This window comes from Oreochromis niloticus, linkage group LG14, assembly GCF_001858045.2.
Source record: "Oreochromis niloticus isolate F11D_XX linkage group LG14, O_niloticus_UMD_NMBU, whole genome shotgun sequence".
In the NCBI taxonomy this organism is placed as follows: Eukaryota; Metazoa; Chordata; class Actinopteri; order Cichliformes; family Cichlidae; genus Oreochromis; species Oreochromis niloticus.
In genome coordinates, this window is record NC_031979.2 from 29,837,953 (window position 1) to 29,910,041 (window position 72,089).

A 72,089-nucleotide genomic window follows, 5' to 3' on the forward strand; every position below is an offset into this window, starting at 1 on the left:
GGCGGCCTACCTCGAACCCCTTGGAAACAACGCCCCGGCCCTCCAGCGGCCTGCCCCGGGTCCAGTGACGGCGGCGGCGCTGCTGCTCCTCCGGCGGCTTGCCCCGGGTCCAGTGACGGCGGCGGCGCTGCTCCGGTGAGCAACAGCGAGGTGAGGCGCCTGATCTACAATGTGCCGTGCGGGTCGCGGACGCGCTGGCCGTGAATGGCGTGGAGGGCGCGCCGGACGCGGGCGGCGTGGAGGGCGCGCCGGACGTGGAGGTCCCTCCGGCACACTGACCTCCAGTTCCGGCTGAGCGGGCCCCTCCGGACCTCCGAGCCCCCCTGGTGGCAGCGCGGGCTCCACAGGCCCGCCGAGCTCCTCCCGCTCCCGATCTCCTCTGCTGGCAACACCGGTCCCTCCGGCTTGTTGAGGTCCTCCAGCAGCGGTGCGGGCTCCTCAGCTGGTGGCGCGAGTTCCTGCTCCTGCTCGCTGAGCTCCAGCTCCTGCTCACTGAGCTCCAGCTCCTGCTCCTGCTCGCTGAGCTCCAGCTCCTGCTCCTGCTCGCTGAGCTCCAGCTCGCTGAGCTCCAGCTCCTGCTCCTGCTCGCTGAGCTCCAGCTCCTGCTCCTGCTCGCTGAGCTCCTCCAGCAGCGGCGCGGGCTCCTCCCGTTCGCCGGGCTCCTCCCGTTCGCTGGGCTCCTCCCGTTCGCTGAGCTCCTCTGCTGGCGACGCGAGCCCCTCCGGCTCGCCGAGCTCCTCTGCTGGCGACGCGAGCTCCTCCGGCTCGCCGAGCTGCTCCTCCGGCTGCGGTGTGGCTACAGATGGTTGATCCGGAGGCGAAGATGGTGATGCGGTAGCTGCAGGTGGAATATAAGGTGGCTCGCAGAGCTCCTGCTCGGGCAGCGCGAGCTCCTCCGGCTCGCTGAGCTCCTGCTCGGGCAGCGGCTCCGTCTCCACCGGCTCGCTGAGCTCCGCAGCAGGCGGTGCGGGCTCCTCCCGCTCTCCGAGCTCCTGCTCGCCGAGCTCCGCAGCTGGCGGTGCGGGCTCCTCCCGCTCTCCGAGCTCCTGCTCGCTGAGCTCCGCAGCTGGCGGCTCCGGCTCCTCCTGTCCGCTCAGCTCCAGCTCCGGCTCGGTCTGAGCAGGTCCAGGTGGCGTTGTAGCTGGTGGCATTGCTACAGATGGTGAAGAGGTGAGCGGTGAGGAGATCGCTGAATGAGGTGATGCTAGCTGTACTGTTGGCTGGCTTACAGCAGCGTCAGCGGTGTCTCCGTCCACTGTAAACAAAGAAGCAGATGGGGTGAGAAATGGAAAAGTGTCCTTATTACTCACCACAGCCGGCTCTTGAGATGTCCGGGAAGTCGGCTGCGGTGAGGAACGCCGGCGGCGCGAACGTCGTTTCTGGGTAGACGTCGGGGCCGGCGTGTCAGGCTGTGCATCCACCAGCTGACCGGGCTGGTGAGCTGCCTGAGTAGGAGAGTGGAGGTGGAGGGTAGAAAGCAGGAAGTCCAGGACTACTGAATTAAGGGAGTCCACCAGCCAGGGGAATTTAACAAGCGTCTCCTGCAGCCGCTTCTCCACGGCGCGACGCAACCCCTCCTTCTCCCACCATAACTCACAGAGTCTATAAACCTTGTCCATAACCTCCCTCCTGAGCCTCTCCTCAGAGACCGCTGGGTCCATCTCTGGCTGGATCATTCTGTCACGGTTTGACATGGCAGACCGTGGGGATATGGGGAATGGAGGACCCAGGCGCGGTGCTCTTAGTACAAGCAGTGCGTTTATTTACAGTGATGGAAAAACATGACAATAAATCCCGTGCTCCCCCGACTCCCGTGACGTGTCCTCTTCCCAGTGTTAGTGCTCCTGTCTCCGCTTCTCCGTGATGAGCACCCCGTGCTCACTGCCCTCTCGTCTCTCGCTACTCCTGGGGACATAAGAGAGAGGCAGCTGTCAGACACACAATAATGCAGGAGACTCAAACTAAGGACTGGTCGAGAGACTAACGTGAAGCCACGCAATGATCCAGCGTCGGAGAGAGCTCCACCACACTCTCAAATAGCTCCTCCGACGAGGCCTGATCAGCTGCAGGTGTGACATGGTCTTCAGGTGTGGCCAATCACCTGCCAGGGCCACACCCACACACACATATGCAGGGAGAACGAGGGACAGCAATACAAAATACATATATTATAATATTAGTCCAAAACTGCTCAGGCCAGGACCCTGACACGAGCATTTGATGTGTGATTGTGTCATAAAGATGCTTGCGTATCCAATTGTATGCAACTTCATGAAGAAATCATTAGATTGCACAATTTGTTAAAAGAGCAGCTACCTAAAACTGCAAAGAAGTCAATGTTCTCTTTAATAGTGTTACATCTTCTATTTGTATGGCTCTGGATACTCTGAAAAACAAAGTCTAAAACCATAAGTACTTGACTGACTCATATAACTCTGAAATGCATACGAAATGTCATCTCAGTACTTAAGAACATTATTTAGCAAAAGAGTTTGTTGCTCTATAACAAAACTCTCTATAAAGATATAAGATATATTTTTATTCATCATATTAAAGAAAATAAGAACTACCCTAGTGTCAAAAGATTTTATTATATTTTATTATTTTATTAAGTACATTTCATTCAGATTTTATTATGTTTAGGCTTAAAAGTACATTTCATTGTCTAGATGTGTTTGCTCTTTTAGTATCCAGCTTAAATAGGGAAGTTACGCTCTGTGCAGGCTTAACAGGAAGTCTGCACGCAGCACAGTTCTATTTTATCTCTTCCTGTACGTCTCTGAGAAGGACATGCTACACGAATATGCTTGAAGTATAAATAAAAGCTGACAATTATTGCAGGGTGTGAGTCTCCGTTGAGCTCTCACCCGTGTGCACGTTAACTTGCAAACCTGTCTGAGTGTCATTTATTCCGACCTGAGTTGCACTACAGGAAAACTCCTGACATTTCTTGGTCCTTCGAGCCAGATGGGACATAACACTTTTGTGTGACCCCATAGGAAATCCTCATCGAGTCCTGACGTCATGAGAAGCCCGTGCTGATGTCTGTTGACAGCTCCTGTCCAGGTACAGGATAAAGACCAGAAGCGTAAATTCGGGTTCTGGCCAGCGTTCTGGCCACTTAAAAGTGGTCCACGACGGTGGGGGTCGATGAGGGGGACCTGACAACCCGGCAATTAATCAGCAAACAGGTGAATATTGACACTCTGAAACACGTTGCGAAAAATCGTAGTAGGCTCGCCCGAGAGGGGCTGGTAGCATTTTAAAATAAAATAGAGCTCATCTGGGACTGGTAGCTCCCCTGTAGTGGGTAAAGTTGGCTCGCCCGAGAGGGGCTGGTAGCATCTTAAAATAAAATAGAGCTCGTCTGGGACTGGTAGCTCCCCCGTAGTGGGTAAAGGTAGCGCGCGTATAAAGGTATTTATTGTTTTATTTTTGTTGGTGGAATAAGTTGATTTTACAGCACAATAAGGAGGCTGAACTATTCCACTAATTTGTTTACTATAGGCCACCCAAGTACTGGTGAAAAGAGAAAAAGGTCGTGTTTCATCACGTAAAGCTGACACCGCTTTCAAGAATAGCTTGAAAGTAGAAGGCCGTGTCAACTACCTCTCTCGATTCTCGTGCCAGAGAAGGTGCTGCAGTTGTGTAGTTGTCAAGGATTAAAATGGGTAACGAAGCTTCAAAGCTCACTGCTGACGAGCAGTGGTTAGAGAAAAATGTCCAGGCACCGGACAAATTAGTGCATGTAGATGGAGAAATCCTAAGAAAACAAAATGTCCCACGTGGGAGGGAAAATGTAGCCCCTCCGCATTGACTAAATTAAAAGAAACCCTCCAAGCAGAAATAAATACTGGAAAGGATGCTAAAAAGAAAACAAAGCGTACACAAGAGTTGTAATATTTTAAAGCATGGAAAGAGGAATGAAGTGGAATAAACAAAAGGTTAAATTAAATTAGAGCTTATCTAATGTATTCAAACTGATAATAGGAAGGATAACAACCTGTAAATTGGTTCTAACAAATGAAACAAAATTGGGAAGACAACCAAGCTGAACGAATAGAATAAATGAAACCAGATAATTCACACGAAAATATATCAAATAAAAAAGAGAGATGCATAAGGTATATTAAGACTGTGTCATTGTTCAGCCAAGAAAAGCAAATGTCTCCAGCTTGGGAAGGTGTGAAGCTGCAGATTCACACAGACCCGTGATGGATACATAATAAAATATAAAATAATAAACTGTTGAATATTAGTAGTAAAGTAGTGTATTGTAATATATTATTGCTGTTATAAAAAAGGAAAAACAATACAATGATAACATTAATAATGACATACTATTAATAAGAAGAGGCACCTCAGTCAGTTATGATGTGAGGTGCATGATTGTTAAAAGTAGTCTAAATCAAGCTTAAGGTTTGCTCAAACTCAGTACAATGATATATGAGATGAAGAAAATAAGGAAAATACCAAATCTAATCAAGTGCATAGAGACACTTGACCTGCTTGTAAACCTGTCATCTTAGATGAGATTTTGTTAAGATGAAGAGCAAACCTATACTAACAACTAATGAGCCAAACCCTGTATACAACAGATAAAGCCACAAGATTGAGAAGCTGAATTAAATATGTGGACACTACCAAGCTAATGAGGAGCGGTGACGTGCATGGAGATTGTTGCTTTCGGTTTAGAGTGTTATTGAGCTTCATAACTATTGTTTGCAAATGTTGCTAAATGCCTGTGACTGAGATGCTGGTTTTGCTCACTACAATTGTATAAATAGAGTTTGAATTCATTACTGTGGATGTATAGTAAGTGACCACTATATATCTTTCAGTAGTAACCTCCAATAAATGCCGGTGTGTTTTAGTTTTTTCTCCAGTTTATGTGTGTGCTGTGAGAATGATTAGGTTCATAGTAGAGTGAGTGAACAAGTGGAAGTTTGAAAGAAAAGGCAGTGTGTGTGATGATTCCTGATGTCTGAAAGGGCTCTATTTAGAAGTGTGAGCGTGACATAAAGGTGTATTGGTTTTAGATCAAGATTTAGTAGAGTTAAAGAGGGTTTATAGACTATGAATACAAAGAAAAGCAAAAGAGTTCGATTAGTCTGCAGAAACAGGAAATATGTGTGTCTGTGGTGTGTCAAGACAGCTCACAGAGAAGAGACAAACTGTGTTTGTTGGAGCTTTGAAGGCCACACAAGGACACTGTGAAAAGAGGGACGAGGACTGATGGGAGGTGAAGCAGGACAAGTTTGAGTGCGGGAATACAGGGTATAATTGGGTTGAAGTTGAAGGCTGAACCCATGATTATTTAGAGATGTCCGCCATGTCATAAACAAAAGAAGGTAAAAATAATGACAGAAATGATTGACAACTATATTAATGAATAGACAACACATACACAAATTGTTATATGTGAAGTTATTTTTGGAAAGAGTCAGAAGTGAGATAGTTTGAATTTAGAACTCAGTGATAAGATGCATGAATTAAACCTTATTGTAACAAACACTTGCAATGAAGAAAGCAGCTTACACTCAATTAATATGAACGCAAAGGCTTGATGCCATAGGCAATTTGTTTTGTTTTTGTTTGTTTGTTTTGTAAGTTTGAAAAACAAATTTGTGATCATACTTGTGGATCACAGTGACACATAATGATTAGGCATATGATTTGTTGATGCCTAGTTTTAGAGCTGTGAGCTATGAACTGTAAGCAATGCAAAGTTTTTCCCAACTTAGAAGTTTGACACATGCAAGACAACTTTCCTATGTAGGCATTTTGCTTTCACAGTCACACATCAGAATTGAGAAGTGTGGACAGTTAAACCCAAGCACACTTCTCCCTACTTCACAAGATGGTGACGCGCACTGCTGTATAAAGAAGCTAGATGAGGAAACAAAACCACGCGCTGACCTTTACAGCACCCCACAGGCCGGTTTCGTTAACATCTTTGTAGACGGTTCAGCGTCCAAAAATAGCCTTGGGCGGAACTGTGTAGGTTATGCGGTAACCACAGTAGACACCATTTTAGAAGCAAAAGCACTAACTTCCTCACACTCTGCACAGAGCGCAGAACTTACAGCTGTTATACGTGCATGTCAACTGCATGAAGGACAAGACATAAACATACACACTGACAGCCAGTATGTTTTTGCAGCAGTACTGTCATGATCCTGGGTCCTTTTGACCCAGCGTTTTGTGTTTTCTATTATGGTACTATGGTTTCTGTTCCTCCTCGGTTTGTGTTCATGCTTTTCTGCCGTGCATTCCTGTGGTTAGTCCGTGTCTTTACATGTATGTGTTCCTGTTTTATTTTGAAGGTCTTTGTCTTATGTCAGAGTGTCCTGTTTACGTTCCCCCACCTCGTCAGCTGTTATGTCTCCCAGGTGTGTTCCCTCCTGTTTCCCATCCCCCTGATTACTGGTGTGTATTTATTGTGTGTGTTCACTCGTCCTCGTTGCTGGTTTGTCTGTGTTGTTTCCCCTCAGTCTCCCTGCGTCTCTCCGTTTGTATTTCCCTGGACCTTCCTGCACCTTCGTTTCTGGTTTGTTTTGTTAGTTTTACCCAGTTTAGGTTTTCCGGTTTCATGTTCACCCGCCATTGCTGTTTGTACCCACTCCTGTAAATAAATACTCACCTGCACCAGAGCTGCCGCCTTTTGGGTCCTCTCTACAAACTCCACACGCCTGCCACACCGGGCGTGACAGTACGAACCAGCCACCATGGACCCTGCGGCATTCAATCCGTCCGAGGAGCTCCAAGGTGACATCACCTATAATGTGGAGATCCTCCTCGGGATATGGCTGGAGAACCCTCCATACGAGCTTCGCCGCGCTGTTGAAAGCCGGCTACAACGGCTCTTTTCTGGCCTGCCATGGCTTTTGGAATCTCTTCCTCCGACCATGCAGGCTTTTCTCCGGCACACACCTCACCTTCTCTCAGCCACTCCTGCCTCGCTGCCCGACTCGCCGGATGTGATCTTGCCCGGCCCGTCGGAGCCATCTGCGGGGAGGAAACGCCGATTGCGCCGCCGGCGCGCCACCCCACAGCCGGACGTTCGGACATCTAATTCGCCGGCTGTGGTGAGTGAGGACTCTTTTCCGTTTTCGGACTGTTTGACTGTTCATTCAGGGGCTGTGTTCTGTGCGGCAGATAATGATGGGAACAGCTCGTCGCCTGCTCTGCAGCTCTCTGCTCAGTTAGCTGCCCCGCAGCCACTCGCAGCTCAGTTAGCTGCCCCGCAGCCACTCGCAGCTCAGTTTCCAGAGCCTCCAGTGTTACCTGTAGTTCAGTCTCCAGTGCTTCCAGTGCCACCTGTAGTTCAGTCTCCAGTGCTTCCAGTGCCACCTGTAGTTCAGTCTCCAGTGCTTCCAGTGCCACCTGTAGTGCAGTCTCCAGTGCTTCCAGTGCCACCTGTAGTGCAGTCTCCAGTGCTTCCAGTGCCACCTGTAGTGCAGTCTCCAGTGCTCCCAGTGCCACCTGTAGTGCAGTCTCCAGTGCTCCCAGTGCCACCTGTAGTGCAGTCTCCAGTGCTCTCAGTGCCACCTGTAGTGCAGTCTCCAGTGCTTCCAGTGCCACCTGTAGTGCAGTCTCCAGTGCTTCCAGTGCCGCCTGTAGTGCAGTCTCCAGGGCCGCCTGTAGTGCAGTCTCCTGTGTCACCCTCAGTGCAGTCTCCTGTGCTTCCCGTATTACCAGGATCACTCATTCACTCCATGCAGGGAGAAAGTCTTATATCTACTCAGGGTGCGTTTCACGGTTTAACCGCCATTGGCACAGTTTGCCACTCCAGGGCTTCCCCAGAGGCTAGGTCTCAGTCCCCAGCTGATTCTGGACCCCTGAAGTTTAAGCAGCCCCCTGAGAACCACACCATGTCAGCGTTGCCTGGGCAGAGCCAGTGCTCAGTGCATTGCCAGTCGCCTTTGTGTCAGCTAGTAGCCTCCATGACTGCTGGCTTAGTTATGGCTTCTGCTGGAGGGTCCGTGGGACCACTCCGGCCTTCGTCTCGTGTCTCCACTGGAGGGTCCGAGGGACCGCTCCGGCCTTCGTCTCCTGTCTCCGCTGGAGGGTCCGAGGGACCGCTCCGGCCTTCGTCTCCTGTCTCCGCTGGAGGGTCCAAGGGATCCGTCCAGCCTGTTGCAGCGCCTCCGTCTCCGGCTTCCACGCCGCCGCCTGCTGCAGCGCCTCCGTCTCCGGCTCCCACGCCGCCGCCTGCTGCAGCGCCTCCGTCTCCGGCTCCCACGCCGCTGCCAGCTGCAGCGCCTCCGTCTCCGGCTTCCACGCCGCCGCCAGCTGCAGCGCCGCCGCCTGCAGCGCCTCCGTCTCCGGCTCCCACGCCGCCGCTAGCTGCAGCGCCTCCGTCTCCGGCTCCCACGCCGCCGCTAGCTGCAGCGCCTCCGTCTCTGGCTTCCACGCCGCCGCCTGCAGCGCTTCCGTCTCCGGCTTCCACGCCGCTGCCAGCTGCAGCCTCACCGTCCACGCCGCCGCCTGCAGCGCTTCCGTCTCTGGCTTCCACGCCGCCGCCTGCAGCGCCTCCGTCTCCAGCTTCCACGCCAGCTGCAGCCTCTTCATTCTCGCCAGCTGCAGCGCCTCCGTCTCCGGCTTCCACGCCGTCGCCTGCAGCCTCTTGGTCCACGCCAGCTGCAGCCTCATCAGCTACGCCAGCTGCAGCCTCCGGGTCTTCACCCTCACCTGCAGCAGCCTCCGTGCCTTCAGCCTCGTCTGGCCCAGCCTCCGTGCCTCCAGCCTCGTCTGGCCCAGCCTCCGTGCCTTCGCCTTCGGCGTCACTTGGCCCAGCCTCGTCTGGCGCCACAGCTAACCGGCCACTTTCCAGGCCACTGGCCAGGCGGCGCCGTCGTGGGTGTCCCCGGACCACCTTCGCCTGAGTCGCCGCCGTTGCCTTCCGCACGGCCGGCCCCGGACCACTTTCGCCTGAGTCGCCGCCGTTGCCGTCTTCACGGCCGGCCCCCTGACCTGTTTCCACGTCGCCGCCGTTGCCGTCCTCACGGCCGGTCCCCTGAACTGTTTGGGCCCCGGTGCTGTCGGCCCCCTGGCTGGCCCCCTGAACTGCTTCCACGTGGCCGCCGCTGCCTTCCGCACGGCCGGCCCCCTGAACTGTCTGGGCTCCGGTGCTGTCGGCCCCCTGGCCGGCCCCCTGAACTGTGTCACGTTGCCGTCCTCACGGCCGGCCCCCTGAGGTGTTCTGTTTTCCTGTGCTCTGGTGTGTTTCTTTTCTTTTGGTTTTGGACTTGTGTTTTGTTTTTGGTTTTTTTTTACTTTCCAGTGCTTCTGTTTTTTTGTTTTTGTTTGCTTCGAGCCCTCCTTCCTGGGCCCCGCCGCCCGCCCTGGTCGGGTTGGTTTTCTGTTTTTTCTGGCTGTTTTGTTTTCTTGTGTTGGGCTGTCTGGGGCCAGCCCTTGCCGGGGGGGTACTGTCATGATCCTGGGTCCTTTTGACCCAGCGTTTTGTGTTTTCTATTATGGTACTATGGTTTCTGTTCCTCCTCGGTTTGTGTTCATGCTTTTCTGCCGTGCATTCCTGTGGTTAGTCCGTGTCTTTACATGTATGTGTTCCTGTTTTATTTTGAAGGTCTTTGTCTTATGTCAGAGTGTCCTGTTTACGTTCCCCCACCTCGTCAGCTGTTATGTCTCCCAGGTGTGTTCCCTCCTGTTTCCCATCCCCCTGATTACTGGTGTGTATTTATTGTGTGTGTTCACTCGTCCTCGTTGCTGGTTCGTCTGTGTTGTTTCCCCTCAGTCTCCCTGCGTCTCTCCGTTTGTATTTCCCCGGACCTTCCTGCACCTTCGTTTCTGGTTTGTTTTGTTAGTTAGTTGTTAGTTTCCATTCTCAAAATGGCCAGAAATCTATCCAGTAAAAAAAGCAGACGCCATCTCAGTAGCAAAATGTTTTGCAACCATTTCATTCAACATATGGCATCCCCACTCTGATAAGATCAGACAATGGGACACATTTTGTTAATGAAGTAATCAGTAAGGTCTCTGAAGCACTAGGATTTAGCATCAAACACCACTGTGCTTACCACCCACAAAGTGCCGGACTAGTGGAAAGAACTAACGGCACAATAAAACAGAGACTGAGAAAATGCATGGAAGAAACAGGGAGAACATGGCCTGAGTGTATAGGCCTGGTAAAAATGTGGATGAGACTGACACAAAGTTCTCAGAAACTCACACCTTTTGAAATCATTCACGGTAGACCATTTCCACTACCAATCACGAGTGAGCCCATAGATAAGTCAATAACAGAAACTACACTAGCCGAATGGATGACTAAATTACTTGAAAATAAAGAGATTGTTCTAAACAACCAACTGCCGAGTGATATCTCTCCAGTGTCTTGCAGGTTGAAACCAGGTGATTTGTTTCCAAAAAAAAAATACTCAATACTCACCACACCAACTGCCTGCAAAATAGCAGAAAGACCGTCTTGGATTCATCGAAGCCACTGCAAAAAAGTGAGCGACAACCTAGACCATGGGTCGGCAACCTGCGGCATGCGGCTCTTTAGTCCTTATACTGCGGCTCCGCGTGGTTTGGGAAAATAAATTAGAAGTATTTAGCTGAAGTGTATTTTATTTATGTTAGTTCTTTTTAACTCGTAGTTCTAAATTGGAAGATTATTGTGATACTGAAATATAAAAATAAAATTATATTCTATTATTTTTTTCATCGCTCAAAATAAGCGTCACACTCGCGGAAGCCGGTGTACCCGCCGAAACGCCGTGCATTTATCGAGACTTTCAACCCCAGGTAGGCCAATTATGGATCTTCGGATCCACATTATGTCAGCAGCTGTTCTCCACCGTGAACTATGTTAAAAGACAAACACCGTTCACGCCTGACAGATGACAGCTTACAGTCCTGCATAAACTGACTTCGTATAGCCCCGATTTGCGGACTCTGTGCGCAGAGGTTCAGGAGCAGAAGTCCCATTGTAAACATATCACGGCAGACCCGACGATGTTTCCATGAGCATGCTTTTGAGCATCTCTTTATTGAGCACTTTTCACACACGGTTGCTGTACGCATACAGCCGGCTGTAGCTTTTCAGCTCACAGCCCGACATACACCACCAACAACACAACAGCACAGATAGCGCAGACGTAAAGGCAGCGAGGCGTGATTGCGGGTGCCGCTCAGGTGCGTCCGCCTCCCCTGCAGCAGCACTGCAAACCACGCCCCGCCGCACGCATTAACCAGGTAAAATACATATTTAGGCAGAATTATATCTATTTTTCATTTTTCAGCAGCATAGTGCTTTTTTCCAATTATTTTTTAAGAGTCAGGTCAAGGCTCCAACAGCCCAAAGGCGATAAAAGGGTGGCGGCTGACAACAGTTTTTGTTTGCTACATGGATCATTTTAGTTCAGCTGGGTGTCTTTCCTTTTGTTATATTTCTTTAAGAGTTCAAAATGTGTTGATTACATAAATATAATTTAATTTTCTCTGTAGCACTTCATGGATTTCATAAGCAGCACACCTTAGTTGTTCACACAAAACATAAAGATAAAAAAACAATATATACAGTGTTATCTTCATTTTAGATGTCAAAAAGTATTTGCGGCTCCCAGTGTTTTCTTTTGCGTGGAAACCGGGTCCAAATGGCTCTTTGGGTGTAAAAGGTTGCAGACCCCTGACCTAGACGTTTAGACGCCGACACCCCTAACTCCTGGTGATCTATTGGTGAAGGGAGGGCTGATCGGGTACACCCCGCCCTCTACTTCTTGCCGGTAGTCTACTCATCAGAGGTCACAGGTGTGTCTGGTCATCATGAAGACGCTCGTCCTCCTAGTGGCTAATGTTGCACTCCTGGTGAGTTTATTAACACTCACCCGAAAGAAAGAAGATGAACAACACCACCTGCAGACAAGATGGACACATGACAACTCACATCTTCATGACATGACACAAGACCACATTCACCCATGGATGAACAACGCATGGTATCGATATATACATGACAGCACACCCAGGAAAGACTGCTATGTTTGCTCCTATATGCCCCCAACGACACAATACGCCACCTAGTACGCGAAGGCAATGGACATAATTCAGGCAAAGTGTGCCGCAAGTTACGCCAGCCTTGGGTATCAATTCCAGGGAATTGTGATCAACCATGAGGAACCTCTCCAGATAGGACTACGAAATGGCACATGTGACGAATGGTTCTGGGTTGACCTGAAAGTGAAGCACAGGAGTAAGGCTAGATCATTCCCAGTCTTTCTCGAAAACAATGGGAATTTGAGCCACAGCCTATGCTACCGCCAGGAGAACGGATCCACGCCAATGGGAAACACCACCAACTGCAAAGCAGTACAGACACACGCTCCTGGAGGACCAGTGAAGAGCAGCAACATCTCGAATGGCACCTATTGGGTGCAAGGAATGGCCTGGCTCTGTGGCCAACGAGCCTATTTTATCCTTCCTAGGAATTGGACAGGTCAGTGCGCTCCCATTTTCATATCTGACCACACTTTCAAGATAACCATGGACGCCACGTCAACGTCAACGTCAACAACAAGGAAAAGACGAAGCACCCCAGACCTCAAGCAGCATGATTCCGTGTGGGGTTCCGATGTCCCAGAGGAATTTAAACTTTGGACTGAAAGACAAAAGGTTGCTCACGCACTCTTCCCATGGGTGGGGGTAGGAAAACACGCTTTAAGAATAGAGACTCTGAACTACCGTTTTGGACTTTTCCTGAATGCTTCATGTAAAATCAACGACGAACAGAATCAAGAAATTGACGCTCTGCGCATTGCAGTAATGCAACACAGGGTAGCATTGGACATGATTCTCGCCAAGAAAGGAGGACTATGTGTCCTCTTTAACAACACATGCTGCACATACATTCCAGATAATGTGCACTCATCCAACATGACTGATGCTCTGAAAACACTCAGACAACTTCGGGATGCACAACAACAAGACTATGCCACAAACACAGAAGACTGGCTTACGTGACTTTTAAGCGGCTCTTGGAAGTCCCTGCTGATTAAAGGACTTGTTTTTGTTGGTGTTCTACTACTGTTATTGTGTCTTTTCACTTCATGTGTCATACCTTGTTTGAAGAACATGGTATCAAAAATGGTAACTGCTTCAATTCATGCTTACATCACCCTATCACAAAATGAAGAAGATCATAATGAGATAGACACTTGGATATAACATACTCACAAAACCCACTATTTTATGATGTCTTGGCTAAAATGTTTACAAGTGGCCATAGAACTGATACAATGTTAGGGAGTTGCTATGTACATATATGGAAGAAAAGATCAAACATCAGGAGAGAATGTCAAAAGATTTTATTATATTTTATTATTTTATTAAGTACATTTCATTCATTATGTTTAGGCTTAAAAGTACATTTCATTGTCTAGATGTGTTTGCTCTTTTAGTATTCAGCTTAAATAGGGAAGTTACGCTCTGTGCAGGCTCAACAGGAAGTCTGCACGCAGCACAGTTCTATTTTATCTCTTCCTGTACGTCTCTGAGAAGGACATGCTACACGAATATGCTTGAAGTATAAATAAAAGCTGACAATTATTGCAGGGTGTGAGTCTCCGTTGAGCTCTCACCCGTGTGCACGTTAACTTGCAAACCTGTCTGAGTGTCATTTATTCCGACCTGAGTTGCACTACAGGAAAACTCCTGACACCTAGTGTCACAGCTGACAGAATGGACTCACGTGCAAACTTGGAAATCAAGCAAACAGTCTTTACAATCACCAAGTGAACTATATTCAAAGGGGGGGAAAGGTCAGGGGCTCCAGGGATCCACGGCAGGTGGGGGGAAATGCACACTCCTCATTCTTTCCACTATCCTCGCTCCTCACACTCCACTCCTTTGTACACTTGCTCCGCTCTTGTACTCCGACACACTCCGCACAAACACACTACACTGCTCAGTCCAACACTTATGCTCAGGCATCCAGGAAAGGACTGGAGAGCACAGATTTGCAGTTTTTCATGATTGCTAAGACACATTCCTGGAAAGCTGCTCTCCTTTTCCCCAAACTGTGAACACAAAACCCAGTTTTCAAGCTACATTCACAAAACCTCTGACTCAAAAAAACCAAAACCAAACTTTCACCCCAAAACAGTTAATCTGTGCTCAGAACTGAACTATGCCGTCAAATCATACCTCAAGTAAATCTAAATTATATACTCTACTGAATAGTCACTAAACACTACATAGAAAAAAGGAAAACACAATGCTCAGAACATAAAGCGGTAGAAATAAATGTTTATTTAGGCTAAATGCATGTTGCAAAACAAAATACCTGGGCATTTCTAACACTTGTACATAGAAAAGAGAATTTGCCAAAAAAACAGAAATCCTGTGCATTTACATGTAGCACTTGTACGTAGAAATAAGGCACACAAATATAAAAATGAAGTACAAAGGAAAGAAGTGCATTACTCCGCCAACCCATCAGTACTGGGTCAGGCCACAGGACTTCATCTACATCACAGGCCACACTTTCTCTGGCCAGGCAATGGGGGAAAAAAACCCTGGCATACCGTGTCCAGGCTTGACATGCCTCCACACCCATGTCACCACAGGCCAGTTCCATGGCTTGCAGGAGATTTAAACCAAGCTTCATCCATGTAGATGTATTCATGGAGTTTTTCCATTGCGTCCAGTTCAAAAACTCTCTGTAGAATTATATATATATATATACATATATATATATATATACATATATATATGTATACATTTTTGTAAGTGATGTAGGCCAACTATAGTAAATCACTACTTACAGTAACCAACATTTATGTGTCTGGATATATTCCAACCTGTACATACTGGAATCTTTGCTCTTTGACTCTATCAGAGTTGCGTTCAAAGGGCACTCTTTACAGCTGTTTCATGCGCAGTCTGTTCCGCTTGAGGACACGGTCAACAGTAGAGAGGCTGACACTGTCGATACCCTCAAAATGCACATGGTCCTTAATGATCCTCAGCTGAATTTCACGCAGTTTAATGGTGTTGTTCTCACAGACCATGTCGACAATTAGGGTCTCTTGGTGTGGGGAGAACATAGATGTCCTACCACCCCCGTGTGGCAGTCTTTCAATTCTACAAAAAGAGAACATACACTTACAAAGATACATACATGGAATAGGCCTACAAACAGTCAGACTAACCCTCCATTACAATACTACAGTACACTGGCACAGTGATGTACTAAAACATGTTTATACGTAAGTCATTGTACATACATAATTGTTGTCAACATTTACATACTATGATGTCAAAAAAGGTAACTGCAGGTTCTCTTCTCTAAATCTTCGGATACTGATCTATCTACTGATGTTTTGGTTGTACCCTTTGTCCGGCCTTCTTCATTGTCATACCATGGACAAGAACATGGTCAATCACAGTAGCTCTGATTTCATCTGATATTACTGATCTTTGTCCTCGGTGACCACCTCAGGCACCTTGACCTGCTCAACCTCCTCTCACACGAACTCCGCTTCTTGGATTTCTATCCATTGTAGTGCCTCACAAACCAGTGCTCTGGCTTATATGTACCCTCACATCATTAGCCACAAGTGTGATACATTTTGAGTTGTTGTGTTCAACTGATGACACCTGAGCTTTAATTGTGTTTGACTTTTGCCACCTGTGCTCACCATTATGCAACACAGGTGCATCACAATGACAATGTGTTGACAAGATGTATCTACACAGGTGAAAGGTGCTTATGGTTTTGACAAATGAGTGACTTATTCAATAAGTGGGATCAGGCAACTGAAAACTTTGGTTCACACGGAGTTCGCATGGAGGCGTTCCTTTATCTGGATTGGTGGCCCTCCAATCCAAGCGGCACCTGCGCAAATGATGTTGGACTGATGGAACTAAATGCTCACCTTCAGTTTCGGGAAATATAGGAGGCTGAAACCCCAGAGACGCTTCAAAGGGTGAGATTCCGGTGGCCGAAGAGGTAAGGCAGTTGTAGGCGTATTCAATCCATGGTAGTGTTTCGCTCCAAATAGCCTGGTTGGTGGAGACTGCACACCGGAAGGTGGCCTCCAGCTCCTGGTTAGTTCACTCAGCTTGCCCATTAGTCTGTCGGTTGAAATCAGAGGAGAGACTAACCTTTGCCCCCAGGGTGGAGCAGAATTTCTTCCATACACAGGAAGTAAACTGAGGTCCATGATAAGACACGATGTCCTCGGGGATGCCATGAAGCCAGAACACGTGTGGTAAGTAATTGTGCAGTTTCTAGGGCTGTTGGGAGCTCTGGGAGAGCGATGAAATGAGCAGCTTTGGAAAACTGGTGAACTGTTGTCAATATTGTGGTGTTACCTGCTAGGGGTGGCAATCCAGTGATGAAATCGAGTGAAATGTGTGACCAGGGCCTGCCAGGCATAGGAAGCGGTTGAAGCAAGGAAGTGGTTGGTTGGAGAGCTTGTTCTGGGCACATGTGGAGCAGGTGGTAACATTTTCCTGAGTGTCCTTGGCCAGCGTGAGCCACCAGAAGTAATGCTGGAGGAACCGTGTAGTGCAATGGATTCCAAAAATCAAAACAATTTCATAATTTCCCCAATTAAGAAAACAAATAGATAAAATCATACATTTTCAAAAGCCTGTTATGTGTATAACAGAGGCTGTGTATAAGGCTTCAAAAATCTGTCATAAAGGTGTCTTTGTGTCTGACCTTATTGCATATCTATGAGTAGAAGTTTCCTTTTCAGGGGTGCAAAACTATGGGAAGAGACTATATAGAAAAATGAATTACTGTCTGTTGCAGGCAATTTACTGCATATTGGGCTGAATTTATGAACAGAAATGTGTCTTATTTTGCACATGTAGCTGTAAGAGTTGCTGCTAGCAGTGCTCAGTTATTTGGAATGAGAGGAGGATGTTACCAATACAAAAAATCATCTTATTTTACTGGGAGCCAAGTTACTTGTGTCATTTCTTCCAGGTGTGCCCACACAGAGCAACTTTTTTTGTTCGTTTGTTTTATGTCTTTGTGATATAGGATCATTTAACAAACCAAACTGAAATGTCTGTCAAAATACAGCTGTCCACTAGCTTAGCTATCTAAACTATGTTAGGCTGGTGTTGGAGCCTAACATAGTTCATTCATTTTTATCATTTTTTACATGTAATAAAAACTGATTGTTGCTTTCAGGTATTAAATACTATCCTTAGGTTCCAAAACACATGATCAGATATAACTGAAGGTCTGGAAACAAGCAAAAGAATTACTGAGGGAGTTCAAATAAATGATTACTAAAGTTGATTAGTTTTTGTTGATTAAAATATGATTATTTACAGCATAGCAGGAAAAAACATACTGTTGCTCACAGACACAAAAACAGTTTCACTAAATTAAAAACAAAATCAAAAACGTTTGTTCCAAATTTTGCATGAAGCGAATTGAATAGTTAAGGTAAGGCAAATATCTTGTGTAAAACCCACAAGTAGAATAATTCTCACTTCTGTGCCAGAATCAAAGTGAATGGTTGGTTTTTCAAACATTTTGCGAAATAATGTTCAGTAAATTTACACCAACATCAGTTAGGGGTATTTCTGTGTTTATCTAAAAAAAAAAAAAAAAGCACACTCAGTTCACAAGATTTTAGTCAGATGTGTTAAACTTTTTGAAAATCTTAAAGAGCTTTTGTTTAATTTCTTTTGTTCTAAGACAGTACACAAAAGGATTTACAAGACATGGACCGAGGACTGCACCAATTACTAAACCTTGGCGTTCCTCAAGAGTTAATACTACGCCAAACCTGGTGAAGATAATGCGAACAAACGCAGGGCAGTAATGAACAATTACACAAATTAAGTGACTCACAAGAGTGCTCCCCATTTTCTTTTTTTCATTATTTGAAGATAATTTTACAAAAATTAAGATTCCACAATATGAAAGACAAATGAAAACAAAAGTGAAAAATAAAATAAAAAATGCTGCAATGGCAACTTCATTGAAATATTTCTCTGGGTTAACACAGGTTGTTCTTATTATAGCAGCAAAGTCACAGAAGCTGTATTTCAGCCTTGAACTGCAGTGTGGGAGGGGGACAACTGTTGCAGGCATATAAAACACAAAACACCAGGCAACGAACCACATGATAAGTGTAAGAACAAGAACACGTGTGTTTGTTAAATATGTGTGATACTGGAAAGGATAAATTATTGCAATTAATCTATCTAATGCCATAACTGCTAAAACAAATGACTCCATCGCTGTTCCCAAATTGAAAACACACATTTGAATTAAACACTCCACATAGGATATAGTATTAACACCTGCAAGTAGAACCCCAATCATTGTTGGACTGGAACTGGAGGTGTACACTATATCAACAATAGCAAGGTTGCAAATCAGAAGATACATTGGTTTATGTAATCTCTTGTCAGAAATAATAAACATGATATTTGCCATATTGGCAAGAACAGCAAGAAGATAGGTTATTAGTATAGCCACACCAACAGCAATAGGTCTACTGAGTGTGTCAAAACCACCTATAATAAAGTGTGTTACATTGATTGAAGCATTCTGTAAAGACATATTCCGTTTGGAAGTTGAAGAAGAAGAAGAAGAAGGAAAAAAAGCAAAGCAAATATGGATGAACTACGTGGTAAATCTTTATCAGATTTCACACCTCTGAGCTCAGTCAAACTCCTTTGCTTTTACTGGGTAGTATTTAAACTTTTAAGCTTGGAAGAACAGTAAGTTTTGATTGGACACCTCCCTCTTCCAATCAAATTAGACATAAGAATGTGAAATGTCTATCAGATATTGCATAAAGATGATGTCATCCCCTAAATGACAGAATAAAAGTTGAAAAGTTAAACCTCACATGATTACAATAACCCAGTGGTTCCCAAAATTTTTTTGCTAGCCCCCCCTTTGTTTTTAAAGACCCCCCCTCCCACCCCCTGCACAAACACATACTCCAACCACACACACCCATATTTTGTTTTCAAACTCCACTGCAATTTATTTCACATCTCAAACCTTTTGTAAACGATGAAACAAAGTAAAGATAAATTATATGTTGCAATAAAACAAACTACTACCTCTTTTAAATAACAGAAAAAAACCATCTTTATGGTGTAATTATTCTTTTTAGGTGTAGTTGGGTTTTTTTGTTTGTTTGTTTGTTTTTTTTACTGTGTATGAATATTTAACATTGCTATCAATACATTTTTCAAAAAATGCCTCTCTGTGCAAAATGGGTTTAAAACATAAACAACTGTGGGATACTGTTTATCTGTGATTTCGACAGGGGGAACAAATTGCTTGATCAGCCTGATATTATTTGCATTCCACTGTAACTTTACGGTGGAAAGAGCTAAAATTTCAAGAGTAGTTCGTGTAATGGAGGATGTCACTTTAAGAGGGACGGACTGGACCTCCTGACTATGAATGATGAAGATGATAAGGTGCTGACTCTATGAATCCACAATCTCAACAGGGTTGTCCGATAAGAACGGATGGCTTATCCACAAAATCCACTGCCACTCAGGTATCTGTCGTTCACTCATTTATTTAACAAAAATCCGAGGTACACATCCATAATGTGAGTGAGGGGATTTAATGGGCTGTAAAATGCTATATGCCGTGTGGTGAAGTGATGGTGTGGTTTCTGTTGGAAAGAACATAAAAGTCTTACATAATTACGTGAACAGAGTGAATTAAATGTGTAATACAACAATACAAACAATACTGGGTAGTGGACCATTGAACCAAAATAAGGGAGTATCAACAGATGCTAATTTTACTATTCACAGAGCTACCACCTTTGAAGTTGGTACCTTGATCCGACAGTAGTTCTTAAGGCTTCCCACTTCTCGCGATGAAACGACGCAGTGCCATCAGGAATGAGCCAGTGACCATGCTGGCGAGCAGATCAAGGTAGACTGCGTGGGTTGTTAGGCATTTGAAGATGATCCCCCACCGTTTCTCTGTACGCCGCCCCATCTTGACAAAGTATGGACCAAAGCAGTCCACCCCAGTTGAATGGAAGGCTGGGCAATGAAGTCGAAGTCTTAAACTGGATGATGGAAGGTCAGCCATCTTGGGAATGACCGGCTGGCTGCGCCACCTCCTGCATTCAGGACAGTTATACTGGTGTTTCCGGACGGCCTCTCGTCCTCGAAGTATCCAGAATCTGCGCCGGAGCTCAGCAAAGACCCTCTTGGAGCCCGGGTGAGCAAGCTGGCGATCACAATCCTGGATGATGAGCTTTGTGATAGGATGCTGAGGGTCAAGAACGACAGGATGCAAGATGTCTTGACTGAGGATTTCAAATCTACGAAGCCGCCCCCCTACACGGATCAGTTGAGCCTCTGGCTCATACTCAGGAGTAGGGCTGCTCGATTATGGTAAAAATGATAATCACGATTATTTTCACTGAAATTGAGATCTCGATTATTTGACAATATTTATTTAACAATAACAATGTATTGAATAATGGCTTTAAAGATTGTCAAAAAATAATATAAAATAGTGTGCAAATACTGATTACAGTGCAAATGTTTGCAATATAAAAAATAAATGAAAAATGTAAACATCTATGTTTAGTGAACTTCAAAATACTGCACAATATTTGATCCACGTCTGACTCCGCGAACCCATAATGTTTCCACCAATGTTCCCTCAAATATTTCATGTGTCTGAGCGAACACACAAACTCCCTGAGCGATCCCTTGGACCACTGTGAGCGACATCAGACGTGTGCACTGTGGTCACGCCAGCATCTAATCCATCCAAGTTACATGGTTTATTAAAATAATCAAATTAAAGCATTTACATTCATGTTAGACTACTTTTAATTAACTGCTTTAGCCCACTTACAATGAAAATTTAAAAAATCCTGTTCATGACCTGTGTAATATGTTAACACTATTGGAAGTAAAAATAACTTGAACTCCAATTTTGAAAACACAACTTTCTTTCTTTTCTTTTTTTTCATAAAGCTCTGACTTGTATTATGACTCTGAGTCTGTGGTCTGGGAGAGTCCTATAACTCTCTGTCTGCAAAATACAGTATATAATGATCAATGTTGGGCAATTAATTATATAGTTACTACTTCAAAAAAGTAACTCAGTTTGGCAAACAACAAAGTTTTTTGCAGCTATTTATTTTTTTTAATGCAGCAAAGGCGTTTTTTTAAATAAACATTTCAAACTATTTACAGAACAATCAGCTGTTCTGCATCAAATCTGATGCCACACAAATTATTTGTGCCACTCCAAAAAATAATTTCTGTCCACTATGAGATAAATGAGAACAACAGCCTAATACCTGCAGGCCTGACAACAGGAGATGTATCATTCCTGTAACACCTGTAACATTCAGCAGCCGCCTCATTGTTCTGACACACACAACAAAACTATTGACTACACTACACACTAACTACACACTAACTACACAAGATTTGTGCTAAACGTCTCAAATCTCTCACATCTCAGAACACCGCCGTCACTCCTAAAACTTCCCCCCATTTCTTAACAACTAGATGCCACGTTGTCATATCATTTTTTGACTGGTCGACACGGTACTTTTTTCGACCAATAGGAAAGGGTGGGGGGTTTTTTGGTTTTGTTTTTGCTCACAGGCGGAGAGCGCTTTCGAGCGTTTTCCTTATAAAACGCCGTTTTTACCGTTTCTTCCCTCAGTAAATATAAACAACGGTAGTATTCAGGAAGAAAACCAAACACTGCAGATATTTTTATCATAACTCTGGTTTTACGTGGCCTATCAACACAATTTAAAAACTGGTATAAAGTCCACACTTTTTTCGTCAATTGTTCCGTCTGTCCTGCTCACATCTCCAATGGTTGTACACGTTGTCATTAATGTGGCTTCACTGCACATCAGCCACGCCGCTTTGCTAGCTAAAACTCCGGTGTCGGCACATAAGGACGCTGTCATAGCCTGTCAACAACGTTGATTGGCTGCGTATATACGAATGTGAATCGCATTATTGGCTGGACTATAGGATAAGGTGGCATCGTTCTAATCCCATACAGGAGCAGCCAGTCACTTACTGACTAACACTGCAAAACAGAATTGTTAAAGTTTTAATTTTAATTTCAATTCAGGTTAGATTTTTTTTGTGCGCAACGCAGATTGTCTGTGCGCAGAGACCGTGCCAGCAGTGCGCAATTGCGCACGTGTGCAGCTTAGAGGGAACATTGGTTTCCACACCACTGAAGTCGTTTTACCTCTCTTTTCAACCAACGGCATTCTTTCTTCAGCAGCCATTATCCTCTCCTCTCCAAATAACTTCTGCTTAGCTTTCCGAGCTTTCCGCGCTTCCCTCGGGTCCTCTTAATTGTTGTGACGCGTGTTCGAAATGCAGAGAGGTGCGCTCGATTTGCCACACGGAGCAGCGCGAGAGTAAAGCACGAGGGAGGTGCTAATAATCGGCTCAGTCATTTTTAATGATCGTTGAAAACCCAGATCGTAATCGAGATTAAAATTCGATTAATTGAGCAGCCCTACTCAGGAGCTAAGGCAAGTAGGTGACTCCAGTTTGTGAGTTTGTGAGATGACAGCCGAACAAAATCTTCAGCGAAACTGTCTTCTTCTAGCTAGCTAGAGTGCTAGCTCTAATTGCCTGTAATCCTCTGCTGTGGGTGTCGAGTCAGCAGCTGTCCCATGGACGGCTCGAACATAAGCTTCCAGCAAGTCCTGGAAGCCACCGAAAGAAACAACATCAGGTAGATGTGGATCAGATATTCTGATGTGATGTTTCCACAGAAGCTCTCCTTCCGCAGCTCTGATGAATCATTAAGGGAAACGTGGTTCGGAAGCTCTGAGCAGTATGATGCAGTCTGCCAGAGAAAAGGTGGGCCCTGACGCCACCGATGATGAGTGGTGAGCTGCAAAAGCATTAATCCCCGAGTGATGTTCTCGGCAGGATTGTCGCCTGATCTGACATATCTCCACAGGCCCCCTTCAGTTAACTCTTGAATGTCTGCGACTCTAGAGCCCACAAAGAGTCAGTCCAATAGATAATGCTGGAGATATGAAGGGTGAGTTCCCTCTTAAGAACGGCAGCAAGCTGGGCTCCCACATGAGCAGCACAGAGCTCCAACCTCGGAATGGACTGTTGACGGACGGTGTTACGCCCCAGTCTAGGGGTACAGGAACGCAACATAAGTTTGAAAAGATGGCCCCGCCCTGGTCCCCAAAACCATACACAGAGAAAACCAATTTCTTAATGAATGGTGGTTTATTTTTGCTACACTGGAATAAAGAAGCTCAGGGGTGAACAAAGGCCAAAATAACAAACAAAACAAGCTAAGTCAAGAGGAGGTGCTGTCTAAACCCTATGTGAAACCAAAAACCAAACAAAAGACAAGCGCTACACCTTACTCCCTGACCGTGATAAACAGGAGAAAACAGTGCAAGGAAAAACAATAGGCAGCTCACCCCTTCTGTTCCAGTGCTATTTACAAAGTGCTATTTACAATGAAAACTAATGTACACACTATATACAAAACTGAGAAAACCGCAAAAAGTCACAGGCACAACTGTCATGGGTTTTGGAGGCCAGGGTCAGGTCTGCTGCTGCTGTCAGTGGCTGCCCCGGGACAACTGCTGGTGATGGATTTTGAATGCGGCCACATGATCCGCGGACCAATCAGGAGCCGTCAGCTCATCCAGTCAGGGCCTGCCAAGATTTAAAGACACAGACAAAGAAAACACAGCCACCAAAACAGATTATGGCCAGGGCCATAACAGATGGGAGCAACTCGAGATCGGGCGGCTAGGAAGGCTACCTGGATTCCCCCCATATGATCTTCTGTCTGAAGGTAGGCTACAGCTCTGTATGCCTTCTTAGATGCATCGGAGAAGATGTGGATGCTTTGCTTGGAAAGGGATAGGTCTGTCTCTGGCTGCACGTAACAACGTGGCAGGGAGACATCAGGGAGCTGAATCAATTCACTTTCCCATGCATTCCACAGCTGCAGCAGGTCGATTGGCAGATTTGGAACATCCCAGTCTCTCCTTTTCCTCCAGAGATGCTGCACCAGGATTTTGGCCCGAGTGGTGTAAGGAATGAGGAGGCCAAGCGGATCATACTGCTTGGCCAGAACCCAATAGATGTTGCGCAGTGTGGGCTCCACCAACTGCTCAGTGTGCCGAATCTGATATCTGAGCTCGTCAGACTGACAGTGCCATTGCAGGCCCATAGTCCGCTCTGGTACATCAGTCCCATCGGGGGAGAACCACAGTTCACTGCTCTGTGAGATTGATCCAGGTGGCATATGACTGACAAGTTCTGGGCAGTTGGAAGCCCACTGTCGTAATTCAAAGGGGCTGCTGTGATCCAGAACGCGCCGCTGTAGAGCATAGGTGGCACAGCAGGGACTGCATGTCGTCCTGAAGGGCAACACCTGCCATTCGTAGACATCTGGTTGCTTCGTGCGATCAATATCTCTCCAGAGGAACCGGAGGAAAGGCTTGTCCTGAGTCAAGAGGTGGACCTGATGAAACTTCCCCTTGATGTCACTGCTCAGTAACACACCCAGTAACACACCCAGGAGTGTCGAGCCCAGGGTAGGACCAGCTAGGAGATGCTGATTCAGGCTGGTACCATTGTGCACAAAGGAACAGTTGAAGACAATGCGATCCTTGCCATTATGATGAACCATGTGGTGTGGTATGTACCAGGTGCTGCCATCTATCTCCATGTCTGCTATGGTCAGTTTACTCACATAGCCTGCATCCACCAGCTTCTGAATTTCCTGATTATAGGTGGCTGCTCGTACAGGCTCCTTCAGGAGGCCCTTCTCCGTGACTCGCAGGTGACCCAGGACGGAGTCCTTAGTGGAATGAAGCGGGATTGGTTCCTCTTTTCACAGCAAAGGGATGGCGTATCAGTTGATAACATCCACTTCCACTCTGATGGTCTTCTCCTCTAGCATCTTGACAGCCATGGTATCCTGTTTTGAATGTGTGGCCACCTTCTCATTCTGGTATGGGAGAACATCCATCTGCCAGAGCTTGGCCACATTACTGAGAAGTTCAGCACAGGGAGTCAGGGTGCTTGTGAGTGGAGGCTTGATGTAGGAGAACCTTGGCTGGACCCTGCAGAGTCCAACCCAGCCGGGTCTTGAGTGCAGCTGGTCCTCCCCGTGAACCCAGATGTACAGGCTCTATTGGAGTCAGGAGATGTGGGTAGTCAGAGCCAATCAGCAATAATGGTTGAGCTTGGTGAAACGAATGAAGTGGAAGACTTCGCAGGTGGCTGTATGACCTTTGCAGTGTGTCAACTGGATGTGAGTGTTTGGCAAGCCCAAGCTCAGTGGCAGTGAATGCTCTTTGGATCCGGAACCGTTTCCGAGGGTCAGTGGCGGAGGCTATAGAGAAGGAAACGGAATGCCCTTCCACCGTTCTAATGTCCTGTTGGATGGTTCGAAGAGCCAACTCCTCCCTCGTTCCCTGAAGGCCCAGCTCTTGGGCAACACTGTGAAGAAGGATCGTGCGCTCTGACCCATCGTCTAGGATGGCATATGTCTCTAGCTTCCTTTTGCCGTTATAGAGGCACACCCTGACCATTTTCAGTAGCACGCAACTGGTCCCCCAGATTGGATCAACGTAGTAAGTGACGGGTTGGACAGCTTCCTCCGCCGGTCTGTAAGAGCTAGTGGATCACAATGCATTACCCTCATGGAGTGTCTCCAAATGCACCTGACTGCATTGCTGGCATCTAGCTTTCAGGTAGCATTGCGCCTCTGGATGGTCCCTTCCGCATCTCCAGCACCGCTTGCCTGTCTGAATCCAAGACAACTTCTGCTCTGTATTGAGCTTCTTGAAATCTGTGCACTGATTGAAATTGTGCTGAAGATTATTACAGAAGGGGCAGAATTTCTTCTGCTTCCCCAGTTTGGAAACTGGACGTGATGCCTGTTTCGAAGGCTCTGATCCTTTAGCAGGAGGGTCGTAGCCCAATAAGACGGTCGTGGTCACTGTTGCTGATCTCTGCTTGGGTCTGGCACCCTTCCCACGATCCACACGTGGCTCTCGAGGTTGCTGAGGAGGATGGAAATACACATCATCATCTTGGATTCGGACTTCGTATTCAGGCCACTCTGCCAAATCTGCTAAGGTCGGGATGGGTGTCTGAAGAGGATTGATGAACTGCTTAAACTGCGCTCGACGATTGTGTGGTAGTTTGGACAGCAGTCTGGTGACGTGTGACCCACACTCTAGTTCTGCTCTCCCCTCTTTCCCAAGCTGTTCCAACATTCCCACGAGAGCCCTCACTTTAAGGGCGAAAAGACGGAATGCTCAGCTGTCACCACTCCGTACCAAAGACTCCGACAACACGTCAGTGATCCGCTGCAGGGCAAGTTTGTGAGGTTGACCATACAGCTCTATTAGAGATGACATGGTCTGACTGTATGGGTAGCGGCTATTGCTGTAGGAATCTGCAATCAGGAGGACGTCTTCCAACTTGAGGTGACTGACTAGGATCTGGTACTTGAAATGTTCAGTTGCATCATGAGGCAGGATATTGTCAAGTGCCATTCGAAAACGAGTGAACTGTCTTGGGTCATCAGACGTGACGTATGGAATGTGTGGTGTTTGTCCCCGGTACACGGTCTCTGTACTCGGTAGAGGTTCGTGCTGACCATATTTCCTCCAGTCTTTTGAATCAGTTGGCGGCCAGCAAGGCAGGTCCTCAGTCATCTCCCGGAAGCTTTCTGGTTGTTGGTTGTTGAAAGGTGTATGGCTCTGCATATTCAGGGGTGACCTGCCTCTTCACACATGCTCCAGGGCCATATTCGTCCTTCATGTTAATTTTCCTGACCGGTTCAGTCACACGAAGTTGACTGTACTGATAAGGTGACGTACATCTGAAAGGAGCTAAGGATGCTGCACTAGCAGGAATTTCTGACACTGGAGGTGGCGGAGGAGGGAATGGCTCAGCACTCTGAGGATCAAGTGGAAGTTATGCCTCTGGCCAAGGTAAATCCTGTATGTCATCCTCTGGTATGTGAAAGGAATGTACAGTGTGTGGGTAATGCCTGGAGGCATGGTCAGGATGAGGAGACTGAGGCATGGAATTAGTCCACAAGGACTGCCTCTGGTCCTGGGTACTGGAGCCTAATGCAGAAGGTTGGGGAGCTGGCGACGACTAGAGGGCTGAGGGCTGGAGAGAGAGAGCACCAAGCAGAGTTTGAACCTCTCGTCTGAGCTGATTATTATCTTCCTGCATTTCTCTCAGTGTGCTGATAATACCACGTCCGAGGTGCCATGCTAAGAAGCCCGGTCAGCTGGAGTGGCTGAGGTGTTGGGATGTGCCCCATGGTCATCAGGGGAGTGGTTGTGCGACGCATTCACCTGTGGTAGTGATCTCCTCGGCAACTGAACCAAGAAGTCATCGAGGTAAAGAGGCCGACGACCATCGCGACGAGGACGAGGAGTGGATGAGAAAGCCATCTTGCCTGTGAAACTGTAGATCCGGCTCAAAGGACCACGTAATGGAGGATGTCACTTTAAGAGGGACGGACTTGACCTCCTGACTATGAATGATGAAGATGATAAGGTGCTGACTCTATGAATCCACAATCTCAACAGGGTTGTCCGATAAGAACGGATGGCTTATCCACAAAATCCACTGCCACTCAGGTATCTGTCGTTCACTCATTTATTTAACAAAAATCCGAGGTACACATCCATAATGTGAGTGAGGGGATTTAATGGGCTGTAAAATGCTATATGCCGTGTGGTGAAGTGATGGTGTGGTTTCTGTTGGAAAGAACATAAAAGTCTTACATAATTACGTGAACAGAGTGAATTAAATGTGTAATACAACAATACAAACAATACTGGGTAGTGGACCATTGAACCAAAATAAGGGAGTATCAACAGATGCTAATTTTACTATTTACATAAATCCTAACTAGGCACTTTACACAAGAGCCAATATTGGAAATTAGTGACGGTCCCTTAATGACTGCATGGCAGAGGCTGCTTTGCAGTAAACGGCAGCAACATTCGGTAAACAAAGTGTGCGCCAAGGATTTAAACAAGGGAGAATAATGGCCGCAGCAAAGAACAAACAGGATAAAAAACAGAAACTTACAGTCTCATGGACGCACACCGCTAACAGCATAAGAAGGAACGAAAATCCACACGGTGAGTAAACTAAACCTCTGCAGACTCTCCCCAACTGCAGCTACTACCGAACTCTCTGCGTCGAAGCGTGTGCGTAATGATGAGGTAGAATTGTGTCTTCTGATTGGTGAGGAGGATGGTTTGCCTCACCACTGATTGGCTAATCGGCAGCTGTATGCTGATACATTTACTCAGCAGATGTGGCTCTGTTCGTGAGTTCTGTCGACTGGCTGGCCTTTTGTACAGTTCGTCATTATAAGAAGTGTGTGTGAACTAAAAATCAAGAATGTGGGATACTGTTTGTCCGTGATTTGGACAGCCCAGTGCGTGCTCCTGACACAGGGGGAACAAATTCTGTTGGGGATACCTACCTTGGCACTAGGGCTGGTTATCATCACTGATCTCTACAATCAGTTGGATTCGATTAGATTCAATTTTGACTCAGACAGTCAGAAATATTATAATTCTGATCATTTATCAGTATTGACACTTATCATTTTAAAAAAAAAAAGAAGAAAAAAAACAGCGACTCACAGCACTGTAGACACAGTAGACTCATGCGTAATAAGCAAGTAGATGCAAAAAACAGAGATTTTTAGATGGGGAAACTGTTCATGAAGTACACTGAGAAAGAGAGAGAGAGAGAGAGAGCGCTGTGCAGGAAGTGTGATTTTATCGTGGTGGAAGCAAAACAGCCAAAGTAAGAAGGAATTAATGACGATGTTTATCAAATGTGAAGCGTAGTTTTGATCTTCTTTTGCTGCTGGTTCAGTGAATTTGGTCGCAGAGTGACAAAACCGGCAGCATCAGAAGCTATGAGATGTCTGCTTTTAGTACCGACGGCGTGTCTGTGTATGTGCCGTCGAGTGAGAAAGCCGACATCTCACAGATGCGTCTGATGCGTCGGGTCCACACTTTGTGTTTACGTCTTTATGTGAAATCCGTTTACCTGCTCTCATTTGCTGTTTTAGCTGGTTGGTGGTTGATGAAATAGTTTTGTGAGCTTTAACTTGAGAACCTCGCGTTTCTGGCTAAATACATTTATATTTAAAAATCGATTCAGGATTGAATAAATCGATCGGAAAAATCGGTTATTGAAACCCTCCCCTACTTGGCACCACCGTTGTGCAGGTGATGCCAAAGGAAAGATCATGCTTTTTATTTGTTTTTGTTTTTAATGTCTCTGTAAAGCACTTTGAATCACCTTGTTGTTGAATTGTGCTATATAAATAAACTTGCCTTGCCTTTATCATATTTTCTAGTCTTTGGCTTGGAAGGAAGTTGGTTTGGAAGCATATTTGGTGATGCTTCATTTCTGCTTTGCGTTTGTGTGGGAGCCCTGTTAAAAACCCCGCTATGCTAGCAGTCTTTTGAATCTTAATACATTATTGCATTATGTTTTGAGAAAGGGGTTCTTGATCTATCTTTCGATTTCAGTTCAATTCCATTCAATTCCATTTTATTTATATAGCGCCAAATCACAACAACAGTTGCCTCAAGGCCCTTTATATTGTACAGTAGATGCTATAATAATACATACAGAGAAAAACTGAACAATCATATGACCCCCTATGAGCAAGCACTTTGACGACAGTGAGAAGGAAAAACTCCCTTTCAACAGGAAGAAACCTCCGGGAGAACCAGGCTCAGGGAGGGGCGGCCATCTGCTGCGACCGGTTGGGGTGAGGAAGGAAAACAGGATAAAGACATGCTGTGGAAGAGAGACAGAAATTAATAACAGATATGATTTGATGCAGAGAGGTCTATTAACACATAGTGAGTGGCTGGAAAGGAAAAACTCAATGCATCATGGGAATCCCCGGCAGCCTACGTCTATTGCAGCATAACTAAGGGAGGATTCAGGGTCACCTGGTCCAGCCCTAACTATATGCTTTAGCAAAAAGGAAAGTTTTAAGCCTAATCTTGAAAGTAGAGATAGTGTCTGTCTCCCGAATCCAAACTGGAAGCTGGTTCCACAGAAGAGGGGCCTGAAAACTGAAGGCTCTCCCTCCCATTCTACTTTTAAATACTCTAGGAACAACAAGTAGGCCTGCAGAGCGAGAGCGAAGTGCTCTAATAGGGTGATATGGTACCACAAGGTCATTAAGATAAGATGGGGCCTGATTATTTAAGACCTTGTATGTGAGGAGCAGGATTTTGAATTCAATTCTGGATTTAACAGGAAGCCAATGAAGGGAAGCCAAAACAGGAGCTCACTCTGCAGGTGGGGGAGAGATATTGGAAAGGTGGAGAATGACTCAACCTGGGTGTCTATTGTCTTGTGAAGTCTGGGAGAAGATTGGATGATGGGGTGGGTGCAGTTTTCTCTGCAGTGGGGTCGAGTGGGCTGCCCCAGACTCTGCGGGGCGGGGTGGTGCTGCTGCTGAGGGCCCCGGTCCAGATGGGCCTGGGCCCCCTTGCCCTGGTGGGTTCCAGAGTGTGGGGGTGCCTACTGGGGTCAGCGGCGAGCTGGCCCAGGGAGGGGCCGCTTGCCCCTCCCTTTCTTCCCTCCCCATCCTCAGCTGCCTCCCTCTTCCCGCTCCACCACACCCACACACACGCAGGGCTTGGGGTGCAGGTGTGTCACCAGGGTGCAGGGGAGGCACTTCCCCCTGCTGCGTCCCCTTCTGGCCGCCTGTGCCTCAATTTTATTCCGCAACCTAGACATCCACATTACTCACACTCTCATAACACATACATATAGGGCCTTGGGGGTGGGCACGTTATACAGCGTCCAGAGGATGGTCTGTGTATTCAAACCGACCTCTGGCGCTGGTGCCCTATCCTCAATTTTAAATACATATAGACACTGAGGGTTTTCGGGAGGAGCCGTGCTGCTCTCTGGCAAGAAGCATGATGCCCTCTTGTGTTTTAAATGCACTTTAGAACAGCACGCAGCAAAACAACATATGAGCGGGCGGAGGGAGGTTTGGGGTCTTCACTCACCTCTGTTGTGTTAACCGTCAGGGCTGGGGGGCTGGGAGGAGGTGCTGGATGTAGGATTGGGGTCTGGGGGCCTCCCTGCTACTGCAGATAAGGAGGCGGTCTGCTTTCCTCCACCCAATAGAGAGAAGGGTTACATCTCCTGGGTCCGGGTACGGTTTGCCCCTCTGGGGCAGGAGTACCCGGACCTGGGATATAGAGTATGTTTGGGGAGTGTGAATGTGTGTACAGTGTCTATTTGTGTCTGTCTCCACGTCGGGTGAGTGCCGAGTATTTGTTTGTGTATATGGGGGTGGGAATGCACGTTTGTGTCTCCGTGCGCCTGTTCATCTGTGTCTATATGTCAGCTTGGGTCTTAGACTTCACCTCTCTGGGAACATCTCAGGCTCTCCAAGGTATGGAGGCCTATCTCCCCTCACCACACTCCCTGCCAGTGGCTGATTCCCTCAGATGTTGGTTTGTTGGTGGTTCTTGGTGTCTGGGGCTGAGCGCTCATGTATGTACTGGCTCACTCCCGTTGGCCGATTGGCGGGGCCTGGCGCCTGTGGCCCGGCTGGGCCCTTTCCGGGGAGTGGGGTGCCCGCAGGCCTCTGGGCCTGAGGCCCGGTCCTCTCTGGCACAGCTGGCTGCCAGCAGAGCCCCTCGGGCACGTCACTGCAACCCCCTCTGGCCTCTGCTCCGTGGCTGCTGGGTGACCTCTCGTTTGGGGCTCTCCTCAGCTCTTCCCAGGAGGGTGGCACGGTTACCCCCCAGTGGTCGTCCTTGGGTCCTCGTATTCTGCGGCCTCTGGATGTCTGGGGCCTGGATCTCCTCCATACCTGCTTCATGCCCTGGGGGACGGGGCTATGGCTCCTCACACTCCCTAGCAGATCATTACATGGAGAAACCTTTTGAATACAAGCGTGCCGATGTGTGGATCGGCACGCGGGTTTTCACAGACACAAGCTACACCTTTCTTGGTTGCTACCTCAAAGCACATTGTGTGCTGTCGATCTTGCGTACTGCACAATGACATGTAATATTTAGTATCTACTGTTATCTACTGTTAGCTAGTTTATTGTGATGGTGTTGTATTTATTATGTTGCTCTGTTTTGTTTGTTTTCTTGTCTGTTTTTTCTTATCCCTATACAGGTGATCCAGGTGTTTTGTTTGTTTTTCTTTCGTCTTTTTTCTCTCTTCCCCCCTTTCTCACCATCTCTTCTCCCCTCTATTTTTCTTTCTCTCCCTCTCTTTCTTTCATTTTTTCTCCCTGTCCTATCCCCCAGTCATGTCTGTCCCGTCTGTAACAACTGAAAAATCAAATCAAATAAATACATAATTATAATAAAGGTCAATCAAATGGACCAATATGGCAAGGCCATGATGATCCAATTGGTAAAGTAAATCCGCTTGGCATCTTTCTTGGCCTTCAGACAACAATTCTGATGGCTAAAGATCCAAACGGGACAGGCAAAAAAAGAAAGAAAAAAATTTAATTAATGACATATCAACTTATTTAATGCAGTTGAGTGCAGTTTAATTTAATTCACTCCATCCAACCCATACAAATTACGTTAGTCCAAGAAAAATACTTAATGCTAAAAGAAAGGCATTTAGAATAGAATAGAATAGAATAGAATAGAATTCATTAATGTGGAAATCCTTTCTATCATTATTTTAAGTTAATTTAGAGGTATTTTAAATCAAACTAAAAATTATCATGAGAGTAAACCCTGCTTGTCATAAAAGTTGCCACATTTGATCGTGCATAGCAAAAAGTGTTCTCACAGTCATCTATGGGGTTCAGCTGGACATGTGTAATAACTAACTAACAAGTAAACCAAGCCTTGGCCTTCTCAAAAATGTGGGCTTAGGCACAGTTAAGTAAGACTTGGGTATGGAATTTATATAGTGTGACTGCTAGCTGTGCCCAAGTACAGATCCTCAATGCTTCCTCAAGAACAGCTACTTCTGTAAACATTTTTTTAAGTAATTTACAAATTTGTTAAAAAAAAAAAATTCACAATTTCTCCTATTAAGAAAAAAAACATAGATAAAATCATACATTTTCAAAAGCATGTTATGTGTATAAGCGAGGCTGTATATAAGTCTTTAAAAATCTGCCACAATAGTGTCTTTGTGTCTGATCTTATTGCATATCTGTGTAGAAGTTTCCTTTTCAGAGTGCAAAATTATGGGAGGAGTCTGTATATAAACATGATTTACTAATGTCTGTTGGAGGGAATTTAATGCATATTAGGCTGAATATATCATCAAAAACATGTCTTCTTTTGTCAATGTAGCTGTAAGAGTTGCTGCTAGCAGTGCTAAGGTATTTGGAATGAGAGGGGGATGTTACCAATACAAGCAAGCATTTTCTTTTACTAGGTGTGTGTTTTATGTCTCTCTGATATACGATCATTTAACAAACCAAACTGAAATGTCTGTCAAAATACAGCAGTCCACTAGCTTAGCTATCTCAACTATGTTAGGCTGGTGTTGGAGCCATTCATTCATTTTGATCATTTTTGAAATGTTATAAAAACTGATTGTTGCTTTCAGGTATTAAATAGTATCCTTGGATTCCAAACACCTGATCAGACATTACTGAAGGTCTGGAAACAAACAAAAGAATTATTGAGGCAGTTCAAATAAATCATTACTAAAGTTGGTTAGTTTTTGTTGAATAAAAAGTTAAGGTAAGGCAAATATCTTTTGTTAAACCCACAAAATAGAATAATTCTCACTTCTGTCTCAGTCCAGGTGAATGGTGTTTCAAACATTTTGTGACAAAATGTTCAGAAAATATGCACCAATGTAAAGTAAGGCTATTACTGTTTTTATCCTTAAAAAAGCACACTCAGTTCACAAGATTTTAGTCAGATGTGTGAAAATCTTAAGGAGCTTCTGTTTAATTTCTTTCGTTCTAAGACAGTACACAAAAGGATTTACAAGACATGGACCGAGGACTGCACCAATTACTAAACCTTGGCGTTCCTCAAGAGTTAATACCACACCAAACCTGGTGAAGATAATGTGAACAAATGCAGGACAGTAATGAAGAATTACACAAATTAAGTGACTCACAAGAGTGCTCCCCATTTTCTTTTTTTCCATTATTTGAAGATAATTTTACAAAAAGTAAGATTCCACAATATGAAAGAGAAATGAAAATGAAAGTGAAAAATAAAATAAAAAACATTATTATGGCAGCTTCATTGAAATATTTCTCTGGGTTAACACAGGTTGTTCTTATTATAGCAGCAAAGTCACAGAAGCTGTATATCAGCCTTGAACTGCAGTGTGGGAGGGGGACAACTGTTGCAGGCATATAACACATAAAACACCAGTTAACAAACCACATGATAAATGTAAGAATAAGAACACGTGTGTTTGTTAAATAACTGTGATACTGGAAAGGATAAATTATTGCAATGAATCTATCCAATGCCATAAATGCTAAAACAAACGACTCCATTGATGTTCCCAAAGTGAAAGCACACATTTGAATTAAACACTCCACATAGGATACAGTATTAACACCTGCAAGTAGAACCCCAATCATTGTTGGACTGCAACTGGAGGTGTACACTATATCAACAACAGCAAGGTTGCAAATCATAAGGTACATTGGTTTATGTAATCTCTTGTCAGAAATAATAAACATAATATTTGCCATATTGGCAAGAACAGCAAGAAGATAGATTATTAGTATAACCACACCAACAGCAATAGGTCTACTGAGCGTGTCAAAACCACCTATAATAAAGTGTGTTACATTGATTGAAGCATTCTGTGAAGACATATTGTTTTGAAAGTTGAAGAAGAAGAAGGAAAAAAGCAAAGCAAATATGGATAAAGTACGTGGTAAATCTTTATAAGACTTCACAAACACCTCTGAGCTCAGTCAAACACCTTTGCTTTTACTGGCCAGTATTTAAACTTTTCATTTTAAGGCTTTGAAAGAACCGTAAGTTTCAATTGGACACCTCCCTCTTCCAATCAAATTAGACATAAGAATGTGAAATGTCTTTATTGCATCAGATATTGCAAAAAGATGATATCATCCCCTCAATGGCAGGATAAAAGTCGAAAAGGTAATGCTCACATGATCACAATAACCCAGTGGTTCCCAAACTTTTTGGCACAATAAAGTTGGATTGGAAGTAAATGTTCACATGCTTACAATAATCTTCATTTTGTTTTCAGCAGACTATTTAAATCAATACAAAAAAAACAAAAAACAAAAGACAAAAGCACAAAATGAAAGAAATCAAGGTTCATGTTAAAAGTGTCCAGCTACAACACTGCACCCTCTTCATGGCTAGGATGGAGCTAATATTAGCAGGAAGTCAAAGTATTTTATTCCATTTTCTGGAGAAGAAAAAGTGTTACAAAACTTTTAGGTAGCTTTTATAGTGAAACTTGGGTCTATGTAGCTATATCTTTTTTCTAGTAAACACCTTTAAAGAGTAGTTATGTGCTGGAACTTTCACAGATGCAGAAGATGGAGAGCCACCTTTATAAAGTAACTTTGTGTCATGTTAACAAATTATTTGTGCCACTCAAAAAAATTAATTACTGTCTGCTATAAAGGAGAACATCACAAGCCTGATACCTGCAGGTCTGACAGCAGCAGGCAGGGGCGGACTGGGCATCTGTGGATTCTGGAGCATCACAGAACGACCGGTACTCCAAGAAGGCCGGCGGGCTGGCCCACCACTCTCCACGCATGCTTTCAACACCTGTTTTTTTGCCTCACTAATCTCTTTCACACTCCAGTACTCTAGGGGGCAGCACTGCAGATCTAAGTGGGATGCCAGCTGCATTGGCTGTGGCCAACAGGCAAGGAGAAGAAGAAGTGGAGTAGGAGGCAAAGACGGTGGAAAGAAAAGATGCAAAACACGGCTGCACGTAAAAAAAGGAAAGAAAAGGGTGGGGCTGAGAAGGCAAGAGAAAAAAAATTGCGGGCATTAGAAGCTGAAGCCCCTAAATGTCACAGACTAACCGACATATTTAGCAGCACAGCTAGCAGCAGCACCTTGCAGCAGGTTCACAGGTTCACAAGCATTTTCTGACCCATGCTGCACTCTATACCGACTTGGCCCTTCTTGATCCAAGAAACTTTGCTGAAGTGGCATCAGGTACTCTGCCTGATTCGGCATTTCAAGAACTTAGCAAATGCCTGCTCAGGTTTGACAGCAGAGCAACAGCTGTCAATTTGCAGTCTGAGTTAAAGTGTCTGGCAGCTCAGTGGCCACGGCTTAAAATGTCTGCACTTGAAGAGTACAAGGTCAGGATGGTAGGGGTTGGCTGTGATGATTGATTGATTGTTAATTGATTGATTGTTAATCTATTTCAAACATGTAAACAATATACAGGTACATTTAGAAAAGAAAATAAGAGAGAAAAAAAATACTATACAAAAGTCAGTACATTTCAATATTGCTACCTTTCTGATTCATTTACATGTTGAAAGGGAACACTTATTTAATCCCACCCCTTTGCCATAAGTTATCAGTTAATATTTAGTCAGCTTCCTTACTGATATAACCTGTAATAAAAATAGTGAACAGATTTCTGATATACTATATACTATAATATCACATCATGAATTTTTTTAAATAGAGACATTAACTTAATTTCAATATTTTCCCTTTCTTTATTTTTTGAGAAGATCATATTTTTATAACTCTTTTTGAACTGTTTTATGTTTGGACATTGCTTTAATTCCATATTCAGACTGTTCCACAGTTTTACTCCATGAACAGACACACAAAAGGTTTTTCTTGTAGTACGTACCTTCCCTGTTTTGAAGTTACAAAAACCCCTTAAATTATAACTTCCTTCTTTCAAAAAAAAAAAAAAACAGCAAGAACACCGGGAAGCATTCATGCTTATGACTACAGAGAAAGACATACTCATGTCCCTTGACAATGACTTGGTCATAGACAGAGTTGCAGAAAAAAGCGACCTGTTGAAGAAAATACTTATCCCCCAACATTGAGTAAGGTGAGTATTAAAGTTAACCTGCATACTAAAACCTCTTTACTTTGTGATTTATCATAACTCATACAGTACTATGTGTTGTGTGTTTCAGATAACCGTTATGTTTTGGTTCACCCAGAGGCACTGCAGTATGTTGAGACCTCCATTTCTATGTGAGTATTCAAGTTAATCTATAATAATATACTTTCAATACAACATCTAGTCAACATCAGCACTGTTGCTATAATTTTGATGGTTTGATAGCATAAGCCACAATTAAAGTCTTGTAACACTCATGCCAAGCATTATTATTGCCGAGTTTCCGCAGGCCGATTGCTTTGGGCCGGGCCCAGTCAAAGTTCAGGGCTGTTTTTTAGTCCCAGTCCGTCCCTGTCTACAGAAATGCTATTGTCGCTAGGTGTAAGTGGTGGAGCTGCAGTTTAATGACATGATTGACAGGCTCAAACGTTTGTACCGAATGTTTAGCATCACCCCAACCTGCACTTATGAGCTTCAGCCTTTTGAGTTTCACAGTGAAAACACCACTGACCAAAGAGATGCAAATCAAACCACTGAATACGGACAACCCCCAACAAGTGTTCCAGCACCAGCTGTAAATGAATCTGTTCATGAATTAAACTCCAAAACACATACTGAGCAGACACGGAAAACTGTGACTGACACTTTAACCACTGAAGTGACATCATCCAGAGTAGATTGTTCCAATGAGACAGATGCTGCTGAGACGAACAATCGTCTTTCTGATTATTTTGAAAATGAGACCTCTGCAAATTCTGTGATAGAAACTCAGGTAACATCAGATTTTGTTCCTCAGAATGAGTCAAACACTGCCTCATATTCAACTAAGACAACACAGGAACTCTCACATAACCTGTTGAAACGTAATAAACACCGAAGGCAAAAAATGAGGAGAAGATTATTTTTTTTAAATTATTTTATTTTCAGTCACAGCAGCATGTTGATAACAAAACTTTGAACATACAGTAGTTTGCTGTTCAGTATTTACAATACCCCAAAAGATAACAGAAAGAGAGAAGGAAAACAAACAAACAAACCAAAGAAACCCCTACAAAACAAAACAAAAACAAACAAACAACAACAAACACAAGTATAAAAATAAAATCTTTAAGGGACATTCAGTGTACAGTTAACTATGATAGTAATATAGAGATATGGTATCCGGTCATGATAAGGTGGTCATTTTAAATGTTTCCATGTACATCAGGAATGGCTGCCATGCTTTAAGAAATTTGGTGGTTGAACCTGCCAGTGTATACCTCATCTTTTCTAAATGCAAAAACCTCATGAGCTCTGCAAGCCACTGTTCATGTGTGGGAGGAGCTTCCATCTTAAAAGTATAAGGTGCCTTGCAATAAGTGAAGCAAAGGCAGTAGAATTCGAATAGTATTTTGGCAAAGTGATGTTTTGAGGTATCACCCCAAAGATAGACGTTAGAGCAGAAGGATCATATTTAACGTTATACATCTCTGAAAGGGTGTTAAATATAGACACCCTGTCAAGTTGAGGTGTAAGAGACCGGTGAGTGAACAGCTGAACATAATTGCACTAACGATACACAGGTACACAGGCTGAAACAGGAAACAGGAAGTGAAAAACATGGAAGTGGCAAAATAAACTGAACATGACAAAACAGAAAACACTGGGTCAACGACCCAGGAAACCTGACACACCCAATAGTTATGAAGATTGGGGCATGTCCAAAAGGTATGAAGGAGCGAACCTGTTTCTGCTGTACATCTGTTACACAGGGGGTCAGCTCCTGGATAGAATTTGGCTAACTTTTCCTTGGAGATATGTAATCGGTGTAGGACAGGGGTCGGCAACCCGCGGCTCCGGAGCCGCATGCGGCTCTTTAGTCCTTATACTGCGGCTCCGCCTGGTTTAGGGAAAATAAATTAGAAGTATTTAGCTGAAGTGTATTTTATTTATGTTAGTTCTTTTAAACTTGTAGTTCTAAATTGGAAGATTATTGTGATATTGAAATATAAATATAAAATTATATTCTATTATTTTTTCCTCGCTCAATATAAGCGTCACACTGGCGGAAGCCGGTATACCCGCCGAAACACCGTGCATTTATCGAAACTTTCAACCCCAGGTAGGCCAATTATGGATCTTCGGATCCACATTATGTCAGCAGCTCCACCGTGAACTATGTTAAAGACAAACACTGCTCACGCCTCACAGACTACAGATGACAGCTTACAGTCCTGCGTAAACTGACTTCGCACAGCACCGATTAGCAGACGCTGTGAGCAGAGGTTCAGGATCAGAAGTCCCATTGTAAACACATCACGGCAGACCCGACGATGTTTGCATGAACGCGCTTTTCAGAATCTCTTTATTGAGCACTTTTCACACACGGATGCTGTACGCATACAGCCGGCTGTAGCTTCGCAGCTCACAGCCCGACACACACCACCAACAACAACAGCAGAGAGAGCACAGACTTTAAGGCGGCGAGGCGTGATTGCGGGTGCCGCTCAGGTGCGTCCGCCTCCCCTGCAGCGGCGCTGCAGACCACGCCCCCGCCGCACGCATTAACCAGGTAAAATACATATTTAGGCAGAATTTTGCAAATATCTATTTTTCATTTTTCAGCAGCATAGAGCTTTTTTACCAATTATTTTTTAAAAGTCAGGTCAAGGCTCCAAAAGCCCAAAGGCGATATAAGGGTGGCGGCTCACAACAGTTTTTGTTTGCTACATGGATCATTTTAGTTCAGCTGGGTGTCTTTGCTTTTGTTATATTTCTTTAAGAGTTCAAAATGTGTTGATTACATAAATAAAATGTAATTTTCTCTGTAGCACTTCATGGATTTCATAAGCAGCACACCTTAGTTGTTCACACAAAGGTAGAAAACAATATATACAGTGTTATCTTCATTTTAGATGTCAAAAAGTATTTGCGGCTCCCAGTGTTTTCTTTTGCGTGGAAACCGGGTCCAAGTGGCTCTTTGGGTGTAAAAGGTTGCAGACCCCTGGTGTAGGACCTTGAATTGGAGGAGCCCGTGCCTGGCACATATCGAAGAAGAGTGTACCCTATGGAGAAAAGATTGCCAGAGTTCATCTGTTATAGTCATCCCAAGGTCTTTCTCCCACTGTATTTTAAGGATGGAGAGAGAAGGACATTGAAGATCTAATAATGTAGCATAGATTTCTTTAATCGCCCCTCTCTTATGAATGTTTATATTAATAATTTTATCCAAAGAAGTTTCCTCAGGTAGTTCCGGAAATGAAGGAAATCGACTCTTTACAAAGTGGCGAATTTGTAAATAGCGGAAAAAATGTTGCCGAGGACCATTAAACTGCTTCAGGAGCTGCGTGAATGAGGCAAAAATTCCATCTACAAAAAGGTCTTTGATATTTCTAAGTCCATTACTTTCCCATATTTTAAAGGCAGAGTCCATCATGGAGGGTGGGAACATATGATTTGAGCTGATACGTCCTTTAATTGACATTAAGTGTAACCCAAACCTTTTCTTACATTGCACCCAGATTCTGAGCGAGTCATACAACAAAGGGTTATGTTTATAGGTGTATAGTTCTAATGGGAGAGCTGAACTCAACAAAGCTGATAGGCATGTTTTGCCACAATTGGGTGACTCAATTTGGAGCTAAGCTGGAGTCTCTGCAGTAAACTTACTCATCCAGTACAGCATATTTCGAATATTTGCTGCCCAATAATAAGACTGAAAGTTTGGCAAGGCTAATCCACCCATTGGCCTAGTTCTCTGCATGAAATCTTTACAAATTCGTGGACTTTTGCCATTCCAAATAAATGCAGAGATATGCTTATTCTGTGTTATAAAATACTTATTGGGTAAGTAGCATGGGATACATTGAAATAAATAAAGGAACTTGGGTAGTATGTTCATTGTGATAGAATTGATGCAGCCAATTAATGACAGAGGTAAATTGTTCCATCTCTGAAGATCTGTCTCAGTATTCTTAAGCAGCGGGACAAAGTTTCTTTCATAAAGACCTTTGTATGAGTGGGTAACCTTAACCCCCAGATAGGCCACATACACTGATCTAACTTTAAATTGAAAATCTGAAAATGAAATCTTCCTGGCTATAGAGTTGACACAGAGAAGTTCATTTTTACGCAGGTTCAACTTGTAACCTGAAATATTGCCAAAACATTCAAAAATGCCAAGAGCACGGGGAAAAGAACATAAAGGCTTTGACATATACAGCAGGAGATCGTCAGCATATAAGGATATTTTGTGCTCCTGGTCAGCTCTGAAGATGCCCTTAATGCAATTGTCAGCTCGCACCTTAATCGCCAATGGTTCAATTGATAACGCAAAAAGAAGAGGGGATAAGGGACATCCCTTGTCTCGTACCACGGAGAAGTGGGAAATAAGTAGAGAATAACGAATTTGTTCTAACACGTGCCATAGGTGAGGAGTAAAGTAACTGAATCCATGAAATGAAATTAGGGCCAAATCCAAATTTATTTAGAGTATAAAACAGATAATCCCACTCCACCCGGTCAAATGCCTTCTCAGCATCGAGTAATAAGGCAATTTCAGGGGCTGTAGTTGACTTGGTGTGTAATATGTTTAAAAACCTGCGCAGGTTGAAAAAACCATGCCTACCCTTCACGAAATCTGTCTGATCGGGAGAAATTAACAACGGTAGATATTGCTCTAACCTGAGAGCAAGTGTTTTTGACAGTATTTTTAAATCTACATTTAAGAGTGATATAGGACGATATGATGAACACTCTAGTGGATCCTTATTTGGCTTCAGTAGGAGTGAGATGGTTGCTTGTCGAAGTGTTAGGGGAAGACATTTTGAAACAAATGACTCAATGAACATGTCTCGTAATAAAGGTGATGAATTGTCTTTAAAGGTCTTGAAAAGTTCAACCGGATACCCATCCGGACCCGGGGAGTTGCCATTCTGCATTGAGCTAATCGCCAATTTAATTTCATCCACTGTAATTTGCTCCTCCAATTGGTCTCTGAATGCCGAGGTTAAAGTCGGAACTGTCATTCCATCAAAAAAAGCCTCAAACAATTCAGAAAAAAAGGAATATTGTTTAGTGGAGGGGTAGAGAAATCGCCACGCATCAACAGCCCCATAGGTTTGTAAATGTGACTGTAATGCTAATGAGAATTTAGGGAGTGAAAGTCTTTTATTTGAGGAGCGATCTAGTACTGGATCCATAACAGTATTCATGTCTCCTCCAAGGATCAATTGGTGTGTATTAATCTGTGGAAGGGAATTAAGAAGGTCATTGAAAAATGCTGAGTCATTCCAATTCGGAGCATATACGTTTGCTAAAATAAGTGAAGTATTAAACAGGGATCCTGTCACAACTCCATAGCGACCATTTGGGTCAGCTATTGTGTGAGAGACTATAAATGGTGTATTCTTATTGATCAAAATTGCTGCGCCTCTGGCTTTACCACTGACTTTGAAATGAAAAATTTGCCCAACCCAATTTCGTCTTAATCTGGCATGATCTTTATTCTTAAGGTGTGTTTCTTGAAGAAAGGCTACATGTACTTTAAGATAAAGAAGATGAGAGTACCTTATTTCATTTCACTGGGTGGTTCAATCCCTTCACATTCAAACTAATAAAGTTAACATGGCAGCCACAGCAGTTGAAGTGTCATCAACAGAAGTCATCACCATATAAGTACATGATGAAAAAGGCGGTCCCAATCGCAAATACCAATTCTATCATGGGTGTACACTGAAATGCTGTTGTTAACAATGATCTGAGCAAATAATATACAACAAAAACGAGAAAAAAAACCAAAAAACAAAAGAAAAAATAGATAAATCCCTCCCACCCACTTCTCCGTGTTCAGTGTTGTCCCCAAACGACACACACCAATTTCCCAAAGCTCCACTGTTTCTATTAAGAGTCCCATTCACCTTATTCATAACCACAGCCCCACATAAGTAGAAGCATCTGAACTATGAATCACACATGTAGTCCAAAATATATTCAAGTTAGAAAGTCACAAAGTCCAACATAATAGAGTAAAAATAATTAAGAGAAGGAAAGAGAAAAAAACTCCTACATCAAATTTACCTGTAACCAAAAAACGGACCTGTTTCACTTCTCATCAAAGCTGACCCCAGAGTCCCTTTTAAGTGACAAGCACTGGAATGTAGTTAACCTCCCAGGAAACAAGGGCAAACTCACCAACATCTGAGATTTCTAAATGAACCTTGAACATGAAACTAAGCTAAACCACAGATCGTCCGTTTATTGATTGACAAAAATATAGTCACGTTGGTATGAAAGTCCCGGGCGTCATTCGGGAGATGACTCAATCTTGGAGTCGATGAAATCTTTCACTGCTTTAGGAGAGTCGAATACCTGTGTTTCTCCATTAAATGAGATCCGAAGCCGAGCAGGATAAAGAAGACCGTAGCGAACTCCATCTTTTTTCCGTAGTAGTCCCTTTACCTCACTGAAAGCAGCCCGGCGTCTGGCCTGGTCGGCGTTGTAGTCAGGAAAATGAAGATCTGCTTCCCTTGAAACTCCAGCCGGCCTTTTTGTCTGGCTAAGCACTGTATCCGTTCCTTCTCCTGGTAGTAGTGGATACGGACAATGAACGGCCGCAGTCACTATCCCTCCGTGGGGAGCCCAACCGCCGCCCGGAGAGCTCTGTCCAGGATCGGAGCCTGCTCCAAACCGCCGGGACCACCCAGTACAATGTGCAACACATCAGCAACAAATTTAGTGGGATTCCCTTGTTTGGCTCCCTCAGGCACTCCTAATATACGCAAGTTGCATCGTCTTCCCCAATTCTCCAAGTCGTCCGTTTTCAGCAGTAACTTCTTGTATTGGTTACTCAGATCTGCGAAACATGTCTCCGTAACTTCTAGCCGCTTATCCAGATTATTCAGGCCTTCTTCGTGTTCGCCGAACTTCTCAGTACATTCGCCAAGAGCGGTTTGGATGGGCGAAATGGCTCATTTAATTTCCTCCCGTAGGTTGCCATTTTCCTCTTGAATCACTTCTTTGAGAATATTGCGAAAAGCTAGCAGTGTCGCCGGATCAACGGTAGTTTTGCTAGCGGTCTCTAAACAGCTAGCCTGTGCTCCTGTAGCAGACTGCTTAGGAGGCATTTCACTTTGAGATAAGCCAAAAAGACAGAAAAAACAACAGCTAAAACAATGCTGACTTTCCTAATAGAGCTTAAGGCAGTGGTTCCCAAACTTTTTTTCCCAGGCCCCCCTTTTTTACAAGAAAAATGTTCGCGCCCCCCCACCACCTGACCCCCCCCCCCACACACACACACACACAAACACATCCTCCAAACACACACACCCATATTTTGTTTACAAACTCCATTGCGGTTTATTTCACACCTCAAACATTTAGTAAACAATTAAGCAAATACAAGTAAACGGCAATAAATTACAGGCAGTAATAAAATACACTACTAACTCTTTTACGCTACGTCCACACCTACACGGGTATTTTTGAAAACTCAGCTGTTTCTATGCGTTTGGGCTTTTCGTCAACACGTAAACGGCGTTGCGATTCACCGAAAACGGAGATTATTTAAAACGTCAAAAGTATGTGGCTCCTTTCACGTCATGCTGTGCGCCACATTATTGTTTACATGAGATGAATTGCAGAATGGCAGATAGAGACAAAATACTGTTAATCTGACTATCTTCAGGTTTTACACGCTTACATACACACACGCAGTTACTGTCCCTCCATTTAGAAAGGCAGAGGCGTCACTGTGTAATTATTTTACGTGTAGTTGTTTTTTTTCCTGTGTAATAATATTCAACATTGCTATCAATACATTTTTCAAAAAATGCCTCTCTGTGCAAAATGGGTTTAAACACATAAACAGCTGTGGGATACTGTTTGTCCGTGATTTGAACCGGGGGAACAAATTACGGCAGGATCAGCTTGATATTATTTGTATCTCACTGTAACTTTACTGCATAAAGAGCTAACATGTCCAAAATGTCAGGAGTAGTTAGTTATTACAAGAAGTGTTTGTGAACTAAAAATCAAGAATGTGGGATACTGTTTGTCCGTGATTTGGAGAGCCCAGCGCGTGCTCCCGACGCAGGGAAACTAATTTTGCAGGGGAGACCTACCTTGGCACTTGTGCAGGTGAAGCCAAAGGGAAGATATGCTTCACCATATTTTCTAGTCTTTGGCTTGGAAGGAAGTTGGTTTGGAAACATATTTGGCGATGCTTCATCTCCTGCTTTGCGTTTGTGTGGGAGCCCCGTCAAAAACCTGTCCACAGTGTCCAAGCGCTCTTTTTTTTTCCTTTTCATACCGCGCCCCCCCTGCAATGGCTCTGCGCCCCCCTAGGGGGCGGGCCCCACACTTTGGGAACCTCTGGCTTAAGGAATCTCTGAATTGGGCCACAATAGGTGAACCATAAAGTAATTTAACAGATAAGTGGGACCTCGTGGTTTACGCGTGTACTCCATAACGCGCCCCCTACTGGACCCAAGGTCAAGGAGAAGATTATTGTCCCAACAAAAACTACCACAAAGGAAGGAAAATCAGAAAAAGAAAGAAAGGCAGATGTACACTTTTGATGAAAGCTTTATATGCAAGCTATATAAAGAAAGTGAAGCCTTTAAACAGAAAAAACGATCTTACATTACTAACCGTTACAGAGAAGAGAGAAAATTTCAGCAACAACACAAGGACAATATGAGGGGACGAATGAGAGAAAAATATTGAAACGGTTTTTCTTTTAGACAGATGCACAATATCAGATGTGCAATGAACATAAAAAGAAAATATCGTCAAATGCATCGACCAGCTGAAAGTTTACAGTGTCATCCAGATAACACTTTAATGAATGAGGCCGTATCTCGTTTCAGATCAAATATTAAGTCAGCACCATCTTATGTTTGTACTGTTTGTCTAAAAAGCTTCTTTTCCTAATCAGGTGAAAACCTGCAAAAGAAAAAATTACTCTAAACACCAAACTGTAGCTCAGCAGTGTTAACTGGTAAATTTGTTCATGTGTATGATGAAGCATGTAATGATCACTGCAGTTTTCCTGCTGAGAGAAAAAAAAGAGTATATCTGTCACACGTGTCACAGTTCCCTAAAAAGTGGACGCATGCCAAGGCTTGTTGCTGTCAATGGTTTAGAATTGCAGGATATTCCAGCTGAACTGTGTGATCTGAATATTCTCGAGAGACATCTGATTGCCAAATGCATACCATTTGCTAAGATTATTCCACTTCCAAAGGGCAGACAAAGGCTCATACGTGGTAATGTGGTGTGTGTACCATCTGAAGTCCAAGAAAGAGTTGAATGTTTACTCAGACTCAGAAGTCATTCACAGATAATGAGGGTGAAATTGAAAAGACGACTGTGCTACAAAGGCCATCAGCTGTTCCAGACTGTCACCTGGTCTAAACTGATCTAAGCCCTGCGTAAACTGAAACAAATTCATCCACAGTACACAGACATCAATATCAGAGATAATGCATTGCTTTGTGATCCAACGTTACCTGATGATGACAGCAGTGATGAAGCCAGCATGGGAAGCGGGGATTATGATGAAGCAGATTTAATGGAAATTGACACGTATGAAAAAGATGCCCTTTTGTGTGAAACTCAGTCTGAAAGTGAACAAGATATTAATATGGTATCCTGTTAAGAACAACCAGAGGAACAAAATCCAGAGGAACCAGAAAGTGATTTGAACAATGGAGGTTTTGCTCTAGAAAGTTGTCTGCAGCCTATAGACATTTCAGAAGAGATTCTCTGTTTCACTGATAACACATATTGTATGGCTCCTGCAGAAAGAAACAATTCCGTTAGTTTTTTCAGAACTCCTCACTTGGAAGCCATGGCATTTCCCGTGCAGTTTCCTACTGGTCAGAATACACTTGATGAAAAGAGACGTCTCAAACTCACACCAAGTGCTTACTTCAAGTCCAGGCTTTTCAACATTGATGCAAGATTTTTATAAAGATACAAATTACCTGTTTTTCTCACAGTTTGTTACTGAAATACACTTGGCTAATTCCAGCATGACAATACAGCTAAGGAAAGGTAAAACTATGACCAAAGATGGACAGAAAATCACATCAGGAATGTTAAAAAGTAAAACAGAAGTAGAGAAGCAGGTAAGAAATAAAGACGCAATCAGATTTATGCAACCACTCAGAGGAACTCCATACGGTGGCCCTGAGAGGCCAAACGGACTGCAACTTCAGAAAACACTTGCAAAAAGAAAAATGCTGCAAAAAGAAAAACACCTGCAAAAAGAAAAATGCTGCAAAAGAAAAACACCTGCAAAAAGAAACACGCTGCAAAAAGAAAAACGCTGCAAAAAGAAAACACCTGCAAAAAGAAAAACGCTGCAAAAGCACACAAAACACAACGGAAATGTATCTGGGGAGACAATAACCCGACGGACCAGTTGCATGAACCAAAACATGTATGTATGGCTGTATCCCAATTCAGGAGCTGTGTCCAAATTCATGGGCTGCATCCTCCTGAGGACGCATTTGTAGACCGATTACGTCACAGCGACGCACCGAAGGCTGTCCAAATTCGTAGACTCCTCCGAATGCAGCCGACAAATGTGTCCTCCTTTTCCCCGAATTTGAAGGATGGTTCGGGTGTGTCCTTCGTGGCCCAACATATCCCAGAATTCATAGCGCGGCCCAGCCAAGCTCCAGTTTCCGGCAATGGCGGCTGCTACTAAGTTTTAAAATTACTCTTATTAATCTTTCTGGGTCACAAATTAAACTTTTAACATATTTTCAGGCGAGAATGTGGGTGTGTAAACTTCAAATATCTGCTCAGTTTGTCAAGATATCGCATATTTGCAGAAGTGCTTCGACGTTTTCGGTGACGTCTGTCACCCCACCAGCTCGATAGCTAGCCAGCCCAGAATTCATTGCACAGAACTTCATTCACGTAACGATGGCGGCACAAAAAGATAAACCGGGAGACAAATACACTTTTAAATGTAAGTATATGAAAATCTGGTGGTATAAAAGTTAAATTTTTATAGCAGTTATGTTGTTAGGGTTGTGAATTTGCATAGACTTGTAATATTTATTTAAACAATCTTCATAAAAAGTGTCTGTAAACTAGCTTGTATGGTGGGTCCCGCGGTTTTTCATTGCCGCTTACATTTTTCCCAATCAACTTTTTTGTGATATGTTTATAGGGACCAAAGAGCAAACGGCAGACTTCATTAAAACTAGAGGAGAAAATGATCACCTCTTCACCGGGGTAAAAAATTCAGCAACTGTGGGATGGAGGTACACGAATAAATCAATTTACACATCATATTCATCTGAGTACGGTTTCAATAACCCTCATTCTGTACAGAAGCTGTGATGTCCAGACAATATTCCTCTTGTGTTCTGCTGTGAAAACTTTTGGATTTAGGGATTATCATAGTTGTTATGGTTTTCTCTCTTCTCTTATTTTTTTGTGTGCGATCAGGACTATTCTCAAGAAGATAGGCCTGCAAGGGAAAGTCACCCCCTTGCAGGCCAAAAAGAAGTGGGACAACTTAAAGAAAAGATACAAAGTATGTGTGCTGTCAAGAAGATAATTTTTAAGAATGAAATTTAATAAATGTACATTTACTAAAAGTTGTATTGTTTATATTTGTCTGTCATTTCTGATTTCCTCTGCCTTTAGGATTGCAAGTGTCCAGGGTCAGGTGAGGGAGTCAGTGGGAAGCCTACTGCTGCTACTTGGTCCTGGTTTGGCCTCATGGATGAGGTGATGGGACAGAGGCCTTCCATTAGGCCCCCTGTCCTTATTTCCTCTCTCCCTGAGGACATTCCACGGCCAAGTACAGCAGTGGGTGACCAAAGCGAGAGGGAAGAGGAGACAGATGAGGAAGGAGGTCAGCCAGCAACAACTGGAAGGATGAGGAGAAGGGAAAGGGGGGATGAGCTCCTTGAGCTCATCAAAGAGGACATGCAGTACCAAAGGGAGGCTGAGGAGAGGAGAGAACAGGAGAGCAGGGACAGGATGGACAGACTTTTTTCCATACTAGAAAGATTAGTTCCTAAATAAGTTAAAAATATATTCAGATAATGTTCTTACTTTGTTCTATTTGTTATGTCATACTAAAAGTTTATTTTGATTAATGAAAATTAGTTCCCAAATTGGTTGTGCCTTCAGATATTCTTTTTTTGAATACATTTCTTACTTTTTTCTATGTGTTATTTTAAGTTTTTCATTATGAATAAATTGATGAAAACAAATTTCACTGAATTCATTTTATTTACAGTTGTTTTTAACATGTATGAACATAATCAAACTTTGAAGAGTTTTCTATTGACATTTAAAGGTAAATAACAATAAAACAAGAATATCTATAAAACATGAATTTTAGTCAGAGAAAGAAAAATATGTACAAATATTTACAAATTTTCACACAGGATTAACCAAAGTGACCTGTTCCTGGACCGTTTTCTTAAAAATATAGTTTGAAAGATCACACAAACAGAAAATCTCTGGCAGTGTTACTGGATTTGCTGAAGGAAGATCAGACATGGATGGGGTGCTGCGACTGTGAAGCGTGGTTTGTCTTTTCTGGTCAGAAAGTGGAGAATCGCACAGGGTGGTCTGCAAAGAGAGTTTTAGGATGCTTCCTCCCTCTGTCCACGGCATCGTCCATCCACTGGTTTGCAGGGCTGACTTAATCGACGGTTGCCACACCACTAAGAGGTTTTTCAGAAATATGCAAACCAGAGAAAGTGGATTCACTACTAGTATAATACTTGTGACTCTGTAGCAGACAACAGTTTGAAAAAGTGGTATTAAAAAAGATGCTTAGATAAATGTTTACTTGCCTGTTAACAGTAGTCATGGTCTGGTGGTACCTCCTCCAGGGCAGACACCTCAGCAGACAGCTGGTCCCGCCACAGAGCACCACTGACTGCCTCCAATCCAGCATCCCCCTCATCATCCTCTGCTCCATCTTCCTCAGGTTCATCCTCAGGAGCCACAATGTCGCCAGCACTGAGGCAAATGTTGTGGAGGATGGCACATGCTGTTATTACCTGTAGTCATATACATACACACATTATTCTTTCATACACACACATACATATACACATGTATATATATATGTATATATATATATATATATATATATATATATATATATATATAAAAAAACACCCAGCGCGCCCCTGCGGGCGGTTTATCCTTCAAGCTCGGGTCCTCTACCAGAGGCCTGGGAGCTTGAGGGTCCTGCGCAGTATCTTAGCTGTTCCAGGACTGCGCTCTTCTGGACAGAGATCTCCGATGTTGTTCCCGGGATCTGCTGGAGCCACTCGCCTAGCTTGGGAGTCACCGCACCTAGTGCTCCGATTACCACGGGGACCACCGTCACCTTCACCCTCCACATCCTCTCGAGCTCTTCTCTGAGCCCTTGGTATTTCTCCAGCTTCTTGTGTTCCTTCTTCCTGATATTGCTGTCATTCGGAACTGCTACATCGATCACTACAGCCGTCTTCTTCTGTTTGTCTACCACCACTATGTCCGGTTGGTTAGCCACCACCATTTTGTCCGTCTGCATCTGGAAGTCCCACAGGATCTTAGCTCGGTCATTCTCCACCACCCTTGGGGGCATCTCCCATTTTGACCTCGGGACTTCCAGGTTATACTCGGCACAGATGTTCCTGTACACTATGCCGGCCACTTGGTTATGGCGCTCCATGTATGCCTTGCCTGCTAGCATTTTGCACCCTGCTGTTATGTGCTGGATTGTCTCTGGGGCATCTTTACACAGCCTGCACCTGGGGTCTTGCCTGGTGTGATAGACCCCAGCCTCTATGGATCTTGTACTCAGAGCTTGTTCTTGTGCTGCCATGATTAGTGCCTCTGTGCTGTCTTTCAGTCCAGCTTTGTCCAGCCACTGGTAGGATTTCTGTATATCAGCCACCTCCTCTATCTGCCGGTGGTACATACCGTGCAGGGGCCTGTCCTTCCATGATGGTTCCTCGCCTTCCTCCTCTTTCTTGGGTTTCTGCTGCCTGAGGTATTCACTGAGCACGCTGTCAGTTGGGGCCATCTTCGTGATGTATTCGTGGATGTTTCTTGTCTCATCCTGGACTGTGGTGCTGACACTCACCAGTCCCCGGCCCCCTTCCTTCCGCTTAGCGTACAACCTCAGGGTGCTAGACTTGGGGTGAAACCCTCCATGCATGGTAAGGAGCTTTCTTGTCTTGATGTCAGTGGCTTCTATCTCCTCCTTTGGCCAGCCTATTACCCCAGCAGGGTACCTGATCACGGGCAGGGCGTAGGTGTTGATGGCCCGGATCTTGTTCTTACCGTTCAGCTGACTCCTCAGGACTTGCCTGACCCTCTGCAGGTACTTGGTGGTTGCAGCTTTCCTAGCGGCCTCTTCATCGTTCCCATTCGCCTGTGGGATCCCCAGGTACTTGTAACTGTCCTCTATGTCTGCAATGTTGCCTTCTGGTAGTTCAATCCCCTCAGTTCTGACTACCTTCCCTCTCTTTGTTACCATCCGACTACACTTCTCCAGCCCGAATGACATTCCAATGTCATTGCTGTATAGCCTGGTAGTGTGTATCAGTGAATCGATGTCTCGTTCACTCTTGGCATACAGCTTGATGTCATCCATGTACAGGAGGTGGCTGACAACCGCTCCGTTCCGTAGTCGGTATCCGTAGCCAGTCTTGTTAATGATCTCACTGAGGGGGTTCAGGCCTATGCAGAACAGCAGTGGGGACAGAGCATCTCCTTGGTAGATCCCGCACTTGATGGTGACTTGTGCTATGGGCTTGGAGTTGGCCTCTAGTGTTGTGTGCCACATTCCCATTGAGTTCCTGATGAAGGCTCTTAGGGTCCTGTTGATCTTGTACAATTCTAGGCATTCCAGTATCCAGCTGTGGGGCATTGAGTCATAGGCCTTCTTGTAATCAATCCAGGCTGTGCACAGGTTGGTCAGTCTGGTCTTGCAGTCTCGGCTGACTGTTCTGTCTACCAGTAGCTGGTGTTTTGCGCCTCTGGTATTCTTGCCAATCCCTTTCTGTGCCCCGCTCATGTATTGACCCATGTGCCTGTTCATCTTAGCCGATATGATGCCTGACAGGAGCTTCCATGTAGTACTGAGGCAGGTTATTGGTCGGTAGTTGGATGGGACCGGTCCCTTCTTGGGGTCCTTGGGGATCAGGACCGTCCGACCTTCGGTTAGCCATTCCGGGTGTCTCTCGTTAACTAGCAGCTGGTTCATTTGTGCTGCCAGACGCTCGTGGAGTGCAGTCAGCTTCTTCAGCCAGTAGGCGTGAACCATGTCGGGCCCTGGTGCTGTCCAACTCTTCATACTGGAGACCCTTTCTTGGATGTCTGCCACTGTGATGGTTACTGGACCCTGTTCAGGGAGGTCGCTATGGTCTGCCCTCAGATCCACTAGCCACTGAGCATTGCCGTTATGGGTTGCGTCCTTCTCCCATATGCTCTTCCAGTATTGCTCCGTCTCCAGCCTTGGTGGTGCTGTTCTGTTATTGTTCCCTTGCCACTGAGAGTACACCTTTGCTGGTTCTGTGGAGAACAGCTGGTTTATTCTCCTGCCTTCTATCTCTCTGGTGTACCTCCTCAAGCGGCTGGCCAAGGCTGTGAGTCTTTGCTTGGCAGTTTCCAAGGCCTCAGGTATGGACAGCTTGCTGTATTTCTTATGCACCTTCTTTGTCGCGCCTTTCTGCAACTCCGTTAGTTGGCTAACCTCCCTTCGTGCTACTTTGATCTTGCCCTCTAGCCTCCTTCTCCATGGAGGGTACTGCCCTTGTGGCTGTTCAACTTGTAGCCAAGCATCTCACTGATCACTGCTGCCGTAGTGTAGATCAGCTTGTTAGTGTCGGTAATCGTGGTTGTAGGTATTCGCCCTGTTTTCGTCTCTTGCCCACCGATGCCTTCTTGTTCCAGTAGCCCACTTGTCGTCAGGGTGCCCTGGTTCCTCAACACCTGACGCGGACCTTGTTGATCCGGGCGACGTCCGAGCCGGCATGCCTTCATATTTATCTGTCTCGCTCATGTCTGCGGTAGGCTCACTTTAGCATAGGGGGTCTAGCCTTAGGACCCTTACTGGATACAGACGCCCCAGGCAGGAATCGAACTTGCGATCTTCTGCTCCAAAGGCGTGTAGTTTAACCACTACGCTATATATATACATATATATATATATATATATACATATATATGTATATACACACATACATACACAATTAATTTGACATTGGGTGGTCACTTACATGAGGTACAAAGGTGTGGTGCACCTCCAGCGCTTGCAGGAAGATGGCCCTGAACCTGCTCTTCATCATCCCAAAAGCACGCTCTATTATGGAGCGTGCCCTGGAATGATGGCTGTTAAAGCGCTGGGCTCCCACACCTTGGACTGGCCTCTTGTAGGGTGTGATGAGGGGGAGTGGACGCTGGAGGCATGGGTACCCTCCATCTGCGAGGATGAAATGCACTGGAGGAGGGTAGACTGACTGACTGTACAGTGGGCTGTGGCGGAGCACCCTGGAATCATGCACCGACCCAGGCCAGCCCACGTATGTGTCGATGAAGCGGCCCCGATGGTCACAAACCGCCTGCAAGATGATTGATGGAAACAGTTTTCTGTTCCTATAGCACTGACCATCAGGGCCACTTGGACACTTGATGCGTATGTGGCAGCCGTCGATTGCACCCACCGCTTTCATAAAGGCTCTGTGGCGTGCCAGCCCTGCAAACCCACGGAACACTACCTCCAGGTCCTCTGGGGTTGTTGGGAGGTGGATGACCAGGTAGCGAATGGCCAACACCTCTTTCGTGACTCGGTGGACGATGTAGTGGACAGTGGAACGAGGCATCCCAAACACTCTTGAGACCACCCTGTAGGATGCTCCACTTGCCAACCAGAAAAGAAACACCAGGATCTCAATTGTGGCACCCCATCCATGCCGCCGATCCTGGTTCAGGAGATTTAACAACACTGCCAGAGACTCCCTGCTTAGCCGAAAATCAGGCCTGGGATCCTCCTGGCTAAAAAAATGGTCCAGGACTGGTACACTTTGGTTAATCCTGCAGTACAACGGCCTTGTCTGGTTAAGGAAAAGGTGGAGAACAGCATAAACAGTTTTAATAGAAAGGTATGACTTCATTTATTTTATGACATCAAAGCATTATTCTGATTACTAAGCTTGAGTAAAATATGCTAACACTGAGAAATAACATTTTATACATTTCATCTGTTTAGCTAAGCTTTTTTGTGAACTCAAAGCTTTTTTGTGAACGTTTTCTAAGAGATTTTGTTCATATATTTTGAATGACCGCCGTCATCCAGTCACTGAAATTATCCATAAAACTAGCTAAGTAATTCCTAAATGCGTCTAGATTAATAGTTTTACCTGGATATGATTTTCTCTGATGAGCCTGGAGTACAAAACATGCCGGCGATGACGACCGCGACACAGTTTTCTTAGCTCGTTGATAATTAAAAATGAACACAAAAAACGGAGCAGGATTTCGGGGTCCATTTTCGATTTTCGTGCCGTGGCGCTGACAACCGGAAATACTCTGAATTAAGGGCGGGAGTAGATCGAGAAGGCTAGACAGTCCAATTTCACAGCTGTTTACTTCCGGACTACCCGACCTCCTGAGGACCCGGCCGCGATGCAGCCCATGAATTTGGACACAGCTAGGGTCTGCAGCCTTAAAGTACGCAGTAGTGGTGTGCGATACTGCATATTTTGGTATCGATCCGATACCAAGTAAATACGGGCCAGTATCGCCGATACCAATACCGATACCGATACTTTTCAATAAATAAGGTGGATGCCTCATTGAATTGCTAAATCGCAATTAATTTTCATGACCTTAAGTGTTTTTTGTGATTTTTCCTTTTGTATTATTAATTACTTAAAATCCAGGACATAATTAGGAGAAATAATTAATTTATAATTAAATAAAAAATGCTTTATTATTGTGGCAGCCGTGGTCTGCGATGCTGCTGCAGGTGAGATGGACTCACCTTCATTGCATCTACAATCATGCCTCACTGGTTTAAAACCTGTGCGCTGATTGTGCTGTTGTTGTTTTTGGTGTTGATGTGTATAGCTGGCAGCAGGAGGGCTGCAGCCGTTTAATGTAGGCTACTGTTACAGCAACCGTGTGATCACTGTAAGGGTGGACAGCGCGCGGCTCGGGGTGAGCCGGAGGCTGGCGCGCCAGCGGGACCTGCCAAGCTGGAGATGGAGGTCGAGGTGCGCGGGGGTCCTGCCTGAGGGCGGCATGCTGTCCGCTTCGGCCGTCTGCCCAGCTGCCTCTGAGCCCTGGCTCACTTCCACTCCTGCTCCGCCGCCTCTGCTTGCCATATGGGTGGCCATCAGGCCAGCTCCCGGGCTTCCACTGGAGGCGCGGGGGTATGTGGCAGGGTGTGTTCTGCGATGCCGCTGCAGGTTTGGTGGTGGTGATGTGTACGGCTGCCAGCGTGAGAGCTGCAGCCGTTGAATGTACTATTACAGCAACCGTGGGATTATTGTAAGAATAAATGATGCGCGAAGCATGAAAATACCATCGGGTCTGCCGTGGTGGCGATCTTTTTTTCTTTTTTTTTCCTTCTAAATCTTAAGTGCACGCAAACCAGTAAACAAATTAAAACAAATACTGTTGATAAACTATAATACAAAAATGACAATTAAAATTCTCAACAACAAAAACAATATATATTATTAATATGTAAACAACTTAACAACCCCCAAAGTGTCTAAGTCATGTGACGTGTCAGCGCAACACCGAAACATAAGAAGGGGGGGGGAGCAAAGTGTGCCTGCTCTCTGCTGTCACAGGAGCGGCAAGTCCAGCAACCTAGCTGTTTCATTTTTGCCGAAAGCACAGCGTAGCAAGCAAGCAGAACTCAAAGTAAAGAATCGATCTAACCAGGCTAGTATCGATCCGATACCGATCCCGACTTGGGATTGATACTATCGATATTTGGATCGATCCGCCCACCACTAGTACGCAGCCTTAACGGTCCTCAAGGGCTGCGTACTCAAAGACTGCTAAGGCCGGAAGTGCGAGGCTTGTAGGCTTGTGAAATGGGACGGTCTAGCCTCCGTTGCGCTGCCCAGGTTGCCTAGCAACCATGATACTAACAGCTGGAAACGTTTCATACAGCTTTGTTTGACAGAAATGAAGGAGAACATATTTTGTTTCTACATGAGCTTTGTGTGATTTGATAAGTATCTGAGGCAGAGACCACAGGACTGTAAAACATGATTGTTGGGCTTCATTTCTGTACTGAACAGTCATTTTAAGATTAGCTAGTAAATAACAATTACCTACTGTTGTTCATGAGACTAAAGTCATCTCACTTTGGTAATGTAAATATAATAACTATAATATTGGCCATATTATATTAATCATTATTAGTTATTACAGCAGTGAATTTGAACTCCGTGTCAAATACTGAGCTTCAGTAAAGATTCAAGTTGCATTTATTTATATTTCCTATCACCTTAAATCTTCACTCAAAGACAAGTATCTCTGACAGTGCATCTATAGATGTATTATATATAAGAGACAAATATTGTTCTTTTAATGTGTTGGCATTACTAAATTTGGCTCAATGCTTACATATATGTGTAAAAAGAAAATGTACGAGCTGTGATAACTGTTTCTGATAGAATGAAGATCAGACTGATATATGAAATATTCCTTTATTGGGTGAGAAAATCAGACCATGTCATAACTGCTTTAAGTCATACAGAATAGATATCAGAGCCTTAAACAGGCTGACTTCTGCTAAATGGGTCAAACTGGGCAGAAAGTGTACAAACACATAACATCCTTATAAAATATGATGTAACACTATAGATCAAGTTACCTCAGAATATATAAACCATATAAACAATTACAGCAATATGATGCAACAAACACAGCAGTACTACTAATCCAAAATACTCAAAGCTTCATAGAACTGAAACAAACATTTATTTTTAGGTCCATTCTGCTGCTGATACATACTTTAGGTTTCTGAATATGAAACTTGTTGCTGCCTTTCATAGTGTTTAACTTGAAGGCCCTGAGTACTTTCTCCCACACTGAAAACACTGGAATGATAACATTATTTGAACATTACCTAATAAGACTGATTCAGGACAGACAATTAGTTATTTTAAACTTTTCTAGCAGTCCTTCACAAACAGGGAACAGTCTGTCTATTCTCTCCATCTGTCAGCTGCTGCTGGCTCTTCCTCCTCCTCTTCCTCACACACTGCTGAGTTTGTCCTGGTGGATCATCAGGGGTGCAAAGCCTCACAGATGATGTGCAGCAGTGGGTCCCTCAGTCTGTCCTCACTCTGGACACTTGCAGTTGTCACACATGGAAATCAAATGCGTGATAAGCTGCAGGATTCAAACACAAGTGTAACTTATAAATACATGTTCATACTTTTATTACACAATCAGAGAAAAAGAAAAAGAGAGAGAGTGCAGGACAGACAGACAGGTGACAGTCTCAGGTGTATACACTGCTACAAAACAGCACAAGAGAAGGAGGATTTAGTGTTTGTGTTATTACGAGTGCTAAACAAGAAGAGTTCCCAGATGGTACAGTGGACACATGCGTGACTCCTGTGATTAGAGCATCTTTCTTTCAGCTTAACGAGTGAACCGTCAACTCGTTCAAACACACGTTAAAGTCCGTTTGGCTCGACACCACCGAACAGAGGCAGCAATATAACATAGCTAACATTAACAGTGCAGTGAATCCTGCTTGTGCCGTGATATTCAGGACTGCAAACCGAGCAGCATCACTGACTTTCAGCCTGTTGTGTTTGTGGATATATGACTGACTTTAATTATCCACAAAATCATCAGATTCTCTGTAAGATTAAGGTCAACTATCGAACGGCGTATATTTTAAAGTAAAGGCTTTAAAACAAAGTAAACGCTGAAAGTACAAACATCGCTAATGTCACATAACTTTGCCGGCATGTGGCTCGTGGCTCGTGGCTCGTCTAATTTTAATTATGGAATTATCATTACTATTTTAAAAGTCTCAAACGTAAAATTTGAGACTTATAAAATCAGTTATAGGGCTTTGGAGTTGACGTCAGGCCGCAATGCATTGTGGGACCGTGGTACCAATTTAGCAGGTCACGAATCAAAACAAACACACTGTGTTGGAAGGAAGATTGCTACGAACCATACTTAAAAGCAGCTCATAAGAAAAAGGACTTTATAGAGTCAGATTGCGTCCGGATGCAAAGACATGGTACTTGCAAAAATAGCGTGCATTGGAAATGTGGACCCGTATGAAATAACAAATAAAACCCTGAAGACCAACCGCTATTGACTTAGCCTGATATATTTTCGTACCTTGTCTGTGGAGTCAGCGCATACATGGCGAACCAATTTCACAATTATAAATCTACAGTACAAATAAAATGTTCACGTTTCTCCAATGTTGTCTTCCCAACATTTTCACTAACATCTACACAGGATGGCCAGGAAGGGTTCGCGATGTCTTATCGGGCGCTTCTCCGGCGCTGATCATTGCCGTCTGTCTTGTATCAGTGACATAAAAGACGGATTTAATGTGACATGACCAAACAGCAGTCGCTTTCTAAAACATCAGATATGTATCTGATTCAGTACCACATACGAAAGTGACCCAGATCAGATTTGAAAATATTGAATTTGTGCCGTTCACACTGTCATACCACGATCGGATATGGGTGGCATAGGGTCAAAACAGTCGGATTTGATGCGGTTTCGCCTGCAGTGTGAACGTAGCCAAAGACTAAGTGAACCAGCATTGCAGACCTGGGTCATTGTAAGCATCACAGGGAAGGTTGAAGCCGCCTACTGTGCCTGTATGGCCAGAGTTGCGGACACCTGCACCCATGTCACTCCTCTTCTGTTTAAAGTAGAAGCAACAGTGCAGATCCGTGGCACAAGGACTGTTACAGATGAACCTGCATACTGGGTTTTGCTGGGTAATATGACCAAGATACAGCCAGAGGTTGGCCATAAGATAGATGCCCAAAAAAAGGCTCTCAATCAAAACATAAACAGACCATCCGTAGTGACAGGTAAAAGAAGCCGTCCTCAAGAAAGAAAAATTCCACCTGCTACTGTGGAGGAGTTGTCTCAGCTGATGGAAAATATTTCTCCAAGCATAGTTCTGTTCTGAATAACCCATAATGTTGTATTTAGGGGGTCTACATTTATGCCTGAAGTGCATCTATCCATCCATCCATCCATCTTCATCCGCTTTATCCGAGGCCGGGTCGCGGGGGCAGCAGCCTAAGCAGAAAAGCCCACACCTCCCTCTCCCCAGCCACCTCCTCCAGTTTATCCGGGGGAACACCAAGGCATTCCCAGGCCAGCCGAGAGATATAATCTCTCCAGCGTGTCCTGGGTCTGCCCCGGGGCCTCCTCCCGGTGGGATATGCTCGGAACACCTCACCCAGGAGGCGCCCAGGAGGCATCCTTGTCAGATGCCCGAACCACCTCAACTGGCTCCTTTCAATGTGGAGGAGCAGCGGCTCTACTCTGAGCCCCTCCCGGATGGCCGAACTTTTTGCCATGTAAATAATTTGCATTTACTGAATATGTACTTACTAAGTAACACTGTTCAAAAGTTGAATAAATTTTTTTTAAAATTAAAACCACTTTGTAGGACATCACATCAGTTACAATTTAGAATCCATGTTGTTTATAGTTTACAAATGACAAAATGTTCACATAAAATCATGACAGCATTTAAATAATATCACCCACTACTAGCATTCTGTAATTTACTGTCTCTTTTGAAAACTTATCACGACATATACAGTAAAAGACTTAAGGTCAGAAATCTTTAGAGGTCTGGTCATTGAAAAGCTGTTGTTTAGGGTCTGTTAAAAAATGTATTGTGTAGTTGCATCATTATGAAATGGAGAAATTCAAGCACATAAAAGCTTGTTAGCATTGTTGGAGTTTTGGCTAGGTGAGCTTACAGACTCTTTAAAATCTGTCGGAATTTTGCACAGACAGACAGTTTTCAACTCATATAACCATTTAACTTAACAACTCTATGAAGATATATGTCAAAGTTAGTATGACTTTAAATGTATCATAAACAGCGCTGATGTGAAGAAAATCTTCCAAACGAGTATAACTACAACTCCCAGAATGCACCGGATGAGGGAGCGAGCAAGGTGTGCTGCTCTAGCCAGCTTACCCATGGGGGCAGTGACAGTGGGAGAGTTTACATGTGATGAGTTTTTTCAAGCGTGCAAAAAAACAATAATATCACGGCTTGTTTTTGATAAAAATCTAATTCTGTAGTAAAGAGACACGGCAGAGATTCGGGATGAAGGGTTGTATGAGTTTGTAGCCATCTGCTGAGCAGCGAAACAGCAATACTGACACGTATGCTGCACTGACGGTATTTGCAGTCCAGTTACATTTGTAAGAGAAGCTGCAGGTGATATAACACGTTTTCAGTGAGTCACTTTCATGTTGCCTGAAAACAGAACAGACGAAAGAGCGCACTTCCATTGTCTGGAGTCTGGTGACTCCGTGTCTATGTTTTGTCATTATTAATATTCTTTGATTTAATTAGTTTCCTGGATACTGGTTATGTTTGCAGTGTTTATGTGTTCTCTGTGCATCCCTTGTGTTCTTGGTTAGGGATGGGTATCGTTTAGGTTTTATCTGATACCGGTGCCAAACCGGTACTTTTGAAACGGTGCCGGTGCTTAAACGGTGCTCAAACCGGTGCTTAAAGAATGGAGAACACAAAATTGGTCCAAAAACCTCTCATGTTCAGCTGTTTTTTGGAAAAAGATAACAATGTTAGCCTTTTCTGCAGCTATAGGGCATATATGGTCTCACTCTTGGCTGGAAGCAGTGCTTAAACAATGGAAAAAACACAAACTTTGTCCAAAAACCTCTCATGTTTAACTGTTTTCCACTTTTTCTTTGTTCATTTTAGCCTTTTTGGCCAGGGTGAAGGGAGTATCTGCCATCAAACAAGAAGACAGCCGCATGTAACTACGACGGTATTCTGTCCCTCCTGTTATTTCTAAGGTATGCTTTTATAAGTTTGTTATATAGCAGGTCATTATCATCCGTTCTGTAATTAATTGTAGTAACATGTCAGAAAAATATGTTTATTCCTGATCTTGTCTGGTCAAAGCCTGCCATCTAGTGGGTTTACAGGGTAGCGCCATGTTTGAGCGCAAGCAGTGATTTTTCTCCCAGCGCTCGACAGGGAAGGTCCATTTCTCTGTGTCTCTGTAAATTCCTGCATCTGGCGCTCTTGAAAAGGCATAATCTGTAAGTGTGGCAAAACGATTGATTGTTCTTACTTATTAGTACCTTGTTGAGCAAAGTAATGAGTTTGTTGTGTGTTTAGTGAGTCTGTTACATTACTAGCATAAGCTAGCTGTTAGCCCTTTGTTTAGCCTGCCAGCATGAAACATACCAGCATGTGATGTTAGCTGTATCTCTTGAAATGCTACGCGGGTGCAGTGTTGATACTGAGATTGTGTAGTGACTGTTTACATAAGTCAACAATATTTAATGTAATCGTTGTGTATTTGTATGGAGAGTGAATACGCTGTATTCTGTTTCTGTTATTACAGTTTTACAAATGAAAAATATGGATCAGTAAAGCTCTGAAGAATGCCACACGGTTTCCTGAGTGTTTACTGAAGCCAGTTAATGTTTAGCTCTCTGCATAAGCTGGATAGGGACATTCGGCTGAGGGCAGAAGAGTAAAAAGATTGTCCACGCATCAAGTGCACTGCCAGGATCCTGAGACACTCCACTCCAGCAACAGCAACCATGTCCAACCACGGAGACACCTCGCAGCTTTCACAGCTGGAAGTCAGGTCGGAATGCAGATCAGCAGCTTCACGCCGGTCAAACAGCTCAGCAGCAAGCCTTGCTGCAGCACGAGCATGAGCTGAAGCCGAAGCTGCTCGAGCAAGAGCAGAATACGCCAAACGCCAAATAGACATGGAGGTCGAAAAGGCCCGGATGGAGGCAGCGCTAAATGCTCTGAAGCAGGAGGGAGAAGCAGAAGCAGCACTTGCAGCCGCAAGGGTCCTAGAGGCTGCAGTTCTGGACCAGGCAGAGTCTGTGAAGCCACCAGACGTTCCTGTGGCTGTCAGTCGCACTCAAGAGTATGTAGATACCCACTTCCACAGCAACACTAAAATGGAAGGTGAGTCAAAACACAGTAGAGAGCAAAACTGTGACTTAGACGATGCCCACACTACAGGGCCGGACATATCAGCAGCAGCTGCGCGCGGGTACCCCCCCAGTTCTCCACCCATTTGGCAGCCCAAACTTCCACCTCCCCATTGGTCTAACCATGTTGGAGTGGCCACAGCACAACAACAAGCAGATGTATCAGACCTCGCTGCCCTCCTCTCACGTCGTGACCTACTGACATCAGGACTGACAGTGTTTGATAACAAGCCAGAGACTTATCTAGCATGGAGATCTATGTTTCACAACGCCACTGAAGATTTAAACCTAAAGTGCAGTGAAGAACTTGATCTGCTCACCAAATGGCTCAGTGGGGAGTCTCTCCAGCATGCTTTGAGAATCAGGGCTGTCCATGTTAACAATCCAGATTCAGGTCTTCAGCGTTTATGGCAAAGACTAGACAGGATTTATGGCTCGTCAGAAGTTATTGAAGCTTCCCTGTTCAAACGACTAGAGAGCTTTCCCAGAGTTACTCCGAGAGACAATCACCTTCTTCAGGAACTTGCAGATCTCCTCCTGGAACTTGAAGCAGCAAAAAACGAAGGATATCTGCCAGGCCTCAGCTTTCTCGACACTCCAAGAGGCATAAACCCAATTGTGGAAAAACTCCCACACACCCTGCAAGAGTCATGGATCAAACAGGGGTCCAAGTATAAGAAAGAACACAGAGTGCACTATCCGCCTTTCTCCTACTTTGTGCAGTTCGTGAATAGCAATGCTGAAATGAAAACTGACCCCAGCTTCATTCTACAAAATTACAGCACTGGACACATGAAGATAGAAAGGCCACTGGTGAGACAATCACATTTTAGAGCCCCGCTAACAGCAAACAAAACACAGGTTGGCACACCCAGCAACAAATCTAACACCCACTCTCTTGATCCCGACAAACAGTGTCCAGTACACATGAAGCCCCATTCACTTGCAAAATGTAGAGGGTTTAGGATGAAAACACTGGATGAGCGGAAAAGTCTGCTCAAAGGGCTCTCGATCTGTTACAAGTGTCTCTCATCAACAGAACACAGGGCCAAAGACTGTAAAGCCGACATTCGTTGTCTGGAGTGCAATAGCGGTACCCACATCTCCGCCATGCATGCCGGGCCACCCCCTTGGACGAGTGGGAGCTCTGATTCTACACCAGAGGCACACGGCGGGGAGCCAGACATCCCGAGCTCCACAGTGACCACATCTAACTGCACCGAGGTATGTGGACAGGGACAACAAGGACGGTCTTGTTCTAAAATTTGCATGGTGAAAGTATATCACAGCACAGCCCCTCAAATGAAAAGGAAAATGTATGCAATTTTAGACGACCAAAGTAATGTGTCACTGGCTCGTTCTCCCTTTTTTGACATGTTTAATGTACATGGTGAAGCCTTTCCATACACTATGAAAACATGTTCTGGCACAACGAACAGAACAGGCCGTAGAGCTCACGGCTTTGTCATTGAGGGTGTTGACGGGAAAGTGTCTATACCACTACCAACACTGACAGAGTGTAATCAGATCCCTGATAACAGGAGTGAGATACCCACCCCAGAAGCTGCAGCTGCTCATCATCACCTAGCTCACATAGCTGCACAAATACCCCCTCTTGATCCAGAGGCAGATATTCTCCTCCTCTTAGGCCGTGATGTAATTCAGGCCCACAAGGTTCGAAGCCAGGCAAATGGGCCCAATGAAGCACCTTACGCCCAAAAGCTTGATCTTGGATGGGTAATTGTTGGGGATGTTTGTCTCTCGGGAGCTCACAGACCCACAGTGAACTCCTACAAGACCAACATACTGGATAATGGCCGCCCCAGTTTTCTCTCTCCCTGTGGCAGCAGAATCTACACAAAGATGAAGATCACAGGAGAATACCCCCTTTTTGAGAGCACACAGGTCAAAGATGAACTGGGCAAACACATCTTTCAACAAACTACTGATGATGACAAAATGGCACTCTCTGCAGAAGATAAGTCGTTTCTGAACATTATGCATAAAGAGTTTGCTAAAGATGATGCAAATAACTGGGTCGCCCCCCTGCCCTTTCGTCATCCCCGACGTCGCTTACCCAACAACAGAGAGCAGGCTCTCTCCCGTCTCATGTCCCTACGGAAGACATTAAAGAGAAAGACGGAGATGAAAGATCATTATGTGGAGTTTATGAAAAGGATCTTCGACAAAGGTCATGCAGAAAGGGCTCCTCCTGTCAAACCCCACCAAGAATGCTGGTATCTCCCGCACTTTGGTGTTTACCACCCCCAAAAGCCAGCAAAAATCAGAATAGTCTTCGATTCAAGCGCCCAGTTCGAAAATGTGTCCCTGAATCAAGTGCTGTGTAAGGGCCCGGATCTCAATAACAGCCTTGTGGGTGTGCTTCTCAGATTCCGAGGTGACCCACATGCTGTGATGGCCGACGTGGAGCAGATGTTTCACAATTTCATGGTCAGAGAGGACCATCGTGATTATCTGCGTTTTCTGTGGTTCCGCGATCACGACCTGGATGGAGAAGTGGACGAGTTTCACATGACAGTCCATGCTTTTGGAAACTGCCCGTCCCCCTCAGTTGCCATCTATGGACTCAAGAAAACTGCTGTGGAAGGAGAGAAAGAATATGGCAGTGATGTAAGGGAATTTATTGAGCGCCATTTTTATGTAGATGATGGGCTAAAGTCATTTCCCTCTGAGACCCAGGCGATTGACGTCCTTCACAGAACACAAAGGATGCTGGCCCAGTCTAACATCCGCCTTCACAAGATCTCATCCAACAGCCCTGTAGTCGTCAGTGCCTTCCCAAGTGAAGATCTAGCCACAGGTCCGCAGGAACTCCAACGTGGACAACATGCCCCACTCATGCAACGCAGCCTTGGCTTAGGCTGGGACCTGTCGACAGACCAACTGTCATTTCAAGTTGAAATCAGTGACAGGCCTTTCACCAAACGTGGTGTATTGTCAGTCATCAACAGTTTGTATGACCCACTTGGCTTCGCTGTGCCAGTCAGCATCGAAGGCCGCTCCATTCTGAGAGAGATTTCTATGGACATTAGCGAATGGGATGCACCACTGCCGAGGGAGAAACAGGACAAGTGGCAACAATGGAAAGATTCCCTAAAGCACTTACAACAGCTCAAGATCTCCCACATGTATACATCCATCTCACTATCTGAATCTCAGAGAAAAGAAATGCATGTTTTTTGTGATGCATCCACAAAAGCTGTTGGAGCCGTTGCTTACCTGAAACTCACAGCAGGCAATGGGCTCAGTGAAGTTGGGTTTCTGCTCGGAAAGGCCAGGCTGGCTCCTAAACCAGACATCACAATTCCAAGACTGGAACTTTGTGCTGCTGTGCTGGCTGTAGAAGTGGCGGAAATGGTCCAGCAGGAGCTTGACACTACTATCGATGAGGTGAACTTCTACACCGACTCGAAGGTGGTCCTTGGATATATTTTCAATGAAAAAAGACGCTTTTATGTGTATGTGCATAACCGTGTGGAGCGCATTAGGCGTTCTACCCAGACCCACCAATGGCATTACGTACCCACACAGCTAAACCCAGCTGACCATGCTACACGAGCACTGCCCGCTGAGCATCTGTCTCACTCTACATGGCTTAGCGGACCTGCCTTCCTTACGAATTCAGGCCAACGACAAATACAAAAGGAACCTTTTGACCTTGTTTGCCCTGAAAACGACACCGAGCTGCGCCCAGATATCGTATCCTGTGCCACCTTTCTGTCAAAAAAAGAGCTCGGGACCACAAGGTTCGAGAGATTCTCAAATTGGACTCGTCTGCTGAAAACTATTGCCAGACTGCTGCACATTGCCAAGTCCTTTAAAGGTGAAACAGAGAGCGCATGTCGTGGTTGGCATAAGTGCAACAACTATGCTACAGAAGAACAGCTTCAGCAGGCCAAGGTTACTATCATTCGTGCAGTTCAAAAGGACGTGTATGCAGATGACATCAAGCGCATGGAGCAGAGTGAGTCCATTCGCACACAAAGTCCACTTAGCAAGCTGAGCCCTTTCATGGACACTGATGCAGTTCTTAGGGTCGGCGGCCGGATGGCAAGAGCTCAACTGTCAACAGATGAGACACACCCCATGCTCATTCCCAGTAAACACCACATAACCCAGCTTATAATCAGACACTTTCACGCACAAGTATGTCATCAGGGCAGACACTTCACCGAAGGTGCAATCAGAGCTGCAGGTTTTTGGATTGTGGGTGGGAAAAGAGCCATCAGTAGTGTTATCTTCAACTGTGTCATATGCCGCAGATTAAGAGGCAAGCAACAAGAGCAGATCATGTCAGATCTACCAGAAGACAGAATGTGTACAGACCCCCCTTTCACGTGTGTGGGCCTAGATGTCTTTGGTCCATGGCCTGTTACAGTCAGAAAGACACGAGGAGGTCAAGCAGAGGCCAAGAGATGGGCAGTGATCTTTACGTGTATGAGCACTCGTGCCATACATATCGAAGTGATAGAAGCAATGGACACTTCATCTTTCATTAATGCTCTGCGCCGTTTCTTTGCCATGCGAGGTGCTGTTAAACTACTCAGATCCGACTGCGGCACAAACTTTGTGAGTGCTTGTAGAGAACTCCAAATCGACAAGAAGGGTTGTCTTAATGACAAAATCAACTCGTATCTTGGAGACAGAAGCTGTGAGTGGCAATTTAACCCTCCACATGCATCGCACATGGCTGGATCTTGGGAACGCATGATTGGCGTCAGTCGGCGGATCCTTGACGTAATGCTGCTGCAGCACGGAAATGCAAAGCTCACCCATGAGGTGTTAGTGACATTCATGGCAGAGGTCACTGCAATAGTCAACTCAAGGCCACTTACTACAGTTTCTGCTGACTCAGAGCATCCTGAGATTCTCACTCCTGCCATGCTACTCACACAGAAGGTCGGTGTGCCCCCAGTTCCACCAGGTCAGTTCCACGATCAGGACCTGTTTAGAGCGCAATGGAGACGTGTACAGTATCTGGCCAACGTCTTCTGGGGACGATGGAGGAGAGAGTACCTCAGCGGACTACAGGGTCGTCGCAAGTGGAGGGCACCAAAGCCCAATCTTCAAATTGGAGATGTGGTTCTGCTCAAAGAGGGACAAGAAAACAGGATTGACTGGCCACTAGGGCTAGTCACAAAAACCTTCCCCAGTCAAGATGGCAGAGTAAGGAAGATCGAAGTCAAGATCATCCGCAATGGCGAATGTAGAGTGTACCTGAGACCCATCAGTGAAGTCGTCTTACTGGTACCTAAGAGCTAAGTCTGAAAGACTCTTAATATCCTTTGTAATAGTGGGATTCAGCTTTAGTTGGTGTGACGTCCTGCAGACGTCAGGCGGGGAGTATTCTGTCCCTCCTGTTATTTCTAAGGTATGCTTTTATAAGTTTGTTATATAGCAGGTCATTATCATCCGTTCTGTAATTAATTGTAGTAACATGTCAGAAAAATATGTTTATTCCTGATCTTGTCTGGTCAAAGCCTGCCATCTAGTGGGTTTACAGGGTAGCGCCATGTTTGAGCGCAAGCAGTGATTTTTCTCCCAGCGCTCGACAGGGAAGGTCCATTTCTCTGTGTCTCTGTAAATTCCTGCATCTGGCGCTCTTGAAAAGGCATAATCTGTAAGTGTGGCAAAACGATTGATTGTTCTTACTTATTAGTACCTTGTTGAGCAAAGTAATGAGTTTGTTGTGTGTTTAGTGAGTCTGTTACATTACTAGCATAAGCTAGCTGTTAGCCCTTTGTTTAGCCTGCCAGCATGAAACATACCAGCATGTGATGTTAGCTGTATCTCTTGAAATGCTACGCGGGTGCAGTGTTGATACTGAGATTGTGTAGTGACTGTTTACATAAGTCAACAATATTTAATGTAATCGTTGTGTATTTGTATGGAGAGTGAATACGCTGTATTCTGTTTCTGTTATTACAGTTTTACAAATGAAAAATATGGATCAGTAAAGCTCTGAAGAATGCCACACGGTTTCCTGAGTGTTTACTGAAGCCAGTTAATGTTTAGCTCTCTGCATAAGCTGGATAGGGACATTCGGCTGAGGGCAGAAGAGACGGTGTTTGCTAGTTCACCTTACATGCATAATATAATAACGTGGTTAGCGTACTCAACGTAAATTATACACGAACAACATGAAGCTACTCACGCAGAGAAGAACGGCTGCTGCTACCATCATCATCCGTCATCATTTCTGCTACGCTGACAGGGCTAGGGGCCAGGACTCTCCTCTTCGGGTTTTTGGGGGATGTTGCTAACTCTGGGTCCGATAACAGGCACCACACCCGCAGTAGATGTGCACGGTGTGAGGTCTTGCAGCAAGCTATCAAACACGCGCATTTCTCGGCTTTTAAAAAAAAAACGCTATGCGTCGCCAGGTGTTTCATCAGATTTGAGGTGTTACCTCCTTTGACAGTATCACAGTATCAGATTAAAGCACTTGTTGCAGGCTGTTGAGTTTGCATCTTTTGCTGTGAAGTACAGCCAGACTTTTGACTGCTTCGCCTTGGGCATTTTTAATCTGTAGCTCTGCTCTAAAAGAACGTCCGTACCTGGCCCCGCCTACTATCCTCGGAAACATAAATTGATTGGCTAGAATTGGCTCAGGAAAAAAAAAAGCACCGAAATAAAGCACCGAAATGTGCGCTGCTTTTCAGTCTGGTTACTACCGTTTATGTCAGAACCGATGCCATCATGGCACCGGACACCGGTACCCATCCCTATTCTTGGTTCTATGTTCATGTTTCCTGTTTTACTTTGGAGAGTCTTGCGCCCTGTGCTTCAGTGTAATCTGTTCTTCTTCCTACCTGTCTCCTCTCATCTGATTAGTGTCAGCTGTGTCTCCCTCCTGTGTGCCATTTCCTCGTTTCCCTCTGTGTGTATATATAGTGTGTGTTCACCTCTATGGAGGACCACAAGAGCCACGCGCATCGAAATAAAAATTTCTGTGCTTTAATAATGAATTGTAGAATAAATTCTGCAATTGTAAATTCATTTTTGAATTCCAATTTAATAAACTGCATTTCAAAATCCTTTTTCCAATTGCATTTCAAAATCCTTTTTCCAATTGCACTTTAATAAACTGCATTTTAAAATCCTTTTTTCAGTTGCAATTTAATAAACTGCAGTTCAAAATCCTTTTTCCACTTGCAATTTAATAAACTGCAGTTCAAAATCCTTTTTCCACCTGCAATTTAATAAACTGCAGTTCAAAATCCTTTTTTCCACTTGCAATTTAATAAACTGCAGTTCAAAATCCTTTTTCCACCTGCAATTTAATAAACTGCAGTTCAAAATCCTTTTTCCACTTGCAATTTAATAAACTGCAGTTCAAAATCCTTTTTCCACCTGCAATTTAATAAACTGCAGTTCAAAATCCTTTTTCCACTTGCAATTTAATAAACTGCAGTTCAAAATCCTTTTTCCACTTGCAATTTAATAAACTGCAGGTCAAAATCCATTTCCCTTTCCTGTTCGCTCCGGGATTAGCTGCTGGATTAGCTCCTGGATTAGCTCTTCGATTAACAACTTGCTGGAGGCTATTCAAATTAGCCACACCGTGGGATGTAAGGAGCTCTCTGATTGGTTGGTCAGACACAGGCTGTCTGCCAGCCTGGATTTTTCTAGCTCATAGCTTCGCCCTGCTACGAAGCGTGTGTGCTTGTACAAAGGCCGTTCAGCCTCGGGATTTACACTCGGCTCGACACGGATACGTGAAGAATGAAGGGACCCTGCAGCGAAACGGAGAGCCAACCTCTGACTGAGTGCCTGTCTACACAGTCTGACCACCTGTTGAAGGTAAGGTGCTAACGTGGCTAACGCTAGCATCACGGCACGTAGCCCTGTTATTTTAAGATCATCTTAGCTAATGAAAGTTTTACGTCGCAGCTGTACCAGCTCGCTACGTGTTTTGTAAGCTGCTGTGCTCTTCACAAATAAAGCTGGAAGCAGCTCAGACTGTTAGAACCAGCACTGAGGCCTGTTACATTTATACAGTGTTAAAGCAATGGCTGCAACCCACAGCCTTTAAAATAGCGATTACAATGCTGACAGTAAACTCGTCAGTCCAGATGTTACCACATTACTCTATGGTACTTAGAGTTAAAAACAACTGAGACAGGCTGATTAAAATAACAGCTGTCAGTTCTCCCATTCCTTATATCAAGACTGGAGATCACACTACTGATTTCAGTTCATTTAATATGTGAGTGCACAGATTCATTCTCAACTGGACATAAATGATGATCAAAGGTTGTATATATGATGAATTCATCAAATCCCAGCCTCTAACACAGTGCGCTGAATCTTAGCTTTGAATGTCCAGTATATTCTAATCAGTGCAATGTAAGCATTCACCGAACCTATAGTATCTACACCTGTGTGGCAAATGTGTGGTAAAGATACAGATAATGAATGAAGAAAAAAAAAAAAAAAATGAAATTTAATTATTAATACAATATACATCATGAAAAATGAAAGCTGAAATTGATTCAGTTTAGTACTTTTCTCTGTATGCTCTGTGATTATAAAGGCCTTAAATTCTGTGACATATACTGTAAATAATTTTCACAGAGGTCTTAAAGTACTTAAATCACTGCTGATAGTCTGGTTGTTTACATTTTCACATGTTTTTGTGTCTGTAGGGCTGTTTGATGACGATTTGGACTCCTCTGGGAGATGAGGACACACCCACATCTGTTCCATACTGCAGCCATGGATGGTGTTACAGCTCTGAGTCAGCTTTGGGCCATCAGATGCACACACTGGAAAACCAGCACCTGGACTTCATGCAGGAGAGACTGCCTCAGTGATGTAGGTTCATAAGCGAGTTCAAACATTTCTGGCCTCTTATCACTTAGATTTTGAATGCATTTAAAGCAGGAACTGCACACTAGGGGTGGGTTTTAATAATCGATTCATCGATTAAAATCGATTCTGGCTTGGATAACGTGAAATCGATTCATTAAAATCCTGAGTCGATTTTTTTAATATAAATTTATTTTGCCCGAAACGCCAGAATCTCGAGTGAAACCTCACAAAATTTCAACAACCACCAAACAGCTAAGACAGTAAATGAGAGCAGGTACACGGATTCTGCACAAGGACGTAAACACACAGCGCGGACCCGCGGATCAGAATCAGTGAGATGTCGCCTTTCTCACCCGACGGGCGCTGCAGCTTTAAGCGTCTGCGCGCGTTCCCACGGACGGCAATCACTTTCTGGCACAACAACTGCACGGACACGGTCGGTGCTGAAAGCCGACAGCTCCCTGATTCTGATATTTCGGCGGGTAGCACTTTGTGTTCACGCCCTTTTTGCGCTGATTCTAAAGCTGTTAGTTTTATCTCTCTCCAAACAATATTGACCGAAGCAGCAGCAAAAGAAGATCCAAACTACGCTTCACGTAAACATCGTCATGAATTCCCTCTGACTTTTACTGTTTTGCTTCACCCACGATAAAATCACACGTCATGCACAGCTCTCTCTCTCTCTGTGTACTGTTTTCTGCATTATTCGCATTAACAGTAACTCTACTGTTGTTTACAGCGCTGTCGGCCGCTGTTTTTTTTTTTTGTTTTGTTTTTTCATTTTACATTCTTCCGAAAAGAAAACAGAATTTCTGCCGTTCAATACTGAACAAATTTAAACTTTTTAAAATTATGCAAAATGCAAAACGCTCAGCCGTGTCTCTAATAAAACCACTGTAACGTCAGAGGTAACGTTCATATGTTGATTAATGGTTTTCTTTCGTTTTTGA

At 44.5% G+C, this 72,089-nt stretch overlaps 2 protein-coding genes and 1 long non-coding RNA gene across 4 annotated transcripts in view; 1 reads left to right on the forward strand and 2 right to left on the reverse strand.

The window, feature by feature from the left end:
* Positions 1-33,924: 33,924 nt before the first annotated feature.
* On the reverse strand, positions 33,925-34,864 carry LOC106096573 (olfactory receptor 867-like). Its single transcript, XM_019367227.1, is given in 3 exon segments — positions 33,925-34,161; positions 34,163-34,188; positions 34,405-34,864. Coding segments are annotated over 3 exon segments (723 nt in total).
* A 14,713-nt stretch (positions 34,865-49,577) lies between these two features.
* LOC109204966 (putative nuclease HARBI1) lies at positions 49,578-54,693 on the reverse strand. The gene is made up of 3 exons (XM_019367226.1): positions 54,465-54,693; positions 53,325-54,158; positions 49,578-50,108 (listed from the first exon to the last, which is right to left on the reverse strand). Exons 1-3 carry the CDS (start codon positions 54,591-54,593, stop codon positions 49,902-49,904), a joined length of 1,170 nt encoding a protein of 389 aa, XP_019222771.1. The 5' UTR covers positions 54,594-54,693; the 3' UTR covers positions 49,578-49,901.
* Positions 54,694-67,846: 13,153 nt separating this feature from the next.
* Positions 67,847-72,089, forward strand: part of LOC109205014 (uncharacterized) — a 9,688-nt gene continuing 5,445 nt past the window's right edge. For both annotated transcript variants that reach the window (XR_003213742.1, XR_003213741.1), the window contains exon 1: positions 67,847-67,945. This is a non-coding gene — a long non-coding RNA (uncharacterized LOC109205014). The remainder of the gene's footprint in view (positions 67,946-72,089) is intronic.

Bases quoted from the DNA above. Each gene is read 5' to 3' on its own strand.
- LOC109204966 (XM_019367226.1), bottom strand. From the start codon at position 54,593: ATGGACCCCGAAATCCTGCTCCGTTTTTTGTGTTCATTTTTAATTATC. The intron at 54,159-54,464 runs GTAAAACTATTA...TTCCTTAACCAG, and splicing joins TCAGAGAAAATCATATCCAG to ACAAGGCCGTTGTACTGCAG. The intron at 50,109-53,324 runs GTAAGTGACCAC...ATATGACTACAG, and splicing joins ACCACACCTTTGTACCTCAT to GTAATAACAGCATGTGCCAT.